Consider the following 66,315-nt stretch of genomic DNA (forward strand, 5'->3'; position numbering starts at 1 on the left):
ACTTACCGGCGGACCCAGCACTCTGTCAGGAGTTTGGTAGCAATTAAAGAAGAATAAATACAATTATTTGGACCCTTCTTATATATATTTTTATTTTATTAGGTTTGTCAACTTAAATTATTCGTATCGTTTTAGTACTTGTGTTGTTTTATTTTAGCAAAGGCCAACTAGTTTTGCTTCATTTCATTTTACATTTTAGATTCCGTTCATTTTTATAGAATACATATATTTCTGTAGCCTGCTTTCGTGTAGCAATGTTATAAAAATTGTTTCAATTAAGCTGCCAAGAAAAGAAAGCACACGAGCAGAATGAGAATGTAGCACCGTAGTCGGGCATCCGTTTCTCTGCGTGTACTCAGTTGCGCTTAATTGGTTCTGTCAGCGGCAGCAGCATTGGTGGCAGGAGCAGCAGGGGCAGATTAAAAAAGTTCTCCTAAAATAACATTAGCAGCTTGTCCGATGCCAAGGGATTGTATCCTGGAGGAGGTGGGCGGGCAGAAGGGCACGGGGCAGCGGCAAGGACTGGAATTTAAAGCACTTGCCCCGCCCGCCGGTGCTGGGCAAACAATTTGCTTAGTTATTGATATGAGCCGCACAAGAAATGTAGAGGAATCCGGAGGACGAGCGAGATACCAGCCAGGAGCAAGGGGAGGCACTGCGCCACTTCATTTCCGGGCTTCCGTTTTTCTAATAATGAGAGTTTGCCGTAATCTCGCGAAATATACAGTCTGGTAGCGGACTGGGGAGGAGTGGGGACCCAGCAGTCGGTGACCAGAAGCCAGTATCCAGTAGCCAGTAACCAGTGGCCAGGATCCGAGACCATCACTGGCACGTGAACAATGCGAGTATTTTCGATTTGAAAGGACGAAGGGAGCGCGGAGAGGGAAGAGGACCGGGAACCAGGGCCCTTGTGTCCTGTAAGTGCGCTCATTCGTATCAGAAAGAGTCACGTACAAATGGCAGCCATGGCAGCCAGACTCTGCGTCGTCCGCTTTACAGTTTTGCACTCAATTGCTTATGAAATTAATAGGATATGTCAGTGGTTAGTATTGACCGGAAGTAATACAATTGATAAGGATTATGGATGTCCAACTGTGTGCTGCTGCTGCTGTTGCTGCTCTGGCCTGTGCGTGCCTGGACTCCTTAATATCCTACAGGCCTCCCGCGTGCCGTCACTCGTCATCGGCCTGGCCAACTGGGCGTATGAGTGTTATTGACGTGTGTGTCCTGTTAGGTTCCTGTTTCCCAGTGGTTATTGGCTTAGCCACAAATTAGCATATATAATACAGGGGCAAGTGGCATGCACCTCGGCCCTCCCAGCAGCTCTCCCAGCGGCCCTCCCCTGGACACCCGCACACTCACCATTGCTTAACACGGCGTATGCGCAATTATTAATTCAGCATTTTCATTATGCTTGCAGCGGCCGCGTATATTGTTCGGCCTGCTGCGGTCGATGTTGTTTTTATTTGAATAATTTAATTGCTTTTCGATTTGTTTACAAGTTGAAAATGCAAATTTGCTGCCTAGCCCGCGGGGCAGTAAATTGACTGCGATTTAAGCGGCGCGTTAATCCTTTCCCCCACTTAAATGATCGGGCGGCACAAACAGCGGAGGCCGTAGTACTAGCTCCCCTCGTTGTACTACTCCCCTGTGTGGCTCAAAGTATACCAAAAGACTTGACAGCACGTGATGTACGTATCGGTAATATTTGCAAGTTCCCAGATTTTTCGAGAGAGCAAAGTAGTTTTTAAATCATTTTAAGTTAACAAGTCATTTTGTGTACCTGTATTGGTGACTGCATTTGTACCTGCTACATTCCAATATCCTCTTTGTGTGCCAGGAGCAAATACTGTGTCCCAATAATAAAATTAACAATTACGTCCATAAATATACATAAGGAGTATATAATTTGTAATAAATAAATAATGATTGCTGCTCCCGAATTCGAGCTCGAACGCGTCTGAATGGGGCATCGATTTTTCGCTCGAAACCCCTTGGAAGTGGCTGTCTCTGGAAGTGGCTATCTCTGCCCCAATAATATTTACATTTGCAATATTCCCAGCCGGCCAGATTTCCTCTGGCTGCTTACATAACCGCATTAGGCCAAAGGCGGATAAGTGGAGAGCGCCGGGCGCAAAGTCAAAGCTGTGGGCCAATTCAATTTGTTTGTCTCACTATCAGACGAGCATCCGCTGACGCCGTCGCTTCCTCTGCCGCCCCCGTCCCCGGCCCGAACTGTGTCCCCGAGTATTCCCAAGCTGCATTTGCAGCTGCTGGAGATGCTCTGCTGCCGGAAATTATTATTGGTTTGTTAGAGCGACTTGCTGATCCAAAGATCCCAGTGGTAAACTCTCAGCGGCGCACTGATGAAGCCAACCAAAAAGTTTCTGCTCGCCATCTCACTGGTAGTGTCTCTATCGCGCTCCTTGGTACCTGGTGGTTGGAATCTTCTTGGGTGTTCCGCATTCAAATCCACTTGGTGTCGAATAGATTTTTTCCGAATTAAAATAAAGTCACTAAGCCCTTTAAAGTGCATTACTGAAGTTCTTTAAGTATAACCAACAAATTCCTATTCCTATAGAGATTCACTTAGGAACTCTAAAAAAATGTGTAGCCCTTTTATAGCCTTGCAGAGTGTATTATGGCTTTAGGCTCCATCTTTAGATCAAAATCACCAAACGGTTAGTTATAGCCACGTCCGCCTGCCGTCGGGCTTAAACTTTTTAAAAGGCCTTCTTTTCTTTCTTTATAGCAGGTCGAATACCATAGAACCCATAGGAGGGATCGACAAGATTGCAGATTATCTTTTCCAATGTATTCATCTCAATGGTAAAAAATGTTCGAAAAGTGTGAATCATTTTCACTCCCGGCCTCGAGTAAAGCATGTTCTGTTCTGAATCACATTCGCTTGAGAATTCTCAATATTATTCAATCAGTGAAAACAGGGTGTCTGGAATCCCACCACTACCGTGTTCCTCTCCGCTCAAGCATACGTATATTTCTTTTTCCAGCCAAGTCGGAGGGAACTTTTGCCATCGCAACGCATCGCCCGGCCATTGTCTCCGGCTCCAGAGGAAAAACTTTGCTCATGAACTTAATGCCGGAGGTGAGGGTTGAAGGGCTCTGCGGGAGGTGGGGCAAGGAGGTGCATAACGCGTGGCAGGTTCCCAGGGGAGCAGCGGGGAGTCGGGGCAGGACACGCATCCTGATGACTTTGGGCATTATTCTTAAATCCGATCCAATTAAAATGCAGCCAACTTGCATATGCGATGCAATTTAATTAACGTCGCTGGGGATTTCTGTTTACTGCCCTTTTGGCCACTGATCCACTCGTGCCTTCGGCCCCACCTTGCCCCTCGCTGGCCAGCTTCAAAAAGCGTATAAATATCCACTCAGACAGGCGAGCGTGAGTGTGTGGATCCGGGTATGTATGGCCGGCATATCCTTCATATCCTTCAGTTCATTATGCAACAATTATGCAGAGCAAAGCATGCGTTTAATCTTTTACCCAACACACGTACGTAACCAGCCATCCGCCTCCCGCTCCCACCCCCTCCCCTTTAGCGCACTGCAGTTTCTGTGCGATTTAATACGCATTTAAATGCAAATTTATATACGAAATTATCTACGTGAAGAAATCTTCGGGTTTTAATAACATTTGCCGGAATCACCTGCAATCATTCGGCAATGATATTTTTGCCTTTATTTTCCCCCATGTTTGCATGCAGGTGTGGTGAGAGAAAAATCGAAAGGTGCGTTTAAGGGATATTAAAGGTGGAATTCTTTTTGTCAGTCTGTGGGCTCGGCTTGGGTAAAAGTTCAAAAGTTCGACGTAAACCTTTTAAATAACTATAAACAATAGTTTACAACTAAGTAGTTATATTAAATGTAATAAATAACCACCTTTTCACCTCCTAAATATATATTGCCAGTACAGTATACCTTACAGCTTTGATAATAAAAAAAGAAGGAAGGGGATTTAACGCATCAAAAAACACTAAAAACTCGACCCTTTCAGCGGTGATTGATCTCAATAGGTGAAACTAAAATTAATTAAAAACAGAAATTTTATATTTCATTGTAAAACCTTTTTATTTTATTGTGATGGTTGTAGACCAACTAAATGATCTCTCCCCTGCGCCAGTTGCACAACCCGTTTTTTATCTTTTTTCGGCTCAACAATATATTCAAAAATTTAAATACCCCAGCACATTTGAAATTTCCCTTCGCGGAAAAATCAGCACAACGGAAATGAAAAGAAATCCCAAAGGATGAGGGATTGCACGGGGATGCAATAAAATTCATTAACCCGAACATAATTAAAATTGATAGACAACAAAGGCAGCGTTGACTCGGGCGGCAAGTTTATTAGTCCGCGAGGCGTTAATTGCATTTGTCGACCGGATTCCAATCCCCCACCTTTACGTTTACGCCCTTTGCACCTCTTTTTGTAAGCAGCTATCACGTCGAGGAATACAAAAATGGAACAAGATGAGACGGCCATAAATCGAAATCAAATCAAATGCCTGGCACTGAGGACTATAAAATACTTGGTGGAGATTTTCCCTTTGCGACTGTTTGCGTTTGACCACGCCCACACGCCCAGTACTTTGGCTACTGGTTTGCCCGCTGCTGTCTTTATGAAAGCGTCCACAACTTTATTTGTTTTCAATGGCAATATTTTTGCAGGCAAAAAATCTTTCTCTGCTATACTTACTAGCAGAAAAGTTTTCGGACACTCCCATTTTTAGGTAAGCTTGGGAAAATTGGTATTTACATTTTTATAAAGCTAACTGAAAGTTATAATATTATGAATGATCCGGTTTAAGGTAAAATATTTCTGACTTCGATAATACTTATAATTTAATGTATTCGAGTTACCAAAAAATTAAGCACTTGTCGGTTATTAGGTAAGTCAGCTAAAAATTGTTGAAGGGTAACTTGAAGTCCGGACCAAAATGTAGTCCCAGGCCTTGTTTTTTGTGTGTTTTTGCTCGGCTCTAAGGGAATATCTCTGTGATACATTCGCCCAAACTAGTCGAGGGCTTGGAGTTGAATTTCCCCCATCACCACCCGAAAGTGAATCGCTTTTTATTAGTTGAGGCAGCTTGCGTTGAATTGATTTGTTGTTATCGCATTGTTTGTGGGCTGTGGGCAAGTGGATAGATGGATGTGGATGAGGATGCGATAGCTAAAGTGGACGAAAGGATCTCGCCTCGTCTCGCCTCGTTTAGGGACGTGTCATGTGGCAATCAAAATTGAAAATAAAAGGCAACAGCTGCGATGTCAACAAAATAAATCAGCGGCAGCAATTTCATTATTTGACAGTAAACGCGATAAACTGTTTCGGCCTGCACTTGGAACTGGAGCAGATGGCGGTCCCTTCTTTTATAGTGTAGCCGAAAAAGTTGAAATGGTTATTTATGCTATTTTTACTGTCGAATACACAAGCACGTACAACGCGTACACAATTAGCAGCTTCCTCTTCAGTTATTTTATTAATTGAGCTGCAAAAGTTTAACTGCCCTGCTTTTTAGCCCCACCTGATCCTTTTCACCTTTATACACAGTAAAGTTAGAGTGTAGTGATGAATCGGAAACAATTTAAATGTAATGTGATCAGATACAAAGTGGTAGAGTTATGAATTTATATTTGAAAAGAATAATAAATGTAAAGTCAGCGAGCATCAATTATTAATATTAAAGGGGGCATTCTACTAGCCTGCAATTGATTTCTGCAAAGGAGTTTGTATAGATGGTATGGTACACATATTTCTTTTAATAAAAAAACTAATGGATACATTGCACCTTTTTATTTATTTTGATCTACAAACTTGAAGTACTTATATCTGCCATTAAGATGTCTTTGTAAGTATCTTAGTTAGGAAATTTTTCGAATTTTTACACAGCTTTTCCGAGTTTGCTAAAAACGTTTTTCCGAGTGTTGCGGTTCCTATTTCCGCATCCTGCAGAGGCGACGACGACACACCGCCGGCAGCCAGCAAGAACAGGAAACCGAGTTCCCAGAGCCAGATTCGAGTTCAGACTCAGAGCCGGAGCACCGGAGTCGGAGCCGCAGTGGAAGTCATGGCAACAACGTATGGAAATCCCCATGTGCGTGTGCACACAAAAGTTGCTCTGGGAATTGCTCGGGAGGCGGGCTCGGGGCAGGTGATGGTTGATGGGCGTTGGGGTGACCCAGCCACGGCAGGAGGCTCTGAGGAGCTGCCGAGATTGGGGGAATGCTCCGAATAAAATTTCATTAAATACACCAACAGCAGACAAGTGCACGCAATTATGGAGAGATAGTTAAGTTTTTGATTGTGGGAATCACGCATGAGTACGCACACTCGCACACACTGCTCAAGGACTCCCCATTCTCTTGCAAACTTTTTTCTTGTGGTAAAAACAATTCTCAACTCGAGTCGTGACGCAAAATGTTCGTATATTTTGTGCGAGGATTTTAGTTTTAACAATTGCCTCAATTTATGTCGCAAAAGTTTCCTCCCGTGCGTAAAACTTCCTAAGGGGTGAGTGGCTGAGAGTTGTACGGGGGGAAGTCAACTACGCGTGTAATAAATTTCAATGCCTGTCGTTTAATTAATGATAACAAATTGGGGTGCAGGGGCACCGGCAGCAGACAAGGCCAAGGAGCAGCCCCAAACAAAAGGACATTCCCTGCCACAGCGCACACGCACTCAGCCAAAGAAATCCACACAGACACACACTCGGCGTTAATTCAATTTAACAAATATTGACATATGCTAATTCATACAAATGTTTGCGGGCCTCGCCGACTCTGACTGAACGGCAGCGGGGATAATGGATTATAAAAACTGGCAATGAGCCGCGTTAAGGCCCAATTATTTGCAGAAGACATTAGCAGACTTGCGTTTGACGAGGGGTTGCCGGCACATTTATGGAAGGATTTACTGGCAATTGCAGAGAAAGGCGGTTAACTGAATTGGTTCATTAATCACTAGCTAACGTGGCTCTCATAAATGCCTCATGTTCATATTCCATTGCTACCGATAAGTATTGACAAGGCACTCAAAATATAACACTTTTATCCGTATCAATAATGGGTGTATTTATGTATTTTGTTTTGATTTTTAAGTATTTTATTTTTAATTACCTAGGGTTAGGATGGGATAAATGCCACTGCTCAGATCGCCCTAAAGAACAATCGAATCGTATTTGGCTGCAAATGGGGACAGCGCTCCAAGTGGCATCGCCGCAGGACTTTGGCCTCAATCGCCTCAGCATTGGCGGAATGGACCTCTTTCAGCAATACAATTGAGCTCACTTTACAATTGCCACTGCCACTGCAGCTGAGTTCCCAATTTCCATTGACTTAGCTCGCTGGAAGCCCGAAAGTGTCGAACAATAACTCCACAATCAATGGCCTAAACGCCTCCAAGCTCCCCTAAGCTACGCCGTCTAAACTAGAGACTATCGTCATCATCATTGACGGCATCTGAAGTTGATGGCCAACACATAATGGCAGACTAATGACAATAATCGCCTAGCCCGAAGAATGAGCGGCCGCTGGGGGTGGATGTGGATGTGGGGGAGCCATGAGCAGTTGGAAAATTTATGGCCAAGGGCAATGGCAAATGGCCATGTGAATGGGTCCTGCCAGCCTGGTTAACTCTGCGTAAAGGTCCTCGGGCGGGAAAGCACAGCAGGACATTCGATTTATAAATGAGCCAGGGGCTCTCCCTGCTTATATGAAAAATATGTTGAATTAATGCCTCATAAAGCAAAATGTGTCCCATTTGGATGCCCTAACAGAAGGTGCAATGCTTTTGCGCAGGGAATTGTAGTAAATAGTTGACTTACTCGGAGAAGATGAAAAATTATATATTTTATTTATTATGTATAAAAAAAAATTGGAGATGAAAATCAAAGGTATACCTTACAAACAATTTTGCAAATGTAGATATAGATTTCACAATGCCAGTGGAAAACAAACTAATCTGTGCCATTATCTAGTGGCGTCCAACTAACCTTAAATTTTACCTAACCTTAGGGCATATAGAGAACCGGCTTTTGGTGCCACCCTTTTTGCCGTGCTTTTTATGGGCTCTAGCATGGTTGCGTCTGGGGCTTGGCCGTTGGTTTTTAACTCGGCTCTTGGCAAGGTCGCCCATTCCGAGTCGAGTGACTGACTCCCGGGCAGACAGCTCAGTCACTTTATTAAATTTAAAATCAACTTGTGCCTGTGGTCGTGTCGAGGGAGCACTGCACCCAGTTCACCCAGTATCTCCGTGTCCCTGGGCTGCGACCCCGTCTTCGTCTGTTGTGCCCACACATCCCGCACACATGTGGCTTGGGCCTGGGCGTGGCCCTGGAGGCGGCATGCACAGCCATTATTGCTCCATTAAATTTGTAAGTCAAGCATTTTAATATTTGGGCCAAACAATGCAAACGAGAGGCACACCAAGCCCGGCCAAAATAAGAAACGAAAAACGGAAAACAAGTCAAATACGCCACGGCGCTGCACACGCGATCCCTGGAGGAGTCCTTGGAGCAGCAGCAACACCAGAGCAGCAACATCAGCGACATGTTCGCATTTTTATAATAACTACAGGGCAGAGGAGCCGAGGAGCAGAGCAGCGGGAGAGCAGAGGAGCCAAAGGAGCCAAAGGAGCCAAAGGAGCCAAAGGAGCCAAAGGAGCAGCGACGACAAAGATATGCAATTTCGCATATGTACTTATATCCTAGCGACATGAAAAGGATCAATTGTGGCAAAACGAATTGCATACGAATGCGATGCCAGAGCCCGCGCAGCGTTTGGGGGATAGTGTGGCCCAGCCCCCCGGGGCAGGGGCGCCGCTCGTGGGGGTTGAACGACAGCCAGCTCTCGAAAGCAAAGCGACGAAGTAATCCCGGATTTGCATTTTATCGGAATGCGGCGACGGCAAATGGAGGGCACGCTGGTCCCGTTGTTGCTGCTGCTTCGGCCTTTGGCTGAAGACAACATGCTGCACGGTTGCTACGGGGTTTATGCGTGGCGCAATACCCACGCTTTGCGTGTTATTTTATTGATACCTGACACAATTTTTTTTAGATCGCCACACTACTACTTCTTTTTAGCTATCGTTCTTTTTTCATTTTTCTAAACACTAGTATAGAACCGAAACAGTGGAACACTACTTTTTTGGAAATACAAAAAACACTTAGGTTCCAGTAATTTATCTTAATATATCTTCCAGCTGAAATCTTAAGATCCGATCCGCATAAACGTCCATCCCGTGAGTCAGTCATTTGCATGCGTCGCATATTTGTCGTTACAACAGGCAACTGTTTGTTATGCAATTGCAGTCGGCGAGCTTGTAGAATCGCCATCTCTCCCGGTTCCCTAGTAGTTAGGCGTGTGTGAGTCCTAGAGGCTGCGTCCTTTTATAGTATTTCATATTCTGTCATTTTCCCCATATCTGAGAAGGACAAGAGTATTTCAAATTCGGATAGATATACATAACCTGTGTTATAGTGTTAGAAGTGGTCGTCAACAACATTTAGATGTCAAGACTTTAATATTTAACGATACATCTACCAAGAAAAAAAATTTTAGATGTGTGGTTCTTGAATCATTAACAGTCATCATTTGTTAAGTGAATCTTAATTTTAATAAACGTTTTATATAAGCCATTTTAAATAAAACATGTCGTAGTTTTTCAGAAGGGAGAAAGACAAGAATAACTTTTTTCAGAGTATTAACTAGTCTTAAACCCCAATCCAAGCCAACATGTTCACCATTTTTTGTAACCCCGCTTGCCAACGTTTTTTTTGCATGTTTTGCAGTCGCCAGCTTATTCACATTATATAAACTAAATGCGCTCGCGTCTTGCGTAACGAATTGAAAAATGCAATCCATGGGGAGCTGGGGAAATTTGGCTGATGAAGTGCCGGAGGCTCTGGAGCGTGTGTGGAAATTCAGCTGTCCTTCCCCTCAATCTCTGGGCAGCAAGGCGGAAAATACACAACACAGCGACCGGAAACCAGAAAAAGTGTTGACATTTGTAATCAAATTTTTGGGCTGTAAACGCTGTTATCATCGGAGGAGAAGAAAGGCCCAGAAAGAGGTAACAGCTTGCCGGAGGAAGTCGTGGGGTGGTGGAAAGGCGGCAGGAGCAGCCATATGAGTTATATTTTTGACACGACCATAACAGACACACACACAGAGCGCAGAAGTTATAGAAAATGTGCGATTTGCCAAGTACGTGACGCTTTTGTTGGATCCTTTCTTCGGGCAACAGTTGCCAGTTGAACTCGAATGGGTATGGAACCCCTATATCTCCCCCTCAGGCTCCCTTCACACACACTCCCTGCAAATGGCAGTTACTTTTGTTGCTGGCATTCCGAGTTGTGCCCACATTTTTTAACGTTTTGGCGAGAAAACGCATTAAAATTTGTTGCACGTCGCATAAATGCTCCCACTGTGTGTGTGCTTCCCTGCGAGCGCGTGTATGTGTGTGCGAGGGGCTAAACGAGCTAAAAGGATGCCAGGAGGGGGGATAGAGTTGGGTTAGCTGGCGAGAAAAGTTTACTACGCTTCTGCACTGCAGGCAAATAAATTTGCGGATACCGAAACCGAAAACAGCACATAAAATCTCAGCCAGGACGAGAGATTTTCCAGAAAGGTGAACGAGAGCAGAGCAGGGAGAATGTCCTGTTGCCAGCCATATCCTTGACTCGACATTGCCACGATTATGCGCCGGGGTCAAGGTATCGATTTTACTTGGATTTGCCTTGGCTTTTCCTCAAAGTCGATCGCCAGGATGAAAAAATGCCAGGACAGTGAACCGAAATAGCAAAAACTGTAGTATGACAAACCTAGAGATATATTGGTTGCTGCTGTTTCAAAATGTGTTGTTGCATACCTTAAGTCCACTTTTTATTAATTCACAGCTAAAATGTCATCTCAATAAACTGTAGAATGGTTATATATATATATATATATTGCACTGTTTTGGGTAATTATACCCTTGCAGAGGGTATAATGATTTCAGTCAGAAGTTTGCAACGCAGTGAAGGAGACGTTTCCGACCCCATAAAGTATATATATTCTTGATCAGCGTCACAAGACGAGTCGATCTAGCCATGTCCGTCTGTCCGTTTTTCTTGATCAGCGTCACAAGACGAGTCGACTTAGCCATGTCCGTATGTCTGTCCTTTCGTCTGTCCGTCCGTTTCTACGCAAACTAGTCTCTCAGTTTTAAAGCTATCGGGCAGAAACTTTCCCAAAAGTCTTCTATATATAAATTTTTAAAAAAAATTTTCCCATGGAAGCTATAAGATATAGTTGTCCGATCAGGCAAGTTCCGACTTATATACTACCTGCAATAGAAAGAAGACTTTTGGGAAAGTTTCAGCGTCTTGTGACGCTGATCAAGAACATACGAGTATATACTTTATGGGGTCGGAAACGTCTTCTTCACTGCGTTGCAAACTTCTACTCTTGCAGAGTGTATAATGATATCTTTAGTGTCTTTTAACATATAACCTTTTAAGTATAGCAGTATAAACTGTTACACGAATGAAATAACTGTATTAAACTTTACCGTTCTCTTTCACTTCTTATTCGCAATTGCCCGGTTTTACATAGCGTCGGGCTTAACATACGATTACTTGAAGTTGGCTGCGATCAATATTGATACTTAACATTTTACCAGAGTTGCCAGATTGGTCGCTTTATCACAGAAGATACTTGTAAATGCTAGAGACTATTGAATAGCTAGCCGTTACGTTCAAATACTAGTTAATATACACCTACATCGAAAGGTTAGAGTTACCTAAACATATACATAGCAGAGTTGTACTTAGTTATACTTATAGCAAGTCACTTATCCTACTACATAAGCTTGAAAATAACATTTTTTAATTAGTTCTGAATTAAATTTTATTGAAATCGGACGATCGTATCATATAGCTGTCATAGAAATAATGTGAAACAAATTATAGCTTTGAGGCTTTTTGACATATTATCTTATAATATTGGGAATACAAATTTTTATATTTTTAAGAATTTCAAATTCAATTTAATAAAATTATTGATTATTTTTTATAACTGCAAGGGTATACAAACTTCGGTTTGCCGAAGTTAACTTCCGTTCTTGCTTTTAATTCAATCTGATATTGTTGACAGACTCTCGTGTTAATAAATTATTACTGCAGACTTATGGCTTATGCTGGTTCCTAGCAAAACTCCCTCTTCAATTGGTCGACTTTTTCAAGTGATATTGGAAAAGTCCTGCCCATTTTTAGCCATCAAGCTTTTGACCACCAAACCACCGTTTCCAATCTCAGCCGACTTCAATTTCTCCTGCCAGGCTGCAAACTCTTCATTTCCGCATTATTGGTAACAGTCCATCATTAACCACAAGTTTGCGCCCATCGAGGGTTCCCCGCCCCCAGCAGGGGGCCAACTACGTGGGGCAACCGCAAAGTGCTTTGCCATATCTTCCAAGTTAGTTATGGCCAACCAATCAACAATTTAGCATGCCAAATGTGCAATCTCAGACCACTAATTGCAACGCATTCATCAGGGACAAGTAGACAGACATTTAGCACACAAAATGATAGAGAGACCCCCGTTCGCCGCCCCTTTCATTAGCTCACCCCAATGCCAGCTGGCAATTGGTTTATTAGGCCCGGAGGATTCTCCGCCCGATTTGTGCTCTGCTTCTCTCTTCCCCGGAAAATGAAAGAAAATTGTAAATTGCTTTTAATTAAAAGGCACAAACATAAACACCTGCTGCCTGCTGTCCACACACTCACCCCCCTCTACATGCACACACAAGTACACACGCACTCACGCATACACTGGGGAAGCGGAAATGAAATCGCAGCTAAGCTACGGCCAACAACAGTTCCGCAATTCCCATTCAGACGCAGCCAGCTGTTGGCGTCCTTTTGTCTATTGGTTGCGGGCGAGGACATTAATAAGCACGAGTGCGAGTGGGAGAGCAGGGCGAGGGTTGAAGGGGCTCCCCCTACACACAAAGACAGCAAGGACAAGGAAATATGGCGGCATGTGTTGCACGTTTGTTTATAAATCGCCGGCCGCACGGCCAAGATCCAGGGGAGGAGAGAAAGGGCGACAAGTGGAGAATAGGGGCAGCGAAGTCTGGATATTGTTACTCATACGCAGTGTGCGCCAGTCGGCCGTCGTCCTTGGTTCAATTGTGCTCTGCCCCTGGGGCAGGATGATAGCCTATTTATATTTGTATATGTTAGCAAACATGCTTCACAGCTTGAAAAAATGAAGAAAAAACGTATATATTAACAAAATTAAAACCATTATAAAACCATCATAATTGTTAACGACCCTATCTGCCCTAGCCCTGTCAAATGCATTCCCAATAATAATAATAGCTCTGCACGCAATACTTTTGTAAATTCTTATCGAATACGATATCTTGGACTTAGTCGAAAGTCTGTCAGTACTGCGCTGAAAGTGCTACAAAACGCCTACATTAAATGTCTCTTGCCAATTAAGCTCTTTTGGGTATTTACAAAGTATCCGCGGCCTTGCGGACTTTGTTCATTAGGGGCCGGCCAGTCCTCAGACATCCGCCGCCACTCGGCCACTCAGCCACTCGACCCACTCAATTTGAATGTAAATGCACAGTGCTCCGCCCGACTTGTTGCCCCACACCCAGCCGCTGTGGTTGTTGCTAGCGTTGTCGCAGCCGTTGCCGTTGGTGCATTTGCATGCAACACTTTTCGGGGGCGGGGCAAGAGCCAGGAGGATGCCGGCCAAGTTGATTGTTTTCCTGCGGTTGCTCGGAGCTGCAAAACTGTGAACATTCGCCGGGGAACAGAAATTGAAAATGCATCTTTGCGGTGCTGCGAATGGAGTCTGGAGCCCGAGCTCGAGTCGAGCCATAAATAATGCGGCATTATTTTCAAATAAACCCCCCAAAAACAGGTCTCCACCTTTCGCTTTGGAAATTTTTGGGCCTTCCCGCCGAATGATTTTCACACATGAGGAACGTGCAAAACTGTCCATAAATCTTGTCCAGATTCGCCCTTCCCTTTGGTTTTTTGTTTGTTTTTCAGTCCTTCGGAGGTGTTTCTCTTTTGTGGTTTTTGGTTTATTTTTGGTTCCGTTTCGGGCTCTTATTGTGTCGCCGCCTGCATTGCTTCTGCAGTGCAGCAAGCGAAGCAAACGAAACAACAATGGCATCTCTGGCCGCATGTCGTTTAGCCTTTTCTACATTTGCAAGTGAAATGTTTTGTGGCTTGTCAGGCGCAATGAGGCGGGCAGGGGAGGCGAGGGTCTAACCAACCAATATGCAATTGCAGCCGGCAAACGCCAAGCAGATGCCAATAGACGCCGCTTGGCCCAAAAAAGTAGGCTACAAAAACGCCACCACAGGCACTCCACGGAGAAAAGTGGGAAACGGGCCGGGAAAGCCTCACTGTGTGGGAGGAAATGTGGAAATGAGCAGTGCCTGCATTGGCATATTCAATTTCGATGATACTGTGGGCGGCATGGCCAGGACGCATGACAAATGGAGCGGAATGAAGACATGCTGGAGAGGGCGAATATAGAACGTTTGGTTCTACAATATGCGTAAAAGTCATTTCAGTAATTTAAATAAAAAAACCAAACAAATTTAGACTTTTGAAGATATGGTATCAAGTTTGAATTGAAAAAATTTGCATTGCTGTTATTGTTATACAAATTATAAACAAAAAAAAAAACAAAATGTGGTGTTGTTATTATTATTCTTGAGTCAACCACTTTTTTGACATGCAGGGACTAACGTTTGCAGAAGTATTCAAAATTACTCCTTCTTGTCGATTATTTTACACATGTTCCTATAACTACACTTTTATCTACACTTTTCGTCATTAATTACTTTGGAAAATTCTTTCCATTCTTTCCCTCTTCTCCCTTCTAAGGGATCCTCCAAATATAATTCACCTCGGATCTCAATTGCATTCCCTTGATTCACTTAAGATGGCATCCTCTGCATCCATTGTGGCACAGATTTATGGCAAGTTAATATGCCCATTCCTAGCATTTCGCCTGGTCCGTAGGATCCCGGTGGAGGGCATGAAAGTTCTCGCTGCTCGGAGCTGGCACACGGCAAATTATTAGTTGAGCATGTGCCAAAAAATATTGCTGAAGACGACGCCAGGCAGTCGCAGGCCTCTCCGCCCGGCCCGATGTAGCCCACGGCATTCCTCCTTTTATACTCGTATACCTATATAGAGAGTTGGCACTGGGTCGCAAAAATTTATGGCCGTTGTCTGTCGCGGACAAAGAACATCTTTGAATGTTGTATAACTTAAGTGCCAGTGCAAATTTTCTGCCACTTCTTGGCCCACACTCACACCCACTCGCATCACATGAGAATGCACTTTTCTACGAGTGTCTGAGTGTGTTAGTTTTTGTTGCAATTTTCGAATTTATGTTAGGGGAGGAATTCTCAACTTTATGAAAAGCCATTTGGCAATTTGGCGCTGCCTCCCAATGCAACTTCCAGTCCCCTTTGGCAGGCGGAATTAGATATAAGCCTGGGGAAACCAAATACTCAGCCTTCCGAGTCAACCTAATTGAATAGCGATTATTTGAAAGTCAAATCGTGTTTCTTTTATGCACGACAGGGTTTTAAATGATGAATTATTTTTTTAAAGCCTTTTTACCTTAGAAATAATTAAAAATGTGCTTAAATTAAAACTGCCAGAATAAAATATATTTCTTAGCTTAGGCACGACCGTAATTGATTTTGAACATTTTTGTCTTGTTTTAAAATATAATATTCTGCCCCAAATCGAATGAAAAAAAAACATTCTTGAAATCCGAAATATATCTTAAGGCAGGGTTGATTCAATAAAAAGTTCTTAAGGCTTTACAAAATATCTAAGTCAAGAAAGTTATGTATACGACCTAAATGGGACCGTAAGTATATCTTTTAAAACGTAGAAAACTTTCTTAAGCCAAGCGGGTAAAGTACATATATTTCTTAAAATGAAGTACAAAATAAAAAGTAAATCTAAGCCGTGATAAGTCTTATTGCAATTCTATCAAGCACCACTTCTTACCAAAACCAATCGAAGAACGAAGAATCGATTGGTACTTTTATTATTTATGAACTTATATATTCTTTTGAAATTTTGGATATGGTTTAAATTAGCATATACAATTTTATACTGTTGCATGCCACAGTCGGCCGCTTTAAAGCTGGAAAAATGCATTCGCTGAAATTTTTCTTTGACATGGGGCTTAAATTTAAGCTTTTGATTAACACTTTATGTCGAACTAGGAGAGACTTTGAGCTATTGCTTGTTTTCAAGATAGATACAAAAATAAGAGCCTTTCGCAAGCGACGATTAATGTGCTTTCCATCTTAACTTTTGGTTGCGGCGCCACGTGATTGACTATTTTGATGCAATTAAGTGTATAGTGTATCGCTTCCTTTTTCTTTTAAATTATTTTGGCTTTGTTGAAAACATAACGTAAGAGAGTGAGGGTAAGGTGACAAACCCGTCAATTTAGTGACGTCGCGATTTCCTTTACTGTGCCGACAATGTTTTAATGGGTTCTTTTCCAACAATATTATTAACAGTTTAATTTTTATTTTATTTGTGGAAAACCAAGTCCGATAAATGCGTACAGTATTTGTACTTGTGCCTTATGCAAGTGACACCATCATATTTCCAACAGAGAACTCGTTGACATTATATCGTACTTATACTATATATATAGCAGTCAATTAATTTTAGAAAAGACTCATTGTTTCTTGAAACCGTGCTGGTTTCGCTGACTCGCTCAATATTTTTGTATTTTTATGTATATATGTAAAATTTACCCAAGAATTTTATACATCTGTCGTGGACTTGAAAATGGAATAATTTTGATTGCTGTCGATTAACTCATAATTGTGGTTCACCTGTCGAGGTTAAGTTTAGAGCCCCAGACTTCCTCCGTTAATACGATAATTAAGCCAAACACTTAGCCGCAGCAAACGAGTTGAGTGGACGCCTTTGGGGGTGGACACTGTGGTCACTCAATTTGCCAGGCAGTTAAGTGCGTCAGCAACAACAAAAATGCCAGCAGCAGCACCACCAGCAACAGCAACAACAACGAGGGCAACAGGAGGCTGTGCAACAGCAGGCAAGGACCATAAACAAAATGCAATAATGCTCGACATGACACCGAAACCCGCAGAAAACCATATGGACAGCAGGAATGACCGGACGGCCGCAGAGAAGAGGACAATTGGACCAACGATTATGGCCGGAAATGCACATACACACTTGTACGCTTAAGTATGTAGGTGGGCCTGCATGCTCATGTATACACATATATACCGAACGGCCAATGGACATAAGTACCCTGATATTGGCTTAATTAAGCAGTAATAATTGCGCATAAATATAAAACAACGGAACGCAATTCCGGATCGGGAATTTGTAGTGTTTGCGGTCGCTCCGGCTAAAATTTACTGCACAGAGTTGTGTGCGTGAGCAGTGGAGTCACGAATAAAATTGTTATGCGAAGACAAATAGACATTGAATATTACTAAGAGTACCTCTCCTTGTAAAAAAGCCTTAAGAATTAAATTGAGAATTCCATAGGGCGTAAAGATCAGGATCACTAGACGAGTCGATCTAGCCAAGTCCGTGTGCCCTTCTGTCCGTTTGTCCGTTTCTACGCGAACTAGTCTTTCAGTTTTACAGCTATCGGGATAAAACCTTCCAAAAGTTTTCAAAAAAAGTGGCAACGAGACGGATGGGACATCTACATCCTATGGCTGGCAGAAAAAAAATAAGGGAAAAAACGGTTTAAAATTGGGGCTTCGCTATTTTTGACACGTTAGCTTCTAGTCTTAGGAGCATCATTTTTTTTAATATTTTTGAACTTAAAATACAATATTTAAAAATTCGTACGACTATATTGTATAGCTACCATAGGAACATAAATAATGGAAAAGTAATGGTAAAATAATTATAGCTAAGCTATTATTGATCATATTCTTTTCTCCTCTTTTGGTATATAAAATTTTTCATTACCATAGAACTTTGAGAACCATTAAATATCTTATAGCTCTATATCAGCTATAGCTAAGCATCTCAAAATCGATGCCAAAGAGTAGAAAGGCTTTTCCCAGCTTTCTTTCTTGTTTCAAACATTTTTTTCAGAAAATATATAATTTCAAAGCCAAATCAAAATTTGGTAATTGTAAGTGGCACTAAAAAAGTTTAACCCCTTAATAATTATTTAAAAAGGTCTTACACAATATATGATACTTTTTTGTCACTCCATACTTTCTTATTTAAAGAGATCGTGAACTGAAATTCGAGTTCACAAAACTTTCTTTCAAATTATAGTATTCCTACGGCATTTAAAAGCTTTATTTTAGTTTGTTTTTTGGGCTTTCGAGCTCCAACTACATCCCGATATCTCATCCGAGGTCATCTCTGTCGGCTCCCTACTGCATAAGCGGAGATTTTAATCGCGGATCGGATTGGATCGGCTTGCATTTTAATTATTTACCTGGCTCTGTTCGACAGAAGCCTTAAAGCCGATTTGAAGGCAATTACAAAAAACGCTGGCAAACATTATATTCTGCATTATTAATATCATTATTGCTTTTATTGTTATTGCCGGCCTCGAACATATGTTGAACCATTTGTAGCAACATGAAAATTACACAAATCGTTTAATTTCTGCACGGTTCTTTTTGGCTGCTGTACTCAGCCCACGAGAGTCATAAATTTTATCGTAGCCTCCGACTCTGACGCTCTTACCTGTGACATTTCCATTGTTGTTGCCAGTGTTTTTGTTCTTTTTATTTGTTTGTCGTAATTGTGGCCAGACAAAACAAGTCGCAAAAAATGGGGCGAAAACAACTTCTGCAGCGGCAGAACAATGCGGGGTCATAAAAATTTAATGAAAATTAAAATGAATATAATTTGTGTGTTTAATTTAATTTTATGGAGCCCCAAGGACCGCGGCAGGCGCAACACTGTGTGGAGCTGCAAGCGGGCAATAAACCAATTGCGCCTAAAACTATGCAACAGATCATAAATCAGCAGCATAAATTACGGCACGAGCCCCAAGGCCAAGTTGGAAGTGTCCTCTGCTCCTTGGCATCGCGACGAAAATGGGAAAACAATTCGCCGTTCGCATAGGCTTCGGCAGCGGAAGCGGAAGCGGAAGGCACACCGACGCACACACGCGCACCCACAGGAAAAGAAAAGATAACAATAACAATAACGGCAACGCTTACAGTAAAGGCAATGTTAACAATAACATTACTTCAAATTTAATTTAAATTATTGGCCCCGTTCCCCCGACGACAAACAATTGCGGTGATGGGGATCTGGCAAAGCTTACCTGTAATGTGGTCGAGCATGGCTACACTTGAAAAAAAAGCATACTTAGGCTTTATCAGAACATATACTGGGCCCATTACTGTTGTTAATTATCAAACAATATAAGGACCAGTGTCCTTTTAACTCACCTAACAAAACACTGAAAACGTACTAAGTGATTTTTTAAGTGGAATCCTCCAGACAACCGTTATCCACAACAATAAGGAGGTCGTGTGTGCCTGGGACGAGGAGCTTAGGTCAACAATGGTGGGTATAAGGTGACCAACAATAGGCCACATTGCCCGGTTCGCGTTTCAGATACAAATCGCGGTCGATGAGGTCAAGCCCTGGATACGGAATTTGTCGACCGCCGCCAAACTAATATTATATGAAACGGCGAGCGAGCCGTTGTCAGCAAACGAGGATGGTGGCAGCAGACCGACAATTAGTTGGTATTTACCAAATGGAACTCCACTCCGATCTGGGGATAAGCACTTGCAATTGCTTGGGCAAATTAGGGGAATTAAGTGAGAAGAGACAGGCCCTTGTTTCTAGGCCAGACCGCAGCTGATCAGAGAGTTTTGGAAAATGCAAATGTTGAGCAACACGGTTTCTAAAAGCAAAATGGGTAAACTGGTTTGGCTTGATTTATGCTTGATACTGAGCTCTCAAACAGCCAAATTTGAATAGTTTTACACCTGAATAATAATAGAATTCAAATATAACCATTTCTAGATCAAATAACTTTGCAATTATTCGCTTTGCAGCCATATGATGCATACCGGAAAAAGAGCCATCTGCCATGCATATCAATCAATGCGCCATAAAAATCGAATTTTTCCATCACCATAATTGTTGTGCAGGCGATTCGAAACAACTCATTAAAACGAAATAACCAAACGCCAGAAAATTAAATTGCCAAATCGCACAGCCCCACAAACACAATACGAGGTTCGGGCAGTTTCCACTAATTACAAAAACATAGATCCACCGCCGGTGACAGCCGCAACAACAGTGCGACGGGAGCCGTACAACATTCATAAACTTGATTTCCAGGCGCATTTTCCATTTCCAGCAGGATGTGCATTAGCAATTCAAATTCAATGCTCGCCATTAAACTCATTAACTGCACACAGCGGCCAGCAGCGCAGGGAGTCGGGCACCAGATCCCGGTCCCCACCTCTGTGTATTCGAGACGACATCTAAAACTACATAAACAGGCACGCCGTCCTTCGGGCCTGGACTCTGGGTGGCAGGCAGTTCCGGCCCCCCCTAACGGCCATCGATCGACAAATTGAAGAACTGTCTTCATTAGGCAGTCTGTAGAGCGACGTCTGTAGAGCTTTGCTCTATTCGACAGCTTCGCTCAGGTAATTTGACTAAACATCACGGTCACGCCAAGAAACAAAGAAGAAACCCGCGCGCAAGCAGTTGTTGCGGCGCTGATACCTTCTAAAGGTCAGCAGAATTAAACCAAACTTTACACATTTTTAAAGAAAGCCACTAAGGTCTTGATCTCCCTTTTTCATGTGATTTTGAGTAGTTTGAAAGTGTAGCAAATTAAATGATGCACTCGGTTCACTGAATTTTTTCCACAAAGATAGCTCTATTTTATTTGTTGCATACTTTTTGACACTACGTAATTACTTTTAACGTATTACTTTCAGAATTTTCATTTCTTCGGTAATTACACTAAGGTGAAGATAAATATACATAAAGATTTGAAATTAATTGTTATTTCAGTAATCAAATGTTATTTCAATTCGATATTTATATTTATTTTAAATATTAAGTTATTACAATACGATCAAGAAATAAAAAATGCTGAAAGTAATAAGTGATAAGTAATTTTAAAAACACACAAATTCGTAATAAACTACATTAATTTTTTTCACTTTTCGAAAACAAAAAATGCTGAAGAGAAGTTAGTTAGGAAAGAGATAATATAAGAAAAACGCAATGCAAAAGGCTTAGCCAATCCCTAAAATTGGCGACCGTTAGCCCCAACAGTCCCCTCGGGGCCAGGGTACGACTAAGACCTTAAAGCATAAACTAGGCAGAAGAACCGAGACCTGGCTCGTTTGCATAGAAAAGCCATTTGCACGCCGTTGACTTCGATGGCGGCTGGGCCGGAATAGTTGACTGGCTGCCAGAGAAAGGAGGCGTGGGAGCGCAGGAAGCTCCCGAGTGTTCCTGCTCCTAGGTGCCAAAGGATAATTGACTTTCAAATCAGTTTGCTATAAATTTTTATCGGCACTTCTGATGCTGTTGCTGGCAGTTCCAGTAGCCGAGAGGGCCGGGGTCCCAGAAGACCCGCTCGCGGCGACATCGCCTGTGCCATCGCCAGTGCCATCGCCATCGCCATCGCCATCGCCGTCGCCATCGCCTCGCATCGGCAACGGCTGCAATCAATTGCCAAAGTCAACGGGGGCAAGCCTGTGATAATTGCCAGCTCCGTGGAGTACCCGAGGTGCTGCTCCTGGACTGCCAGAGAGCAGGAGTGCTGGAGTTCCGGGGGCAGTGGCCAGGTATCGACAAAAACGCCACTAATGAGTTTTATTGAGTGACCTGGCCCGGAGGAGAACTCCTGCCCGCCTGCCCGCCTGCCCGCCTGCCCTCCTGCCCACCAACTCCACGGGCTAAAAAAGAATTTGATGACGCACGGAAGCAGTTAATCAAATCTGCAAGTGGCCCCCAAATCTGCCCAAGGGGTCCTCGTAATTGCATTTACCTGTCCCACACATGGCCCACGCTTCCTCTGTTCCGAAGCTTTGCCAAAAATAGTCGAGGCCAAAAAAAGATTGCAGCTGGAAATGGAGAATGGAAATGAACGGGAAAATAAAAATTGGCAATGGCACGTAAATTATGTGCTGCCAATTAGCAGGCCACAAATTCCTGCACGCAATTCTTCTCTCGTCCTTAAGAAAAATCGCAAAAGGAAATGAAAATGTGACCAGAAATACGCAACGGACAAAAACCGGGAAATATGGAGTTGGGAAATCAAAGCAAAAAGACTCTTAAGCCGGGCTATTTTTTCCTCGACACACCCATATATCGTATAATAGGTACAACACAATGTTGTGCAAAGGAGGAAGTCGTGTAGGAAAGTCTGCTCCCTAATAGTCGACTTGTGCATGTCCTAGAAAAACGAAACATCATTAAAATAAGTTTCGTAGGCGCTCGCGTTGCTCACTGTATCCTTGAACTATGCTTTTGCTTTAAGCATATTGGCAGAACATGTTAAGCATTGTTAAAACAAGAAAAGAAGGTAAATACAGCAAGCCGAATGACGCTGATGTAGCCAATATAAAAAATAAAAACAAAATAATAATTCCGAATTATTGAAAAAGCTGTAATAATTTGTGTATTTTTTAGAAACCTGATGAACTAGGGTCGGAAAAGCCATATATTTTTACAACATTACCTCAAAACAGAAATGACTTAAACCAAGGATAGACGGTAAGGTATTAGAGGAGGAAAATATGTATATAAAAATAATTTCGTCACGACATAAGTGGCATCATTAGAAGAAGTATGTTGGCAGCCACCCACCGGCAGCCTTGACTCCCATGGCAGCGCCACCGCCCCGAAACACCCCCGCCACCCGTCTCAAGTGCCTGACGCAAAAAGTCAAACACCGAAATTGCCAAGCGCCAGCAACGCAGAAGGAGGACAGAAGAAGTTATGTATGCACACATATACATCGCGGCAAGTGCCGGGCCAAGTGAAGGCGTCAGATTGGGGGCGTGTTTAGGCCAAGAGTGGGCGGAAGCGGGTGGGGTGGGGAGTGGGCAGACCACTGCGAACGAGTGCGAGGAAAACATGGTAATTTTTCATAAAAACCGCCAAATGCGCACACAACCCGAAGCGAAGCGAAGGCGAAAAATAAAAGAAAATATATAAATTTTCCCTGGCCGCTTTTCCGTTCCGTTTTTTGCTGGCCTGCGCGGTTTTTGCGGCGGCCGGAATGTGACTCAAAGACGTGGGCGCCTCTGAGCTGGGGGCGTGGCATGTCATGTTTATGCGACGTCTTTAGCCATTTAGGCATGCGAAATGCGTTTTGCCCCGAAATCCTTTCTACGTGAATCCCGAGGCCCAAGGACAAGACAGGCCAGGGAAATGGGTGGTAAGTTTTTCCTTTTTGGTTACTTTTTTGGCTGGCGGGGAGTCAGTGGGCAGGCCAGGCGAACAAACTTCGAGCGGAAGTGGCAAACGGCGCGGCGGAAATGTCAACAAAACAGCAAAACGCTTACCTCCCCAACCACATAAATCCCTGCTCCGTCCCCGGCCACTCATAATCATTCCCTGGTGAAATATTATCAAATTGCGGCAATTGATTTAACTGCCGGCGGGTCTACGTGACGGGGTCCGAGTCTAGGAAGGAGCCAAATCGCGATTCAAATTGACGCAGTAAGCCATCAAGGCAGGGATCTCAAGTTGCAGATGGATAGTTCGGTCTGGCTGGCGGTAGATAAACACGAGAGGATTGGGCAACTGATTGGTAAAAGGATAGGCGGCGGTGTGGCAGAGCAGGAAGCCACAGGGGAAGACAAATCGAATTAGGAGCTTCACCTGATCCGCAAATTTTCAAACTTAGTTAAGATGAGTCCGTGCGTACAATTGTAAAGCAAGCAAGAAACCCGTTCTCATAATCTTTTAAAACAACTATCTTCTGTGAAGCGGCGAGTAGCTTTTGATTAAGATTTCCCAACGAGTTCTGAGGAACTAAACTCCTTTAACAAAAACCTATATACAAATCCGTACAATTAGATCTTCTACACCTTATAGAGTAGAAACCAAAAATAGCCACTATCGGGATTATTTAACTACACCGCAGCGAACTGTATACTTAAGAAGGGAGCCTGATTAAGACCCAAGTTGGAACGCCTAATGACAGAAACAGACTTCTGGGAAAGCCCGGAAAATGCAGGGACTTTCCGTGCCACCGTTGATTTATTTCCGTTGCGTAATTGAAACCTTTGCCAGGACTCTGATCAAATGCTGAAGCATAATTAGTGCTTTGCTCAAAAATAGATCATAAATAATCGCTGCTTGCCTAAGGAGGGAATGCCGCCGAAGAAGCCGCAAATTGTCTGAGGGCCTGCATAAATTACTTAAATGTTCGTCTCCCTGGACCCTTTCACGTCCTTTTGCGGGTTCCTTGCTCTCACCCTCTGGAGGCAACGCGTCGTATGCGCAATTTTATTAAATTACATTCGTGTTTTGGCAAATTAATTACGAAATTATGTTGTCGTCTGGCGCCTAACGAGCTCTATCTCCAGAGCCCCCCACCTCCGGCGCAGATACACATGTATTCGCCGAACTGGGGGCCGAGCAAAGCCCTTCTGCCTCGGTTATGCCCTCGTCCTTGTACTGAGCGCCATGCATTTCACTTATCTTTGACCGTCAGAATAGCCGCATCGTCCTGCTGCTGCTCCGGCCCGTTCCTCGGCCATGGTTCATGCATATTAAAAGTAATTTCAGCTCATTTTTGGCATATTTCGTTGGCTGGCTGGACAAGGACGCAGCGCCGGCAGCCGAAACAGATTACTCAGCATTTGAATGGACCGTGTCGTCGTCGTTTTCGGTTTGATTCGGCCACAGAAATATTAGGCGAAATCTCAGTCGCCATAAATTTGACTTTATGTTCATGCCTCGCCTACCAAATTGTGTTTACAAATCATACAAATCTCTGGCTCGTTCCGTCCCCCTTTTCGCTTATCTAATTATAGCCGGCAAGGTCAGAGCTCAAGCATTACTCATACGCCGCATTAGCCGCCGTTGCCCACATCATTGTCAAAATAAATTACAATAATTTGTTAAATCGCTTTCGGAGAACGTTGGCCTGCGAAGTGCTGGAGCGGGCGGCCAAATGGAAATCAAATCAAATTGCGAGCAGCGTTTTAAGTTAAAAATCACATTTGCATATTTCCTGCATAACAATCAGAGGAGCAATGGCTCGTGACGTCAGAGAATCGGTGTGTTCAACCGCATCCCATATGGTGCACGGTGAAAATATCAGCTGTTATTTCGTGTGTTTCAAACTTTTGTTATACGTAAAGATAGCCACCAAAGTTGTTTTTTATCATGAACATTCTTTATGCAAATTTTGAAACGAAACTTTAAAATTACCTTTGCATTCAGTTATTGAAGGATCAAATCGGGATATTAAGCTATATATCTGAACTCTAAGTAACTCTAACTCCAAGGTTTTCGGCGCAGTGCTACCTGCTTGCGATCTCCCGGCGCGCTGTCTACCAGACTTGCCAAATTGCTTCCAGCTTGCAGCGACGGCACACATCAGCCAAAATCAAGGCGATGAATTTACCCTACCTGTCACCCCTCCCTGCACGGACCCCACCCTCCCCTGCCCCACTCAATTTACCCCTCCCCCAAGCGGATGTGTACGCTTCATTTATGCATTCATCAATCAGCTAACCAAGTGTAAATTTTGCATTTCCTTGCGCGTTGAAATAAAACAGAGAATTTGAATTTAGCCCGGCGCCAGCAGCACTCGCACCCTCCTGGAGCCTTTTGTCTTTTGGGCTTCACCTCGCATCGAACGCTCCTCGTTCGCCCTTCATTTATTTTATTTTGAAATATATAAATCGCACCTAAAAAGTATGCTACACTAAACTTTGATTCATGGCGCAAACTTTCCGTGTGCGCTGGGAAATTTCGCTTTTCCTTACGCACACACCCACACTTTTCGGCAGCTGTTGCCCACAACGTTTCGGTTCAACGCTTTTTACGTGCTCAGCTGCCGCGCAGCCCCAGCCACCTTTGAGTTTCGGCTAGAAGCATAGGATGCGGGGCAAAAAAGAAAATGGGAAAAGAAAGGGAGCTGGGAAGCCAGCCCCGAATTTTTTCGCAATTTTCCCTCGCTCCCATTTAGCACTTGGCCATGATACGCAGTTTTCTCTTTTATTTGCTGTGAAAATAATAGAATCATAAACTGAAACGAACCAGCGCTCGGAGAGGGACGGGCACGTGGTCCGCTTTGAAGTGTTGGCTGGAATTTTCAACACTTAATGATAGCACACGCAACCTTGGGCGAGGGGCTGCGGGCCGAAAAAATCAAGAAGGGGAAGGGCCTTGCAACATTGCGATGTCCGCTCCTCGGCCAACCAACACAGCACATCATAAACGTCAACGGCAACGACCGTGCACCACACAATTGTGTTAACCAAATGAAGCTGCTGCCGGTGCCACCCCATCCCCCGCCCTTCGCCACCCCCTTGACCATGTCCAGCGCAGTTTCGGGTCGGACCTTCCGCCAGATCGGCGACTGCATAAATAGCAGCCGGCAGTGGCGGCCGGGCCAATAAAACCAACGAACCACTTCAAAATAGGCTGCATGGGAACGCGCGAAAATAAAATAGCTGGCGGGGCGAAATGCAAAGAGTCCACGGCCATTGAAACAGAATTTTTATATACCCTGGAGGACAGTCCATAAGGGCTTTTAATGCTCGCTGTTTAAATATTTAAACTTTCGGGCGAAATATGTATGCCCCGCTGTGGCGGAGGTTTCATTTTCACCTGCTAAGGGGCACAATATTTTACAGAAATAGGTAAAAAGGGTTTACTTTAAACTTGTTTAATATGGATAGAAATCAACATTAGCAAAGTCAGGCGTGCTTTATTTAAGTATATATTTATTTATCGTTAAGAAGAGGTTACCCATACGATGAATTTTAGACACAGAAATATAACCTATACACTTACAGCCAAAAGAGCTCTGAGCTTCTGTCCAGCTTCCGAGGATATTTGCATTCATTACAAACTTGCAATTACCATATAAGGCACTTCTGGCATTATCACATCATTATTATGCCCGAAAGGTTGCGTGCCGCATTTTCCATCGCAGTGAAGTCGGCCTGCTGTTGTCACTGTTGGTCAGCAGCTGCTGTTGTCCTTTCCACATTTTCCTGCCGCCGGTTGCTTTGGCTGCTTTTTGTTTTTGTTTATGGCCGGGAATTATGTTGTTAGTGTTGTTTATATTTTAAAGCCCTCGAACGCTTTAAGGGTTGCATTGAACGCTGCAAACGGCTGGCCAATGGCCAAATAAATTACGAAAGTTCGGCGAGCCCCAGGAAGGAGTGTTGCTCATAAGAAATCGACATCGAACTAAGGCCCCGCCAAACAGTTTTCCCGCTGCGAATGGCTGCTGAGTGTTGGCCCATTTGGACACAATCAACGGCAACATTAACGATATCGCCTTCAAAGTGCCGACCCGCACCCAACCCAAGCCCCTGCCAAAAGCAAACCGACCCGACCAGCCGGGTCCGGGTTCCGCTGGGGTCCGGAGTACGGGTCCGGCCAGTGGCACGGCAAACACGCAGGTCCCCCAATGACAAACCCCAAAAAGTTTTGCAGGTATAGCAGATGGCCTTTACGGTCTAGCGATGGGTGCGTGAATGGCATTTTGGCAAATTTTCGGAGTAGCCGACTCAAGCAAGCCTAAGAGAAAAAAGTGAAATCTGTTTAACAAATTTGTATTATTGCACATATTTTTAAGACGATTATAGAATCTTTAAAAAATATATTATATTCAATATGATCAAAAATAGCGAAGCTATGCGTATTTTTATATTGCTTCTATGGCAGCAGTACGATATCTTAGTTCAATTGAATTGAAATACAAAAAGAATAAACAATGATATTCTCAAGTAAATGTGTCGATAAACAATATAAATATATATATTTTGTAAATTATTTTGTAAAAAAATTTGTTTGAACCTTGCTTGGCATAGAATGTTAAAAAAAAGATATAATTTAAAAAAAAAATTTCCGATTATTCCTTTGTAGCTCAGGTAGTATACCAGTAGTATAGAAAAAAAGACTTTTGGAAAAGTTTCAGTCCGATAGCTTAAAAACTGTAAGACTAGTTTGTGCAGAAAGGGGCGGACAGACGAACGGATAGGACGGACGGACAGCATCTAGTGATGCTGATCAAGAATACAAGTATATATTCTTTATGGGGTCGGAAACGTGTCCTTCACTGCGTTGAAAACTTCTGACTGGAATCATTACACCCACTGCAAGAGTATTCGACTTGAAAGGGTTTCATCGCAATAGCTATAAAACTGAGAGACTGTTTGTATTTGTTAGAAACTATTTATATTTTTAAGGTACGAATCATTTAAGGGCCGGGATTAGCCTTTCTATTTTTCGGGAAATAATTTCTTGATATGAGGACATTACTTTTTGTTCTTGACTTATTTATTTTGAGCTTACAAGCTAGTTAAATTACAGATCTTACTTTTCGAACACTCTTCCTGGGAATGCCAGATTACCATTTAGAAAAATTGAACTTACTCGCATGAGTGACGTAAAGCCAAACCTTAGTACCTATTGAGTTTGTAACTATCCTAAAAAACGGTTTCAGGTCGAAACGAGTGTCAACTCTTTTACTTTGCCATCCCTAGCACCACTTCCCTGGCCCGCAGGCAAAGAGTTCCCCGAGTTTGCTTGTTGCGTGTCCACTTTCACTTAGTTTCTACGGTAAGTGAGTGTGTGTGGCGGAGCCCCTGTATTAGTGTGTACCGAGAAATTGCGGTTTGTTTGCCAGGTAATTACATTTCGGCATTTTCTCTGTATGGGTTCACCCTCGGTTCCCCCAACCCCGCGATCTTCTGTGTGTGGGCATGTCAGCGTGATAATTATGCGACTATAATCGCACTTTTACATGCCAGACCTGGGGAGAGGGTGTGGGGCGGAAAAGGGGGAGCAAAGCAAGTGCGGGGAGTAAAGGACAGGCGGGCAGCGGGGAAAGCTCAACTTAGAACTTCGAACTTGGCTAAAACACTTGAACCTTAAACGAAATATGTCGTCAAGCGGCAAAAGTCGGCAGTGCCAGCTAATTAACTGGTCGCCAGGTACAGACCTACACACACTTCTCGACCCGACGACGACCCCGCCCGTCCACACCGCCCCCCGCCACACATTCATGCAATATTTAAGGCAACTTGGCCGGCCGGCCGGGCTTAAACAAAAGCGAAAGGCATGTTTAATCATAAGAGCAAAAACAACATGGAACCGTCGCCATTTGCCGTGCTGCCAAAGGCAGAAGGCTCCTTTCGGTTCGTGGATAAAGCAGCAGCGGAATTGGCCGAGAAGTGACGTCAACGTGGCGGGCATACAAAAAAGGGTTAAGCAAATATTGAAGTGAATAAAGACCATGAGAAGGGATCCAAGCAAAAAATACGACAAAAATACACGCGTACGTATAGATCTATATATACATTTGTAAATCTACAGCTGTGGCTAAGGTACAAGATAAGAAGAATCTTAATAAAGCCGAAGTACCACAATTCCTTAGGCTTGAATTCCTTACCGGAATTGTGAGAATGAGAGGTTTGTTTGAAACGAAGATTCATTTTAATTAGGTTAAGCTTCATAATAAATCGATTTAATACAATCACCCCAGTCAGGAGAAACTTATTTTTTGTAGTAAAAAGTATTTGACATTTTATGAAAAACCAGAACCAACGTTTGATCTAGAGGTGGCAAGTGCAGGGTGGGTCGGAAATGCCAAAAAAATAATTTTAAAGATCCAAAAGGTCCTTTAGGGAACTGCTATTATTTTGGCCGCAGCTGTGCGGTGTGGCAGGGCAAAGCAAAGGGAGATGAAACGAAACGCACACAGTTAACCACTCTTTTGGCCGTGTCGCGCTGCTGTGGGCGTGGCACATAGAGAGGGCGAAAGTTCAACTGCAAAACCCAAAGCCGGAGCCCCTAGCCTGGCTTGCTGGAGCAGCAGCTACCAATTAATGTCCTTGTTAGGCAGTGGCCTGTAAAATTGGCTTAAAAAATATGTAACCTTATGCGAGAGCGGGCCACAAACTGAATACCACCATGGGCCAAAGGAGTTTATGTGGCAGGCCGACGGAGATCCAAAAATATCAATATAAAGAATCTCATTATTGTTATTGCTCGTGGTATTTTGGAAGTAAAGACTTTTGAAATTGCTTAACATGTGTCGTGCTTCATTATTGAAAACGCTTCTGTAGCAAGGTGTTTTCAGAACTATCCAATTTTTGGGGCATATACTGTATCTTACGTGTTTAAGATCGACCGTATTTGCCCACAGTGTAAGCCCCACAATGCACGTACATGACCAGCGAGTGTGTATGTTGGCCAACCGAGGGGCGGGAGTGGGACTTCTTGCCACTACAATGGCCACTGTTACGTCCTGGCTGGTGTTGCTTTTGGCTTTAAGTGAAATAAAGTTGGCTCCGGTTTCTTTTTTATGCACTCGCGGCTATTATTTAATTTGCGCAGCTGGGCGTAAATGGGCGACGGCCTCGGCTTTGACATGACCGGCACACGAAGGCTCTCGGAATGCCAGAGTGCGAGAGTTGAGCCTGGCAACCTAGCGTTTCTGCATTTCAGCAGAATCAGATTATGGGCCACAATCCGCCTCATGCGACGGCCTGGGAATCATTGGACCCGAGTGCGGGCCAAAGCGGTTGCCGGGCACGCAACTCTTGACCGAGACCAGGGCCCAAATATCGAATGGAAATGCAACATTTGTGCGGATATCAAAGTTGCCGCAGTGATTTGGAAAAACCAAGGAGGACACATCTTGGCCGGACAAAGGAGCCTGACTGCACCCGCCTGCCAGAGGAGCAACAACCGCAGCCGGGGGAGGTGCCAATTCCAGTGCGGCGAATTGTGGGCCACCGGGGGCTAGCGCTAGCTCTTGCCTGCGAGGCCATCTAATCTGTAAGCATAAATTCCAATCATTTCGCAAATGGAATGTGCGGCGCAAACCAATGAAACCGCAAAACACAACACAGCAGATGCAGATGGTCGAGAGTCCGAGGAGCAGGACCAGTACTCCGCCCGTCAAACTGCATGCGGTTCCTGGGATAAGAGGAATTTTTGGGACCGACATTGATTTTTGGCGGGTGCTCTACAACGGGCATTTCCCTTTCCCCTCTGGCTTGAATTCGATTGAAGTTCTCCAAACTCATTGGCCTTATAGACTCTTAGACCCTTAGTAGTGTTTCCGTTTAAAAGCCGCATTGAGGTGGGCTTTGCCAATAATGAAAGTCATTTTCTCAAGTTCCCTGAAACCATTTTTGCAAGCCCGTGCAAAAAGCGTTTATAATGTTGGTCAGAAGCTTACAACGCCGTGAGTGAGATATTTTGTTAACAAATGTTGATGCAAAGCAAACCTTTTTATTACATTCATTCACAAAGACAACAAAAAACCTAAAAACAAAGAAAAACATAAAAAGACAAAACAACAAAAAAACAAAAAAACAAGGAAAAACGAGTAAAAGCAATGAACTTTGGCCAAAACAAATCGACTAAGGCGCCATTTAAGAACAGAAGGCTTAGACCGTGTCACATCGACTACACTGATGAACGTCTTTGGGAACCGAGTTATTTGAGGGTAAACGAATAATTAACCAGTGCTTGTAAACTTATATTTTGCCCTTAGGCCAAGTGCAAGGAACTGAGTTTGGAGGAGGAATATCAGAGGTATCAGATCCGTCTGATGATCAGTAACCTTTCCGTGTTCTATGTTCTGCTCATATTTTTGAGCCTCAGCTTCCTAGCAGTCGAACTGATTTTCGTAGAGGTGAGGTTAAATAATAAAGCATTAAGGTTCCAAGGTTCCAGCTGCTGATAAAACATTTGTATAGCGCATTGAAGGGATGTACGTAGATATAATGAGCAGGCAATTATCGTTTGTCGTGGTCATGATCTTGTTAAGCGTCAATTTCTGTGAAAACTTTGTAAATCGCCACAGGTGGGTCATGGTTTTCTCCTCTGCTTTGTCGGCATATATTGTTCTAATCGGAGGTAAGCCAGGAAATTCAAGAACATGATTCATGCCCTCATCGGTGTTTACCTTCAGATCTAGCACACAACACATATCATTACTATGCGGGCGGCTGGCAGCTCAATGCCCAATTCGACGTCTTTGTGCTCTGCATGATCTATATGTTCATGCCAATACCCTCAATTAGGGGAGCAGCGCTACTGGCCACCTCAGTCAGCCTCACATACATAACGTTTTTCCTCACGTACTTACTCTCAGTCAAAGCGCCGAGTGTTGGCAGCTACGATGACATATCCGTTGATATTTTACACAACCTGGGCTTCAACATGATGGGTATATTCTTCCGCGTCATGAACGAGACTATGGTTCGTGCCTCCTTCCTGGACCGCCACCAGTTCATCATGGAGGAGAAGTGGTTGCGCCACGCGCTCCTACAGGAGTCGATGCTTCTGGACAGCATCCTGCCGCCCCAGATCGCGAAGCCCATTCAAGACAGCATCAAGAACAAGATCAAGCAGAACGAAAACGAGTTTGACCGCTTTGGCTCGGGAGGCTCCTGGAGAAGAGAAACCTTCATGGCCATCCAGATCCACCCCGATGTATCCATCCTGTACGCAGATTTGGTGAACTACACCCACTTGACAACGACTCTGACGGTGGAGAACCTGGTGAAGGTCCTGCACGATCTCTACGGAAGATTTGATATGGCCGCCTCTACTTTCAATGTGCAGCGCATCAAGTTCCTGGGTGACTGCTACTATTGTGTGGCGGGCTTAACGACGCCCGACCCAGATCACGCGAAGTGTGCCGTGTCCTTGGGCATTTCCATGATTGCCAACATCCAGGAAGTGCGGTGTGTTTACCCTTGGAATTACGACTTAACTGAGAACTGACCTGCGCAAACCACCCACAGGGCTGAACGTAAGCTGGACATCGACATGCGCATAGGAGTACATTCAGGATCTCTTCTTGCAGGCGTGATCGGCGAGGCGAAGCTGCAGTATGACATATGGGGTACGTTCATCCTGATAAGCAAAATTTATTCTTTTAAATTACCACCAATGAATTTTTCAGGTGCTGACGTTGAGATCGCTAATCGTCTAGAGTCTACGGGAAGACCGGGTTTCGTACACGTCAGTGGACGGACTCTGAGTAACCTAAATCCATCAGATTATACAATAATGTCGGGTACTGAAGCGGCTCAAAGCGATCCGTTGCTGGAATCAATGAGCACCTATCTATTAACTGACCACGTATACCGCAATTCCGTCGGCTCCACTATAGAGGGAGTTTTGTCAGCTACTAGCCTTGATATCAAACCTGTAGAAAGTGTCCGAATGCATCCGCCAGCTCGCTTGTCAATGACTAAGGAGTTGCACGAAGAGTTTCAGAATATGCCAGTTGGAGGCTTTGAGTAAGTTCTAAAACGATTCGTAACTCCTCATTCCTACTTTTAAGAAAAAAAACATAACAATACATATGTATTTATTCCTGAAGCTCAAAATTATATAACTTCGGCAAGGTCAAGTTTGTATAATTAATAATTAACTTTAGTAACACCATGTGACATTTTGAAGGATTTTTGCTGACTTCAGTAAAATTAAAAAAAAAATTTAATTCTTTTTTTCAAAACATTAATTTGACATCTTTATGTTAGAGTAGTGCAATTTTTATTAAATTGAATTCGAAATTCTTAAAAATATAAAAAATTATATTCCCAATGTAATAGGATAATATGTGAAAAAGCACCAAAGCTATAATTTGTTTCATATTACTTTGCCACTAATTTTTGGATCGTTTTTATGGAAAATAAATGTTATAGTCATCCGATTTTGATAAAATTTAATTCGAAATTTAAAATTAATTAAAAAATTTTATTTCCAAGCGGAGGAGTTTATACTCGTCTAGTGACGCTGATCAAGAATATATATACTTTATGGGGTCGGAAACGTCTCCTTCACTGCGTTGCAAACTTCTGACTAAAATCCTTATAACCTCTGCAAGGGTATAAAAAGCCGTTTTCCTCTAATTGTATTTCATTGTTGCGGGCTTACGTTATCAATAGCGTGCGTCAGTAAAGCAAGACGCGAAGGCAGTTTCGGCAAGCCCAGCAATGATACAAGATACAAATGAACAGAGCTTTCCGATTTTAAGAAAATTAAAAAAAGGTGCACTCAAAAACAAAAAGTCGGTCTTAAATTAGGTTGGAACATTTCAGGCGATTTGTTGGTTTCTGGGCACTATATCATTTGTAAAAGGGCTTATTGAGGCCTCTTTATAAGTCTTTAAAGGTATGCAAAAGGTTTTTAACACAGCAAACCATCTAAAGGTACGAAAAAGGCAAGCTAAACAGTGCTACAGTGCTAGTGTGTCAGTCACACTCAGAAAAAATTAAGTATTTCGTGCATAAATCAAGTATTTTCGGAGTCAAAACTTCGCCAAGTACCGAAAATACAGAACAGGAAAACCGAAATTACCGAAATTAGTTCTAGAACCTTTCGGCTTATAGTCAAGTATTAATAATCCCAAATCTAGTAACATTTCCACAAAAAAAATATCGATTTAATAATAAAGTAAGAAACTTGCAGACATGATTTAAGGACCAATAATTCTTAAATCAATAAAAAAAAATGTTATGAAATTAAACTGGGATTTATTTAAAGGCTAGTAAGGGAAATAAGTTTTGAAAACTAAAACAAGAGAAACGAGATTTATCTAAATAATATAAATTTTTTATTTTATTTATGGCCACTAACACTGGAATTTATGCGCCCAATCAGAATAAATAAATTACATTATTTTGAGTTGACAAATTTTTAAATCTTAAATATTCTTAATGTGAGAACTTTTTCAGCATCGTTCTTATATCAAGGCTGTTTGTACTGTATTCTAGCACGGTATTTTTCTCAGAGTGTAGGGGAAGAACAACATTATTAGTTGTTGAGAGAACAAATAAAAAAGGAACCCATCAGCTGATTTTTTCCATCTTTGCCAGCTTAATTAACTTGGTTGCATGAAACATACCTCATCCTTGGCCGTTTCTTTACGATTTTGATCGTTTTAAACGAGGAGAGTCAGTCAGATATAATAAATTCAGTGGAGAACGTTATAATCGACTAATCAACTAAAGGTACCGAAATAAGATGGATGAATGCAAACAGCACAGAGAGATTGTAAGCGCCACCTATCAGCGTTTTCAATATTTGTTTTGTGGGCAGCAGACAGATTAAAGCGTTGTGGGTGGTATTATGGACATGGAATTTTTGATTTACAAACTTCCGCTGCGTACGAAGCTAATCAAAATCTGAAAATCCATATTTCATCTTTGATAGTTTAAGACAGCAGCGCTCAAGTTATATGATTTTTGTCATTTTGTGGGCGTTAGAATGGAAACATCGGTCGATAGGTATTGACGAGAACACTAAAAAAAATGGTTTACTAAACTGAGTGAGTGAACATGTTTCTTCTTATTTGTTATACCCATTACTCTTAGAGAAAAAGGGTATACTAGATTCGTCAGAAAGTTGGTAAAAGGTAGAAGGAAGCGTTTCCCACCATATATATTATTGATCAGGATCACTAGCCGAGTCGATCTAGCCATGTCCGTCTGTCTGTATGAACACTGAGATCTCGGAAACTATAATAGCTAATGGCTTCTACGCACATTCATTGATGTATGAATGTACGCAGACGTAAAATTTCTGGAATTTTCTGTTGCGAAGATCTTTGTAACAATTTTAAATAACTTACTTAAAACTGCGAATTCTGCAATTTCGAAAAAAAATATAACTGCTGGTTTCACCATGCTTTGCAGAATAATTTTAATCATCTGATCCCATTTTAAGAATGGCAACTTTCTTCATTTACACCGTGCTCTGAAATAAATTTTTGTAAAGCACATGCAATTATATGTATGTACATATAAACTCGAATATATGTACACTACACTTCTTGTAAAAAGGATATAAAAATACTTACCGATGAAAATTGATTCAAAAGCTTCATCGTCCAATTCTTTTAAAACAAAGTCAATTTTTCACCATTTTTGTTGACTATCAAACACAAGGTTTTCACGAGCTAAACATCCGAAGGCCAAAAATCACAAAAAGCACTGTCATTACCTTAGTGTGACCACACACAGTTTAGGAATGTACCAAAATTTGCCAGCCCTTCTGTGATTCAAAAAAATATTTTTTGTCCAAAAAACAAAGCCTATTTCGCCATTTTTTCAGGAAAAGTCTTATAAATATATTGGCATTAATCAAAGAAAATATAGCTATTATTTCGAGAAAAAAATGTTAATTCTTTTCTTTTTATTCACTACACAACAAAATTAATTCGAATTTTTTTTAGTTTAAGAAAATATTTCTATAACCAAGAAAAAATGTCTTATTTAAATGGCGTTGTAAAATCACAGGCGATTTTCCAACAATCACGGTGAATTTTTTTTTGCGTGCAACAATAACTACGATTAGACTCAGTGCGAAGAATTTTTCTGCCTTCCCAAACTTGTCCCATGTGCACCCAGAAAAACCCTTTGGGGTAAGTGAAAAAAGTTCGTCCAGCAGTACACTAAAAATAAAATTACCCCTTATTTTAAAAAAAAATTTCCAATAAAATTGATTTATTCCAAACACAAGTAAATTTTTTTTAAAATCATCTTATCTTTAATCAATGGCTGCGTTCAGCAGAATAACAGAGTACCTGATCACTGATAGAACTTATAGGATAGTTCTTATGAGCGCACATGGGTCATACTTTGCTAATGCCATCTATGAGTAGCGAATGGAGCGCGTAGATTGGTGGTAGATCAGGGATTTTTTCGATTTCGGCAGTCGAGCTTGATAAATTTCAATCATCCGCTGCCAAATCAGATTGTGTAAATCGGAAGGAGATCTCTCTTTGTAAGTGCGGCGCTAGATCCATTCGGGTAAGTGAAGAGCATATTTTTTTGGAAGTCAGGGAGGCCAATAGTTCCCTTTACCAGGCTTGTCGCTTCTTGAGTACTTTTTTTACTTTAACTTCTTTTAAATTCTTAAAAATATTAAAAATTATATTTCCAATATTATAAGATAATATGTCAAAAAGCCCAAAGCTATAATTTGTTTCATATTATTTTTCCACCAATTTTCCGATCGTTTCAATGACAGCTATATGATATAGTGTTCCGGTTTGGCTAAACTTTAATTCGAAATTCAGAACTAATAAAAAATTGTTATTTTCAAGATTAGAAGGTTATATGTCAAAAGCCCCAAAGCTATAATTTGTTTCATATTATTTTCCCACCAATTTTGCGATAGTTTCTAAGACAGCTATATTATATAGTTGTCCGATTTTAATAATATTTAATTCGAAATTCAAAAATTTATATCTTTGGTGTTTTTTCTAACCTTGGAAATAATATTTTTTAATTAGTTTGAAGTACTTGATCCATTCCATAGTGGAGCACAAAATAATGTTTGTGCTTTAATTTTCTGAATCATTTGACGTAGCCAGTGTGATGTTGTTGCACTAAGCTTCGTAGCGTTCGATGGGTGGGATGGTGTCCTTAATTTCTTCGTCATACTGGAGGCTCTCTTAAGAAACCCCGGCACCTTAAACAAGAAATGTTTATTATTGCCTTAGGCACCCTTATACCTTTTACATTTTAGATGGCTACGAATGAAAATCGCACTCTGTTATATACATAAGTAGATATTGTTGCATTGTGCGTGCATGCAAACGTGCTCAAATACAAATCTCAGAATAAAGCAATACGGAGAGCTTTTAAAAGGGTTAAATCCTGGAGCCGGCCCTCCAATTTTTGGTCGTATTCATTGTTGCTTTTTATCGCACCGCACAGCTTCGCAATATATGTAGAAGTGATTTTGCAACGATCTATGACGACGTCGCTTACTTCGAATCGAAATAATCGTGGTAAAAATTTTCCTTTTTTATTTACCTTTTACTTCCATAATCACTAGCTGTGTCGACTTAGCCATGTCCGTCAGTCCGTGTAAACGCTGTGATCTCGGAATCTCCTATATAAAAGCTAGACAGTAAAGACTTAAGATTTATATTCCTTTAAGGACAGCAAGCCGCCCTTAAGCTTAAAAATCGTTGATATCCCGAAAACTAGAAAAGCTAGGCAGTTTAGATTTCAGTTATAATTCTTTCCCTTATCTCCGTACGCAGATTCCTTACCGATTGATCTAAAAAGAAAGTTAGCCACGCCCACCCTAACGTCCATAGTGCTTAAATCTAAATCTATCTATTATTAAAATCTCGTGTCATCTACCCTTAGCTTCTATTATCTGAGTACGAGTATTTAAAAGTCGAGGCACTTCCCTATAGTCCTATTTCTTATTGTATTTATATTTCCAACACTCATTTTCGCGGTAGCTTTCATTCGCCTTGCTGCCGCCGAGCTAGTAACGAGAAAACGAAACGCGAGGTCGGCCTTTTTTGTGCAGCGTTTAAGGACAAATCTCTGGAATGGAATTATTTGCACCAGCCGGACTTCATCCTCAAGTCCTCAGTGCTACTAGCCTGGGGAATTGGGTGCTGCCTCATTTACATCCAAGTAGTCACTGTCACTTTCGCTTGCACTGTGTGCATAGTGGTCGACTTGATAGCGTTTTTATTCCTGACTTCTCTGCTGTGCATCGCCTGGTACAAAAAGTTCTGTTGGTGGAAAACTGGAGGCAATGAATTCAAATGGCACAGCAAATATAGCTGCACAGTATTTCACCTGTTTGAAAAGATCCAACACAGTGCGACCATGCGCATCTGCGTCTATTTCCTGATCATAATCTCCTATTACTCGGTGATATCCCTGATTATGGTGAGTATTCGATTACTGTAATAATAATAAAATTACAAGATTAGCGTCACCGTCTAAATAAAATGCAACGTAAATTTTGAAAAATAGAAATTACAATTTTTTTCTAAGTAAAAGCAAATTTATTCCGAAGGTCAATGAAATGTTCTTTTAATAAAGAAAGCTAGCCTTATGTATTTGATACATTAACCATAATCTAGAATCCCCCAAAGTTTAAGATAAATATTCTTTTTATCTAGAAAATATTTCATAAATAAGAATCAATTCTAACGCAAAAATAAAATGGTTTTTCATTTCCATTTTAACAATCACTACCCTAACCTTTAATGATTCTAGTCCCAAATATAACAAGAAATAAAATAAACTAGTAAAAGAATGATTTCCCAAAAGCAAAAGTTAATATGTCATGTCATGTAATATAACACCATTAAATTTCCCATGTATCTTTTTCTGAAAAAAATGTAATCCTAAGTTTTGAAACTATGCAGATTAACTGTGACCGCGACCTGTTTGAGCTGAGTTACATTGAGAGCAAGCTTTTCCACTACGAAATGGATCCGGATATCTGCTTCCATCCCTGGTCCTTTACCAACATGATTTCCCTGATCCTTGGCATAAGCTACACCTTCGCGCGCATCCCGTTCGCCCTCAAGATATTCGTTAGTGGCTGCGAAGCCATTGCCTTCATGTTGATCGTGGTTTTCCAGTTCTCATTCAATTTCCAACACAGTGCCACCACAATTCCGTTCATGAGGGCTGAAGTAGCGCACTGTCTTCGGGTATGCATGATGTTAGCCACTATGTATGCAAAGGAGCGTCATTCGGAATTCAACACAAAAATTAACTACAAGTGAGTAGAAAAGATAGATATAAGAGAGACTATTGAAATCTATACAATTTTCTCCTTTCCGCTCTTAATAGGCTTAATGTTGATTTGCAAAGCAAACAAAAAGCGGCTGACGTTACAAACCAATCAATTATAATTCTGCTGAATAATATTCTGCCTTCCCATGTTGGTCAGTTTTAAGTAAACTGGTTCGAAAATTATCATTACACATTGATTATGGCTTCTCTTCCGCAGTCGACCTCTATCTCCATTCGTTAGCGAAACACAAACTCTACTATGAAAATTATCGAATGGTTTCGGTGATGTTCGCCATGTTGATGAATTTTCCAATGAATTTGGCCAGCTTACGAGTGCTTAACGATATTATAACTGAATTCGATAGACTGGTAAGCTTATGTATTGAGGGATATAACGCATTTGTCGAAAAGTATGCAGTACCCAAGACGACCTAGCCATAACCTGCCTGTCCGATCATATTAGCGCTGAGACGCGAAACCTGAAAAACTACAAAGTTGCAAATAGGCATATAGGTTCTGGAGGTGCGGCGTATCTCAATTTTTAAACCCGTTACTCGTGGAGTAAAAGGGTATACTAGATTCGTCGGAAGGTATGTAACCCCATAAAGTATATATACTCTTGATCAGGATCACTAGCCAAGTCGATCTAGCCATGTCCGTCTATCCGTCCGTCCGTGTGTACGCTGAGATCTCGAAAACTATAAGAGCTTGAATATTCATACTTGGCATGCAGATTCCTGGGCTTCCTACGCCGCGCAAGGTTGTTTCTGTAGTGCCTACAGCACTAGAAACAAAATGTTAACTGAAATGTATTTGTCTCATCAATTCCTATCGACTCACCAAAAAATGTTTCCACGCCAACTGTAACGCCCAAAACGCTTAAATCTGTCTGCCGCTCACATAACATCTACTGAAAAAGCCGGTTGTTGGCGCCCCAAAATATCGCTTTTCTGCTTATATCGGGTGTTTAACAGCTGCCAAGTGATTTATTTTTAGTTTGGTTTGGCAATTCATCATGAATAGACTCAAGCCTGAACAAGGCTTGCAAATAGTGCAATTTTATTTCGAAAGTAATGGTTCAGTGCGGAATACGTATCGCGCACTACGTCCATTTTATCGTCGACAAAATCGTCCATCAGAGCAGTTAATTCGATTAACCATGGAAAGGTGCGTACAGAAGAAGCTATTGCTACTGTAGAGCGTAGCATTGAGTCCATCCGCCATCGAGCACAGAAACTGGATCTGTGTCCATCCACTTTATGGAAGATTTTGCGGAAGGATCTTGGCTTGCGTGCTTACAAAATCCAACTCGTGCAAGAATTGTAGCCAAAAGATCATCAAGCAAGGCGTAGATTCGTCGAATGGGCCCAAAACGAGATTGTCGTTGTTCCCGATTTTCATAAGCGAATTTTGTTTAGCGATGAAGCGCACTTCTGGTTGAATGGCTACGTCAACAAACAAAACTGCCTTGGAGTGAAGCTAATCCTCAAGTGTATGTCGAAACACCGTTACATCCAGAAAAACTGACTGTTTGGTGCGCTTTATTGGTCCGCACTTCTTCAAAAACGATGATGGCCAGAACGTTACTACTACTATTACTAACTTTTACTCCTGAATTTCACAGCCATGATGTCTAAGAGCTCTGGTTCCAACAAGACGGCGCAACATGTCACACAGCTCGTGCCACAATCGATTTATTGAAAGACACATTTGGTGACCGCCTAATTTTACGTTTTGGACCTGTAAATTGGCCTCCAAGATCTTGTGATTTAACACCGCTAGACTACTTTCTGTGGGGCTATGTAAGGTCATTGGTCTATGCGGATAAGCCACAAACGCTTGACCATTTGAAAGACAACATTCGCCGTGTTATTGCCGACAGACGGCCGCAAATGTTGGGAAAAGTCATCGAAAATTGGACGTCCAGATTGGACTACATCCGAGCCAGCCCTGGCGGTCGTATGCCAGAAATCATATATAAAATGTTATGCCACAAGATTATCTTTTGAATAAAAAAAAATTCATGTCAATCGAATAATCCATCGTTGTTTTGTTACCTCTAAAAAAACACCCGTTATATCTTCTTTATCCTTTTGCTCCCTTTATCTGAATAACGGGTATCTGATAGTCGAGGCACTCGACTATAGCTTTCTTCCTTGTTTTTTATTAAAAAATGTACAGGTATTCAAAAAAGTAATTTCTTCAAATTATTCCGGAAATATACTTATAAGTTATCAATAATAATAATAAATATATTCCCGGAATTCCGGTAATAGCAGTTCGTAGCCTAATTCGACCAATTTGGCCTTGGCGAGGGAGGAAGTGCGACCCGGTGCGGCGAATCTGCCGAATAATTCGGCATTGTACAGCCCTGTGACTGTTTTGCCCTTCCCCAGGAAGTCGATGTAGATCACACCTTGTGAATCCCAAAAAACGGTAGCCATCACCGTTCCGGCCAATGGGACAGTCTTAGCCTTTGTTGTCCGGAGCGAGCAAACGCGGCACCCATCGCGCCGACAGCTCTCTCATGCCCGTGCAGGATATGACACGAGGTCTTTTGACATGCCTACTGTCTCAGCTATCTCGCGTATCTTCAATCGCCGGTCTGAAAATACGAGATCGTAGATTTTTGTTATGTTGTCCTCTGTGGTAGTCGTTTTCGAGGCACTTGGGCGTGGCTCATCAAAAGCCGACGGGCGACCACGTTGAAACTCGTTAAGCCAATTTTTGACGGTTGCCATCCAAGCGCTCTTTATTTCGCTGCGCGATTTCCCTTCCAAAAACAAGAATCGAATCACAGACCGATATTGCTCGTTCTCCAAGTCCACGGACACGACCCATCCCAAACGCAATCAAAACAAAACTACGAATCCGATTCGGCTGAAATTTCGAAAGTATCCGACTGCGAGAATGTACTATTCCATAGTAATTTTCTCTTGCGATAGTGACGCCATCGGGCGGAGAGGCTAAGTATTTATCGGACTGCCCTCGTAAATACAACTCCCGGCACACTTCTCACTCATCGGCTTTAGAGTGGCCGTGGCAACATTTGTTAAATTTTTGGGAATTGACCAGGGAATATTAGTTAAAGTTTGTTTTCTAGCAGTTATTTTTAGCGTGGTAAAATTCAGCGTCCCCCCTTTCCCTTAAATAAAACATACCCTTTTACTCGAGTAGAAATAAAAATCAATTTTAAATATATACACCCTTCAAGTGGTTCGAAGAAAACATTAAAGATTTTCTTTTCTTACCCTTCGATATTCTAAGCATTTAACTTTAAGTTATTAATAATGAAATCTATTCATTTTATCTAAAATGGGCGTGGTCGGGCTTTTCCCTCATTTTTTTTATTTTGTAATAATAAATTAAATTGTAATACTAAATTTTTTTTGTTTTGTAAGAATAACTGTAATATAATATTATTTTATAAAAAATAAAAGTGGTCCTACCTTTTTTTTTACACGAAATCTAATTTTGAATAAGAGGGTGCAGGAAAGTAGGAAAACCTGTAATAGAAAATTCTAGAATTTGGTTTTCAATAATGTGATTATTTTGCCCACCTATTGTTCATTGTCTTCGTTTTCCATCTGAATATCCCATGAACCTTCAAAAAGATTATCATCCACTCCATAATCCTCCAACTCGCCTGTACTTTTAAGTTCGCAAGATATTAAATTTAAAACCTCACTTGGAAGGTTCAACTTTTTTTGTAATCGTCTGTTAAGGTTGACGCTTGAAATTACCGGATCTGACGTATCCATTGCCCTTTGAAAGACGTCTGTGAGATTTGATTTGACAGTGTTCTCAATAATATCGGTCGATTGTACAAGGATTTTGTGTACAGTAGCTGTCATTGGTAACCAAGGATATTCGTCTATCATAATTTCCGCAATTTGGTAGCAGATGCTTTGAAATTTAGTAACCTCTATTGGTAATTGACTTGACAGACAAATCAAAATAGTCCCGAGGTTTTTAATGAGTCTGAGATCTATTTCAGCTATTTTCGAAACTGTTTCAGGTTCACTAAAGGCTCGGCGGGCGGTGTTTCCATCATTGGTGCTGCCAAAGCCCCAACTTTTGGTTGATCATCTCTCAGTGACAACTGCTTCCAAAACGCATCTTGAATAACGATTTTTTTAAAGCAACTTCTCTTTTGTCATCATCGTTGGTAGCCCTCCATTTTCGTATTTCTTCATTACTGGGAGGAACTTTTCGCATTTAAAATTTTTACTGTTTAGGAAACCCTTGGGTGTTGCCCCATAATTCGGACACGCTTGAGAAGAATTCAAAACTTTTCCGTCGATAACCGTTAAGTATAGACGGAACCTTACGTAAATAATTTTTTTACATGACTTTAATTTTTTTTTTTTTTTTCATTAAGGATTAACTCTTTATTTTCTTTCATTAAAGCTAATTTCAATGGGCGGCAAAAACGAAAGGATTGCGGTGTCTTTTTGTTCCACAATATGTTGCTAGAGGCATCTATAAGTCTCAAGGGTGTTACTGTAGTAGCAGAAAACTCCAGTCCCCATTAAAGGGTTGCTCTGATGAGTATCCTTGTTTGTAGTTTGACTGCCCAGAGATACCATCAAGCCCGTAGCTTAGAATCAGATCTGCCGCTAGGAAATCTGTGCCCTGATTTCGCATCACGGTCAGAAGTACTTCTTCTTGCAAGCATGCAATTCGAGCTGCCGTGTGATCAACAAGGTTTTGTAGAGGTACCTCGGCCTTTGTATCTGAAATTCGTGGGCCGGCAACTCTTTTTCTGATCGGCCACGTCGTTGTATAATGGATATATGTTTTTGGATTGCTCCCCGATAGCGCAATATTGCTGCTTAGTTAAGCCCTGGTCTAAAAGGAGAGCTAAAGCCTCGCTAGTGGACACTTTTGTTGGCTTGGCAATAGGCTGACTTAAAGCTTTTCTGATGAATTTGGCTTTTTCCGGACACAAAGCCAGCAACTTTAAAACATAAGCCAAGTCAGGTTGTGCGCGCTTCCGAGCAGCTGCGCTTGCAGCTTGAATTAATAAACTAACATTGCCTGCCTTAAATGATGCTAGATAGGAAGCTTTTTTTCTCTGGGTTCCTTCCTTTTTTGAAAGGTCAGACAGAGACGGCCGTCCAAGAAGTCCTATTCGTGTTTGATTGGGTACAACTGTATGGGATCTTAGCCAAGAAGAATGCCGTTGCTTGAATTACTTTAAGTTTCTTTTAGCCTTTAGCCAGTGATCGCATATTTTATAATAAATGATTTTACTTCTGGCTTCTAAAAGTTTCTCATCGTGACTACTACAAGGTCCACATATAGCCGATCTCATATAATTGAATATTGCAATTTCCTTGAAACTCTTCTTCGCCTCTGACGTCCAGCTTTCAAACAGCGCGCTGTTTGCGAAAGTAACGTTGGTACCAAAAAAGTTAAATATCAGAGAAAGTGCGCAAAAGTGCACTTTTATAGTAGTATAATAAGAATTGACTACTCTACAACATAAAACAAGTTTTAGAGCTGGAAAGAGCTGGACTCACTTTGTAGCTCAATTTAAAGATTAGAATTTACTACATGTTTTAAGTTTTTTTAAGGTTAGAAGTTTCGCAAGATTATCGGGACACCACAATCAAAATCTACAATTCACGATCACAAACACATATTACAAACCACTCTGAATGGTCTGCATTTCAAAAACAGCACTTAAATTGATCGATTTCACACTTTTTTTTTTAACTTTTAAGTTTTAAGGAAAATTTGGCTTGAGATTGATGTTATCCTAATACATTGTGATTAAAAAAACCAATTTCTACCGCCTTTAAAAAAATGGGTTTTGGCCAAAAAAAGTGGTCAAATTACCCATAGTGCTTCGGATCTTTCCCTTGTTGCGTAATTAACAGATCTATCTTCTTTATCTGATCACAGTTGACAGCATACAGAGAATATTATGTGGTTGAGAAAATCAAGGTCGTTGGTTGCACCTATATGGCGGCATGTGGATTGGATTTTAACTTGGCAGAAAACATCCGTCAAAGCAGTCACTTTCGCAATAGTTCACTTCACTTCGAGGGTAAGTACTGAAAGTTCATACTGTTTTTGTACAATTTTTTTCTCCAAGTTATCTATAAAAAAAATACTAGCGAGGTCAGTTTTTAATTTCACTATTTAAGGGGAATCACTGTGGCGGCAGTCAGCGTAGTGACGAGGTGCACCAGGAAGATGTGCACAGGCGACAACTATGTATATAAACACAAAAAAACGAAAGTCTACAGTAATCGTCCGATTAATACATCAAAAACTAAAAGTAAAAAGTGCAAATTAGGAAAACTATATCTGTTGGGGCCGGTGAGGATAATTACCCCCGCTAATAACTTAGTTGTATTCTCACTTAAAATACGCGTCGAATGATATATCATATATCATCATATATATATGTCATCGGATGATCCTTTTAAAAGTAATACTTAAAATAAGATTTTGGAGGACTTATTAAAATTTAAATTTTATTTTGTTTGTCAGTCTGTCCCAATAAAGAAACATTAGTTCTATCACCCTTAGAAAAACTAGGTAGATTAGTTACATTTTGTGCACCAGTAACTTATAAGCTACATAATCTATAGACTTGTGCTATGTTACCTTAAAAAGGTAATTTAAAATACTTATGTCTTGATACTACATAAAAATAATCCTAGTGATTATAGCTTAATTTATTTTCATAATCGAAAAAAAGCGGCTTTAAATCAAAATATTATTTATTAAAACTTAAAATCTATGTGTTTTTCCGAGCTGATGCTTAAATAAGTCCTCTTTTCGGTATTTTAGTGGAACGGGCGCGCACTCACAGAATGACTTCCGGCGCCACCGAAGAAAACAACCAAGGCGATGTCAACAATGATGAGGTGGTGTTCATGATGACCACGTTCGCTCTGGACCTGATGCGAACTCTCTCGGCGTGCAACAAGGCCCACTCGGACTCTTATTTCGAGAGATCCTTGTCCAACGGACAGATCTGCATTGGAATCTCCAGTGGCGAGATAATGGCCGGCGTGGTGGGCGCTTCCCAACCGCACTACGACATCTGGGGAAACCCAGTCAATATGGCCTCCCGAATGGAATCAACGGGGCTACCTGGGCACATCCAGGTGACGGAGGAGTCTGCCAAAATACTCCAGGAGTTCGACATTCTGTGCATATACCGCGGCATGACCTTTGTGAAGGGACGAGGTGAAATACCAACATACTTCGTAGGCATAGATGAAAACCTAAAATTCATGTCCGCGTAGTTGGCCAATCAAAGTTCGCTAAGACGTTTTGCAGTCATGTCTTCACTCAATCCGAAATCTGTAGGTACGATTTTTTCTAGTTCGAATGGTACAAGTGATTGTTAAAAATAAAAAATATATATTCAAACATTACCCTTTAATATTATATTTTGTGCAAAATCATAAAGTGAAACACAGTTTCACTCCAGACCTCATTGAGTAAAGACGTGCAGCTACGGCGATCCAAAATCACCAAAAACAGTGCTTATCAGAATTTGAAACAACAAACAAGTGAACAAAAGAGACACCCTAAAAACAAAAAAAGAACAACAAATTGTCACGTGATCATAACAACCACAAGCAGAAGAAGAAGAAGCAAAATGTTACCACCAGACAAAAAAAAACTCAATAATTGAACATAAATTTATTGTTATTAAAATAAAAGACGATTTATCACTGGAAAACACAAACCCATTCATTATAAAAAAATCAATCGACTTCATTTGCGGAGGTGAAGTGTAACTCAAACTAAAAACACCCAACAAGCTGAAAAACTACTAAAAATTAGAAGGTAAAAGAAAGAACATTGACGTAGAAGCGTACGAACACAAAAGCCTTAACGAGACCAAGGGAGTCATTTACTGCAATCTACCTAGAAATGTCTCAGAAGAGGAAATTCTAGCCGAACTGAAGTCCCAAAAAGCTTCTCAGGTCTACAAATGGACCAAGCTAGTGGATCAAAATCGAGTACCAACAGGACTTATTACACTTACTTTCAACTCAACAAATCTCCCTGAAAAAGTGTTTATAGGCTATGAAATTGTGTTCACACGCCCGTACATACCACGCCCCATGCAGTGTAAAAAATGCCTTCAGTTCAACCACCCCCAACCTGCTGCAAGCAAGATAACCCCACATGTAAAAACTGCTCACAAACCACGCACAACAACGACAACAACGATTGTAAGCAGCAACCAAAATGCATTAACTGCAAGAGAATCCACACGTCCACGGACAAAAAATGCCCAATCTTTCTCAAAGAACAGGAGCTCACTGCCATTAGAATAACCGAAAAAGTTGACCACAAAACTGCCCGATCCATATACTTTACACGTCACAATCATACCCAAGAAACTTCATACTCCCAAACCCTAAAAAACCCATCCCCAACAGAAACTCCCACCAGACCAACTGAATCACAAATACATAATAAGAACGACATCCATAAAAAACAAAACCCACTAGACGATTTTCTTAAAGAGCTGGAAAATAAATATGCATATATAAATAAGAAAGCTCAAACCCCTGCAGCCTACGACACTTTCGATGAAGAAATGTGCTCACTTACCAATGACAACTCTCAAAAACCCTCAACATCAACAAACGAACGTGTGCTTAGAAGCCAAACTAAAGAAAAATCCACCCTATCTAAAAATCTAAAAGCTAAAGATCAAAGACCAAACTTTTCCAGCACAAACGTTATAAAACAAACACAAAAGCTTCAATAATTATGTCCTTAAAAATATTACAATGGAATATAAAGGGATATTTGAACAACTACAACCAACTACTAATACTCATCAAGACACACTCTCCACATATAATTTCACTCCAAGAAACACACATTCAATACTTCCACAGCCTACCGACACCTATAAACTACAATATACTAACAAACATTGCATCTATCAGAGTAGCCCTGCTAATCCACAAATCAATCCAACACACCCAAAGTAACATTAATGAAGACGTAGAAGCAATAGCAGCAGAAATAAAATCAAAAGATAACTTTAAAATATACTCCACTTATATCTCACCCAACAAATCCTTTTCGCGCAATAACCTGAACAACGTATTTAACATAAGCAACGAAACTGTCATGATAACAGGTGATTTCAACAGCTGGCACAAAACTGGGGATCCACACATTCCAACTCAAGAGGTAAAACAGTAGCCAAATTCATTGAACAACCACAACTCACCCTACTAAATGACAAATCACCAACACACTTTACTACACACAACACCTTCACACACATCGACCTCAGCTTTTGTTCTCCCTCACTGACACCACTGACAACCTGGAATGTAATAGACGACCTTTTCGGAAGTGATCACTTCCCAATCATCCTCACTCTCTTTCCAACCGACACCATCATCAACAAAAAGACACCCATTTTTAAATTAAGCGAAGCAAACTGGGATGCTATTGCAACCCACACACATAACAACATAAACATATACCCTCCCTCAACCAACATAAACAAAGAAACGGCACTAATTAACAAAATAATTATAAAAAGCGCACACCACGCAATACCACAAACACTACCCAACCGACACTCACGCACAGTTCCTTGGTGGAACAAAAACCTAGCAGACCTACACATAAAGAAAAAACAGACATGGAAAGCTCTGAAAAGAAACACAACCCAGGATACGATCATTGCCTACAGAAAGGCAAACGCGATTCTAAAAAAAGAAATTAAAATTAGGAAAAGGGAATCTACAACCACTTTCACATCAACCATTCAAACAACCACACCAACAACAAAAATATGGAACAACATTCGCCGATTTTGCGGTCTTAACCAAGTAAAAACAAATACACTGCATAACAACCAACAATAACATAACCACCAACGCAAAAACGAAATCGCTAATCTGCTCGCACAACACTGGTCTGATCTCTCAAAAGACGCAAACTTTAGTCAGGAATTTAACTCCCATAAATATAATACAACAACTCTCGATCACATCCCAACCAAATCTGCTATAGAAATTGACAAGCCCATAAGCAAAATTGAATTAACCATTGCTCTCCTATCACTAAAAGGCTCAAGACCAGGAATCAACAGAATCTCATATCCCATGATAAAAAACAGTTCACCATCAATTAAAAATAAAATACTTTCTCACTTCAACCACATTTTCAACCACTACAAAACTAGCCTGATCATACCAATACTAAAACCTCAAAAAGATAAAACCAGCATCTCATCCTACCGGCCCATCTCACTTAACTGCTGCTTGAGCAAAACACTGGACAAAATATGTAGTGGCGACTGAATAGGCCGTTTTAGTTCATCCTAGAAGTATGCTCCTCTTCAGTATCTGTAAGCCGAGCTTCGTTGCATATCCGAAATTTTGGTGCAATGTTATCGGGGTAATACCAATGAGAATGGTAATTCATCGAAGGTCAGCCGGCGCAGGGAGTCTTTGGAAAGCTCGACTCAGCTGTGAAACATTTCCGCCGTTGGCCCAGTTACGCCACGCTATTTTTGATTCGGTCTTTTCAAATCAAGCCGTCATTAAGTGCACTCACTCTCTATTCCAATAAAATTGGTAACATCACACGTGTAGCTCAGGCAGGAGATGCAGGAAAGCCCCTGAGATAGGGCCCTAAGTCAGATCGCGAATTAATTTTTTTAAATCTGTGGAACATTTTTTTGGGCATAAGAACTCCAAAACCACCAGAGCTGCAGAGAAGCAGCCAAATCGGAGAAGCAAACGCCAGAGGAGCACCCTGCCGTATCTGAGAAGCATCCGCCAGAGGAGCACCCTGCCGCTGAGCGCACGCCAGAGGAGCACCCTCACCACACAGCACACAGTTAAACCAATCTAATTAAACCTAAAAAAATTGTGAAAATTGTGGGAAAAGAGGTCACCAGAGCCATGCTCTAGTGGAAGGCGACCTAGGTAGGGTGGGCGATAAGCGGGCGCAATTACACCAGCGGCCACGCAAATAGTTACATCCCTCTTTCTTTGAACTTTGCTCTACAGGCTTTTTTTTAATTCTTTTTTTTTTTGAATTTGGTTTATCGTTCTTCCGATTTATATGACTAGCTCCTTTCAATGTCGCAAGCACGCTCAATTTCTTGTGATGTTAATAATAATGTGTGCATCGTAACTAAATCTGTGAGAGCAAGACCTCCACCCCAAAGCCACGAGCTAGCGCCGGACCTACAGCGTGCCACGCCATCACAGATCCTTTCGAAAATTAGTCCTTCAGTCGAACGTTACACGTTACAAATAATAGCGAACAGACTTTGGTGGTTCCTTAACAACGACAAACTACTACACCCACACCAATTTGGCTTCAAAAAAGGCAAATCGACTTCGGATAATCTGCTCTATGCAGATCACATCATCACGAAGTCTCTAAATACAAGGAAACATACCTCACCCATCTCTCTTGACTTTGCAAGAGCTTACGATCGAGTAGGTACGCAATAATTGACCAATTAATAAATTAATGGAATGTGGCCACAAAATAATAAAATATATCATAAATTTCACCAAAAACAGAAAGGTTACTGTCCGAATAGGGAAACACAATTCAAGAATACACCCGTTGGAAAATGGAATCCCACAAGGATCCTCGATATCCGTAGTACTCTACTTAACAGCCTTCAACAAACTAGCCAACATCCTGACAAGATACAAATAGATTAAATTTAGCGCATATGCAGACGATTTCCCTTTATTAGTACATTTAAAAAACAAAAAGAACATTAACATCAACCTAAACCACCTCTTTAGAAAAATAGAATATTGGGGAAGTTACTCAGGCGCGTCCCTGTCATCTCACATATTGACACTCTCATACTATCACTCACCAACAAACTTAAAATGTCTAGCCAGTCCCAAGTTTAACAAACACTCTACTAAAATTGACTACGCACTTCAGACTCACGGATACGCCCCGAAAAATATACCAAACAAAATAAAAACCACACTGAACGCAGCTCTTAGAGCAGCCCTAGGTGCGTTTTGCACAACACCAACATACCACCTGTTTTACGAATCTAGCATTCCAACCATCGAGCAACGGCGAGACCACCTTACAACTAAGCTCTTCAAAAACCTTATCCGTTCCAGAGATACACCAATACACAAATTTATCATACCAATAACCAGAAGAAAAAAATGGACCTCAACACTAAATCGAGCTATAGGAAATTGTCAACTTCTCAACATTCCCTTCCAACCAACAAAACTGTACAAAACAAAACGCCATGGCAACTACAACAACACATAATCAACACCTCGCTGCACAACTACAAAAAAACCACACCTCACCCGAAACATTCCAAAAACTTTTCAATGAAACAAAACAAAACTACAAAAACCATACATTTATGTACACGGACGGATCTCAACAAAATTCAACTACCGCTTTTGCTATTACCACCGACACTGAAATATTGCACTACGGAAACCTACCACCTTACTCGTCAATCCTAACAGCAGAGATAATTGGAATCCTCGAAGCCATCAAAATCGCAACCAGAAAAAGAGAAAAGTCTGTAATCTGTTCTGACTCCTTAGGAGCGATCGAAGCAATCCGCAATCCACAAAACCTCAACAAATACCCAGCACACATAAGATCACAAATACAATTAAAACAACCTAAAATAAAAATTTTATGGACCCCAGGACACTCCAACATTAAAGGAAACGAACTCGCAGACAAAACGGCAAAAGAAGCAAAACGAAAATATATCAGACAGAAACAAGCTTCTAAAAAATCACCTGAGGCAAGAAAATGAAACTCTTGTAAACAAATGCAACACATGGTACAAAAACATCAACACAAACAACACCCACATATCAGCACTTTCTAACATAACTCAAGAACAAATCACAAGAATTGACCAAATTAAATTTATAAGGCTCCGTCTTGGACACTCAAACATAACACACAAACACCTTCTCGATCCAAACACCTCCCGCAACTGCCCTCTCTGCCAATCAACTCCATTTAACATGGAACACATCCTAGACTCATGCCCAGCAATAACCCAGGACAAGCAGCTACTTTTTAAAGATCTCAAAGCCACTGACTGCCTTAAGCGCCCATCAGCAGAAAATATAGCAACTATCATAAACTTCCTTAAAAAAACAAATTTGTATAATCTAATCTAAAATCAATATAAAAAATATCACTAAATTATGTCCAATAATACGTATTCGAAAGCCCCGCAGCTAGAACTACAACCCCCTATGTTAGTTTTAGTTTTATAAGCTTTACTATCATCTTTAATAAATCAATAAATAAATAAAGTGAAACATGTAGGCTATTTATTTAAAATCATCAAAATACAACTATTGAACACTTGCCAACAATTCAGAGATATGAACAAAAAGAAATATCAAAAGACGTCGTTCAGAGAGAGGTTAAAACCATGCCATCTTGACTACTCAGAAGAGCGCAAGTGGGAACCGAACTATTTGAAGGTAATAATATTATATTCTTGTTTTTTACCCTTTTTGAAAAAAGAGAAAAGCTTCTTCGACCCCAGAGAGTATATATATTCTTGATCAGCAAATTATTCCGCCTGTTCGTTTGAGCACTGCAGTTTCGGAAACTATAAGAGCTAGAGAGTTGAGATTTCAGATGTAGATTCTTTAGTTTCGAAGTCCACTCTAACGCTTAAATCTGTCTGTAGCTCACATTATCATGTACATTGCCGTTCATTTATCTCCATATTCCTTTTGCTCCCCTTAACTGAGTAAAGGGTATCTGATAGTAAAGGCACTCGACTGTAGCGTTCTTCGTTGTTTTTTATCAAAACAGTACGACTCTTAGAAACTTAATATCGATATATATAAATCCCCTAATTTATTACTTATAACGTTATTACTACTAAATGTTAAATTGTATTATGTTAGAGTATTGCAATTATTTCAAAGAAATAATTAAAAGCGCAGAACCTAGTTCAGTTTGTTCCCCTACTACTTTATTTTCCATATTTTCGACAAAAGTCCAATTGGTTCTACTGAGCTTGATTGAGCTACTACTGTGAGAAAAAAGCAATATATTACTGATGGGTACAAATGTCTTTTCACCAAACTACAAGCACAAAACGATAAGACTATAGCTGTTCAGAACTTTCGGACTATACCTAAAGGTATATTTAATGTGGCAATGAATATAAGAGTTCCTTTAGAAAAACAAAAAAATTGAGTTTAAAATGCAGTAAAGGACAGATTTCTGGGCTGGGAATGATATAGGACAGATCAGTCCAGAAAAGGGTTTAAATGACAGCACTGTTTTACAGTACAAACATATCAAACAAATTTCGTGTAGTCGTTTAATTAACAGTCTGTCAAGAAAATTAAAATAAAAGGTTTATCCATAGGCTAGATGCGAGGACTTAAATTTGGAAGATGAGTATAAGAAGTATCAGATCCGCCTGATGATCAGTTACCTTACCGTTTTCTATCCCCTTTATATAATTGTTGTCGTGGTCCTTCAAGTCGTCGCATGGTCTTGCGCGGAGGTAAGTGCTCTTGCTCTCAATCCATATGATTTTGCTAAATACATCATATTCAGTATACGAAATTGACCCATGTGGATTCGATTTTGGCTGCGATAACATTACTTTTGGTTACTGGCATAATGGGCATAAATTTCTTTGAGAGCTTTGTAATTGGTCATAGGTGGGTTTCGGTTTTAACCTCGGTATTGTCTACGTATGTTGTGGTATTTTCCGGTAAGTCGAATAATTTACGCTCTATTCTGTTTCCCACTGATTGATCTTTAATGTTCAGATATAGCGCAGATCACATATCATTATCACAAGGCCCACTGGCCTCTCAATACCACCTATGACGTCTTTGTGCTATGCATGGTTTATATGTTTTTGCCAATACCATCGATCGTTGTAGCAGCCCTACTAGCAACCTCAGTCAGTGCTATATACATTGGCTACTTTATTTTCTTTCCAGCGGGTGAACAAGAAAGCGTAGCGCGCAATATTCACGGATCCTATATGATATCCGTCGACGTATTTCACTACATGGGGTTCAATATGATGGGGATATTTTTCCGCATCATGAACGACATTATGGTGCGCGCTTCCTTCCTGGATCGGCACCAGTTCATCAAGGAAGAGATGTGGTTGCGCCACGCCCTGCGGCAGGAGTCAACGTTGCTGGACAGTATCCTGCCGCCACAGATAGCAAAGCCCATCCAGGAAATCATTAAGAGCAAGATCAGCCAGTCCGAGAACGGCCCCGACAATTTCCTTCTGGGTAGCCCCCGAAGGAGAGAAAACTTCATGGCCATTCAGATCCATCCCGACGTCTCCATCCTTTATGCAGATGTGGTGAACTACACCCACTTGACAACGACTCTGTCGGTGGAGATGTTAGTGAAGGTCCTGCACGACCTCTACGGAAGATTCGATATGGCTGCCTCTACTTTCAATGTGCAGCGCATCAAGTTCCTCGGGGACTGCTACTATTGTGTGGCTGGTTTGACAGAGGCTGACCCCGATCACGCCACGATGGCCGTGTCCCTGGGCATTTCCATGATTGCCAATCTTCAGGAGGTGCGGTATGTCTGCCACTGAGGATTAGAACTACATACAAAAACAAAGCAAGGATAGGAACAATTAAGTAAATGTAGGATGTAGTTGCGTCCACAAATTCTATCGAACATTTTCCAATCATGGTACCGCATTCGTTGTGTACCTTGATCTCGGTAAAAATTCGTGCACACAAAATGTTAACGTTCTTAAAATATGTATTTTACCTTATGTACTCTTAAAAGCGTGTATATCACCATAAAAACAAGAAATTTGCTATGAATCCGGGGTCATGGCGACTTTGGAAGAAAATAAGGTCACATTTTCGTAAAACAAGGAAGCATAAGAGAACACCAAAATTCACATCAATAAACATAGAGTAGAGCCTTGATCAGGATCACAAGCTTGGTTAATCTAGCCATGTCCGTATATCCATCCGTCCGTATGAACGCTGAGACCTAGGAAACTATAAATGCTAGAACATTCAGATTCCTAGGCTTCCTGCGCAGCACAAGTATAGTTCAGAACGCCCAGAATCCGCGAAAATCTGTGTTATATCGAGGCACTCGACTATAGCGTTCATCCTTGTTATACCTTTGCAGAGGGTATAATGATTTTAGACAGAAGTTGGCAGCGCAGTGAAGGACACGTTTCCGACCCCATAAAGTATATATATTCTTGATCAGCGTCACTAGACGAGTCGTTTGTCCGTTCGTCTGTTCGTCCGTTTCCACGCAAACTAGTCTCTCAGTCTTGAAGCTATCGACTGAAACTTTCCCAAAAGTCTTCTTTCTATTGCAGGTAGAATATAAATCGAAACCAGTCGGATCCGACAACTATATCTTATAGCTCCCATAGGAACTATCGGGAAAAAAGAAAAAGCAAGGAAGTTAACTTCGGCAAGCCGAAGTTTGTATACCCTCGCAATTATAAAAAATAATCAAAAATTTTAATCAATTGAATTCGAAATTCTTAAAAATATAAAAATTTATATTCCCAATGTTATATGTCAATTTTTACATTAACATAACATAACATAACATAATAACATTTTTTAATTAGTTTTGAATTTCGAATTCAATTTTATCAAAATCGGACGACTATATCATATAGCTGTCATTGGAACGATCGGAAAATTGGTGTGAAAATAATAGGGAACTACTTATAGTTTTAGGGCTTTTTGACATATTATCTTATAATATTGGGAATATAATTTTTTATATTTTTAAGAATTTCGAATTCAATTTAATACAAATCGGACGACCAAAATTTTGACTGAAATATATGTAGGATCGCCGGTGAATAGTCCAATTACAACACGAAATAAAGTTTAATGACTTTTATTCGGTCGGAAAAACAACAGATTTTCGGGGTTTTCATCTTCTTTTCTTCAAGCACAGAAAGCAAAAGCGAGTACTTAATGCGACGATTCTTTTCGTGCAGTATCGATACTAATGTTTTGTAGAGTTGCAAGCGATATGTTCATGTTAATAGATAGTTAACGAATAATACTGAAGTAAATGTCTAATATGTCTAAGCAGAACTATTGTAGGCCTTGTTTTCCTTTCTTTTCCCACATATATTTGTCCCATCGCGGTATTTGTCACCACGCCCACAAATGGCCAAAGCATCTACTGAAATAGGCAGTAGGTGGCGCCCTAAAATATCGCTTTTCTGCTTCTATATCTTCATCCCTGCTTATATATATTGTCCCTTAACCTAGGTAACGTGTATCTGATGGCCAAGGCACTTGACTATTTCGTTCTTCCTTGTTTTCCCTGTATTTTTAAAAACCGGTTCGCCACATGCAATTTTTTGCGAAAAGAGGGAAACAGGGATCTTAAATGTTCATACTACTGTGTGCAAAAAGTAAGGTGAATTTGTTTGTAAAGCGAAAATTCTTTAACCTACTGAATTAATTTCATCCCCTTCAAAGTAATCCCCTCCCGATAAAATACACTTATGCCAAAGGTTTTTCAAATCCTCGAAACACGCCAAATAGTCCGTTTCCGGTATAGCCATGAGCTCCCTCCTCGTTAATAAAGTTGATTAATTCTTTTAACTGCAAGGGTATACACACATCGGCTTTCCGAGGTTAACTTCCTTTCTTGTTTTTTTTTAATATCAACTGTTTTAATAATTTATTGCGAAACTTATGAAAGTCCCACGACCCAAATTTTTGGTTGAACAATGATACAGAATATTATACAATTTTTTTAAATTATAAATGACATGGCAGAAAAACAAGAAAAATAAATGTTGACATTTTAAAGGCTCAAATTTTCACTATACAAAGAACTTTAATAATTAAAAATTGTAGAAAACTAAAACTTAAAAATACAGCTGACCTTCTGAGCTTGCATTTCAATCCCTAGGACTGAACATTCCTTGGACATCGACATGCGGATAGGTGTTCACTCAGGGACCCTGTTTGCGGGTGTCATTGGAGAGGCCAAGCTGCAGTTCGACATATGGGGTAAGCTGGCCCCAAGGCAGATGTATGAAAGTTTTTTGATTAAAGCTGATTACTTTTTCAGGCGCTGACGTGGAAATCGCCAATCGCCTGGAGGCAACCGGAAAACCTGGCTATGTGCACGTCAGTGGACGCACTCTAAGTAGTTTAAATCCAGCCGACTACAAGATACTTCCGGGAACTGAAAAGGCCCAGGCGGATCCCGTGCTGCAAAAGCATCCGATGAGCACCTACCTTCTTACTGGCGAAGTTACCCGTGATTCCGTCAGATCTGTTGATATTGTGTCCTCCTATTCTGACCTAGACATAAGAACTATTCGACCAACCCGGAAAACGCAGATTGTCAGTGCTGACGCAATGTCCAATGAGTTGCGGGAGGAGTTTAACAAGATGCCGGTTGGGGGCTTTCAGTAAGTGGTGTGTTGGTAATGCAAGTACATCCGAATGCACTGTGCGTAATGCATTCAGTTATTCATTTTTTAGACGTTACCCTTCCCCTGCTGATGTAAAGCCTTTCATCCTAGATTTCGTTTGCCATGCTGCCGCCGCGATGCCACTTCTAGTGATGAAAAAGACGAGCAAGGAGTGGGAACCTTTTGTGCGGCGTTCAAGGACTCTCTATTGGAATGGAATTATATGCACCAACCCGACTTTATCTTCAAGTCTTCAATGCTTCTGGCCTGGGCCATTGGGGGCTGCCTGATCTTCATCCAAATAGTAAACAGCAAAGTTGACTGTAAGGAATGCATTGTGGTCGACCTAATTGTGTTTTCCCTGCTCACTTCCTTGTTGTGCCTCGCGTGGTACAAGAAAGTGTGTTGGTGGCAGTATGGGTACAATGAGCACAAACAGTACAGCAAACTCAGCTGCTTGGCGTTCAACCTGTTCGATAAGATCCAGCACAGTTTTGTCCTGCGCGTTACAATCTATATGGTCATAATGGTCTTGTATTACATGGTGATTTCCATGATATTAGTAAGTGTCGCCCTTTCATTCTGGACAGAAATAGGTGATGGAAGGGTGGAAATCAGACATTTTTTTAATTGGGGCTTGTGAAAAGGTAAATTATAATGTACTTAGTAAGATTCAAGTTTGGCAACGGTAGTGACAAATATCGCGTTGCCAACGAAAAGCCAAGCCCCATCTGAACTTATGCCCCTACATAAGCACTTTAAACTTTGCGTGGTCACGAGCTTAAGTGGTCGAATTAGATCTAAGTTAATACACAAATGGCATTCAAAAATCGTGTCGGAACGTTCCCACTCTTTCCTTCCTTATATGTAGCAAATTATGTCGCCGTGAATTAAAAACATTGCATTTTTCTTTTCAAACGCGCCCAGATCAAGTGTGATCAGAATCAGTATGCGTTGGATATCATAGAGAACAAGCTGTTCCACTACGACGTGAACAGGGATTCCTGCTTCAACCCGTGGGTCTTCACGAACATGATTACGCTGATCCTTGGCATGAGTTACACCTTTGCGCGCATCCCGTTCGCCCTCAAGATATGCATTAGCTGCTGCGAGACCATAGCCTTCCTGTTGATCGTGTTCTTCCAGTTCGCGTTCATTTTCCATCACAGTGCCACCACGACTCCGTATATGAAAGCGGAAGTAGCGCATTGTCTCCGGGTGTGCGTGATGTTCATCACAATGTATGCAAAGGAGCGTCGGGTGGAGTTCATTACCAAATTAAACTACAAGTAAGTGAGACAAACGAGTAAACAGCGAATGGGAACTGCTCTGACGAATGCTCCTCACAGGCAAAACGTGGACTTGCATAATAAGCAAAAGGCGGCCGATGTTACAAACCAATCAATCATTATTTTGCTGAACAACATTCTTCCGTCCCATGTTGGTCGGTGTTTTGCTGAATATCACTTTAAGCTGCTTAGCAAACCCTAACTTGTCCTCTTCTTTCCCCAGTCGACCTGTACCTCGATTCCTTAGCAAGACACGAACTCTACTATGAAAATTATGAAATGGTATCGGTCATGTTCGCCATGCTGGTTAATTTTCAAATGGATTTGCCTAGTCTTAGAGTGCTTAACGACATCATAACTGAATTTGATAAACTGGTGAGTTGACGTTTTGCTGCTGCTGCTGTTTGAGCATTCTACATCGTTCTTTTGACCGCAGTTAACAGCCTACAGGGAATATTACGTGGTTGAAAAGATAAAAGTCGTGGGCTGCACCTATATGGCAGCTTGTGGATTGGATTTTAGCCTGACATCTAATTTTCAAAGCAGGTCATTTGAATCCGAAAGTAAGTAATTATGTATTTGTGTATGTGTACACTGTACCGTAGGTACACGATATTGTTTGCAGTGCAACAGGTGCGCATTCACCAAGAATCAAAAGGCATTGATTTGAACCACGATGAGGTAGCCTTCATAATGACAACGTTTGCCCTGGACCTGATGCGTATCGTCTCTGTGTGCAACAAGGCGTATGCGAGCAGACCCTTTAACCGGTCTTTATCCACCGGGGAAATCTGCATCGGCATCTCAACCGGTGAGATAATGGCTGGAGTGGTGGGTGCTTCTCAGCCGCACTACGACATTTGGGGAAACCCGGTCAACATGGCCTCCCGAATGGAATCGACCGGTCTGCCAGGACACATCCACGTAACCGAGGAGTCGGCGGAAATCCTCAAGCAGTTCGACATCCTGTGCATCTACCGCGGCATGACTTATGTGAAAGGACGTGGTGAAATACCCACCTACTTTGTAGGCATCGATGAAAACCTAAAGTTCATGTCCTCGAAATTCAATAACAGGGCTTCAAGACGTTTTACAGTTATGTCTTCATTGGATCCAGATGAATTTAGTATTAATTCTGTCGAAGAAAATACAAGCGAATAGCACATTAATGTGTTCTGCAACATTTCTTGTCATTAGATTAGCGACCTCCAAAACAATAAGTTACTTCAGACTTCTTTTAATGAACTTACCATCAGTAGCCAACCGTAGAACTACGCTTATTCCTGGAAAGTTAATTCGCCTGAACATCATCGTTTGGCCTGTGTAATTAAACATAGAAACGAAAAACTAACTAACCAATAATTACTATTTTACGTACAAAAAGCCTGAACAGGCTGGATCACATGTCGTATGAGTAATTTTTTGATTACATTTTTTACAGACTTTAATCTACCATAAAATAAGGTAAGAACAAGGATTTTTGTTTTAAACCACCCTATTGTACATATTATACACATATACATTGTAATGGGTGTTTTTTTAGAGGTATAGAACTTTAAGTTGCATAAAACAACGATAGATTATTCGATTGACGAATGTTGTCTTCCAAATGGTCAAGCGTTTGTGGCTTATCCGCATAGACCAATGACTGTACTTAGCCCCACAGAAAGTAGTCTAGCGGTGTTAAATCACAAGATCTTTGAGGCCAATTTACAGGTCCAAAACGTGAAATTAGGCGGTCACCAAACGTGTCTTTCAATAAATTATTATAAAATTGCACTATTTGGATGACCGCGATAAACGTCGCATAATTTGGAAGCGAGAAATTTTTTTGCCTCATGCTCCACCATTGCCGCAGGTTGCACTAAGCCTGTGTCCAGGATGACTGTTTGGCGGGCGCTGAAAACATCCGAGATAATTGTTAGAGGAATATTGAAAAAGGCCCCGTCCTTAAAGCCGCGCCACAAAACAGAGCGACTTCAATTTGCTGAAAACAACCTTCAGAGAAACTGGGCCTCGGTATGCAATTTTAGCTCGATTTTGTTTACACAGATTTGTTCATAATTTCTCATTTAGATAATTTTTTCTGATGAGAACAAATTTAATCTTGACGGCCCAGATGGTTTTCGGCACTTTTGGAGAGATTTGAGAAAGGATCCACTTATTTTTTCCAAACGAAATTTTGGAGGCGGATCCGCAATGGTTTGGGGAGCCTTTAATGCGTCGGGAACGCTTGATCTCTGCTTCACAAGCTGCAGGATGAATTGTGGAGATTATAAGAGAGTATTGGAAGAGCGTCTTCTGTTTGAGAGCGTTGAAAGCCTTAAGGAAGAAATTCTGGCTCATGGGCTCTTTTAGATATAAATTTATTAAAAAATTTGACAAATTCAATGCCTAAAAGGCTTTTTGAGGTAGGAAAGGCTCACGGTGCAGTATGGTCCAGAACCCGTTTTTTTTTGGCATAAAGTCGATTTTTTTATGTCAATATATCGTTGTTTTCTTGTTTTTATCTTAAAGTAAATTCTTCATACATTATAAAAATGTTAATTAAAAGCTTTAAATGTGCCACCAAAGCTTATTGTGAGCTTTTAAAAGTGCAATTGCGATCAGCTGATTTCCAAATAGAAATTCGCGCCAAAATATTTACTTGCTTTGAGTGGTGTTACACGGTTTAATTTAGTCCGAAAAATTAAACTAAAATATGAAAAATAATCCTCAAGGTATGCACTATTTAATGTATATTGTTATTTTATGTGTAGTTCTACGTATTTAGTGTTGTGTAATGTCCAATTTATGTGTATGTTTTTAGAAAACTAACATGCGTTCTCCGTGGTTCGTGGAATATAACTAATGAGCTGCTCCATGCTGACAACAACTTATTGGTCCAGAATGTACTTGTGAGTGTTGTCTTTAGCTACAAACCAAAAACTCATCCCCGTTCGTCCCCCTTTTTTCGCATTTTGGTAATTTATAGGCACGTTTGAGTTTATTCATTCATTCATGGCGCAGCGGCAATCGCAAAAATCAATGTGTATCTGATTGGATATACACAAAAATTAATAAAAACGCTTTGGAATCCAATACGATAAAGGAAATAGACAAAAAAAATTAGTAATTTTAATAGTTATATTCATAAACGGCTTCCCAAATATAACTACATGCTTAAACGGTTCATGTCTAAGCATACTGTATGGTTGGAATCAAAAATATCAATTACTATTGATGAATCCTGCAAAACACCACAGCAGATGGAACGTCCAACCTTATCTTACACGAATGCGGGTACAAGATTAAAAAGGAAATTGGCATCGTAGCTCGCAAATGAAAATAATTGTGACACAAATCTTCTGGCACGTGCTGCAGCAGTCTCTGCAAAGAAACAAAGCAAGAAGGACACGGCTTTTGTTCTAAAAAAAAGCCATAACAACACCCGAATACTCAACTGAATCGAGAAAACAATTTGATGTGCAAAAACCCATTCCACTTACACCCGATGAAGGTTTGGCATACCTCCTGGATAATTCTCTTACAAAACAGTAGTACATGACATTTATCCATCCTATAGTCTAATAATGGAATCTAAATTACAATGCCGTCCTGGAGATATAAAAGTTACAGAAACTGCCGCCCAAGTGTCATTACAAAACCTTTTGGATCATACTGCGCACAGAATTATTAAAATGCAAGCCGATGTTTTAAGCCAGTTTCCAAACAGCTCTGAAATTAAACTAATATGCAGCTATGGATTTGATGGTTGATCGGGTCATTCAATACACAAGCAGAAGTTTAATACCAAAACAACTGGTGAACAGCTTTCAGATCACTCTATTTTTGTGACTTCTGTTATACCCATAAAAATTATAGACGCTTTTGATCACAACATATGGAATAATAGAACACCGCAATCTATACGATTTTGCAGACCTTTAAAAATTGAATGGTTAAAAGAAACTACGGCACACATAATGATGGAAAAGAACTTTTTAGATTCTCAAATTAATAATCTCAAACCATCTGTTTATAAATTCAATGAAAATCGTGATATAACAGTAAATTATGAAATGCATGAAGAAGAAAATTGCATTTAAAAAATGAGTAAGTAATTGAATAGAACAGGAAATAATATATATTTATTCTTAATCAGTTTGCAGGGGCGGCAGGCGTGGGCGTGATCGCACTAACCCAATTTTTTGGAAGAAAATTTTTTAGAAATTTTTAATGCCATAAAAATAAATTCTGCAAAGTTTGAACCCTGTAGCTCAATTTTTCGACTTTATGCCAAAAAAAACGGGTTCTGGACCATAGTGCGGTGGCCAAATTAATTATAAAATGACAGTTTAAACATTAAAACATTACTTAAATCAAATAAAATTGAAAAGTGTCGTATAATTTTGTTAGAATTGCAGGCATAGCAAAAATGGAGCTTTTGAGCTTTTGTTACCGCTACTTGAAAAAGCAAGATGCAACCAGAGATAAGAAGATCAGAATTAAAGCCGAACTAATACAGCTTTCGTTCGGCATACTCAATTTGGCTTTTTTTTGCTTTCCCATTCTCCTACGATGGTCGAAACTAAAATTATCGAGGTGTCGCATAAATATGGGCAGGAGTGTATATAAGTGGCATTTTCGTTGCTTCTTTTGCCGTTTTGTCTGCGAGTTCGTTTTCTTTAATGTTGGAGTGTCCTGGGGTCCATACAATTTTTATTTCAGGTTGTTTTAATTGTATTTGTGATCTTATGTGTGCTGGGTATTTGTTGAGGTTTTGTGGCCGTTTTAGTTCATCCTAGAAGTATGCTTCTCTTCAGTATATGTAAGCCGAGCTTCGTTGCATATCCGAAATTTTGGGTGCAATGCTATCGGGGTAATACCAATGAGAATGGTAATTCATCGAAGGTCAGCCGGCGCAGGGAGTCTTTGGAAAGCTCGACTCAGCTGTGAAACATTTCCGCCGATGGCCCCAATTACCCCACGCTAATTTTGATTCGGTCTTTTCAAATCAAGTCGTCATTGAGTGCAGATGCACTCACTCTCTATTCCGGTAAAATTGGTAACATCCCACGTGTATCTCAGGCAGGAGATGTAAGAAAGCCCCTGAGATAGGGCCCCAAGTCCGATCACGAATTTATTTTTTTTAAATCTGTGGAACATTTTTTTTGGGGCATAAGAACCCCAAAATCACCAGGTGGGTTAACCTTGTGCTCGATTTTCCCGCACTTAAAAATTTACAGTAGCCACACAAATTTCGCAGAGCTGCAGAAAGGCAGCCAAATCGCACCGCGCACGCCAGAGGAGCACCCCGCCGCACCGCGCACGCCTGAGGAGCACCCCGCCGCACCGCGCACGCCTGATGAGCACCCCGCCGCAAAGCATACGCCAGAGGAGCACCCCGCCGCACCACGCACGCCTGATGAGCACCCCGCCGCAAAGCATCCGCCAGAGGAGCACCCTGCCGCACCGCGCACGCCAGAGGAGCACCCCGCCGCAAAGCATCCGCCAGAGGAGCACCTTGCCGCAGAGAATACGCCAGAGGAGCACCCTGCCGCATCGGAGAAGCATCCGCCAGAGGAGCGCCCTGTCGAGGAGCGCACCGGAGTAGCCCCGCCGTAAGAGGAAGCCCTACCGGAGGACCAGCCACATCGGAGAAGCACAAGCCGGAGAAGTGCCCAAGAGACCGCTGCCTGAGGCGCGCGCATCGCTAGTTCGCTTAGCCGTCAGAGGAGCCGATTAGATTCCCCGGTTGGCGTCGTCATTGCGTGAGCCACTGGGGCTTGGCCCATTGGTGCCAGCGACGATCGACAAGCCCCAGACAACTAGTGTAGAAGAGGAGGGACCTCCGACATTTAACCAAGGGCACAAGACAGAAAGATCTAGGCCATACATTTTTTTTTTTTGAGAGAGGGATATTCGCGATGTAAAATGCCGGGTTTGTGATCAGAAAAGTTTTCTTCCAATCGTTTGCACTCGCCAAGAAAAGTGAAAGTATTTAACCCATAGGGCGGTATGAAACGCCTGATTTTTTTTCAGCCTGTACGTTGAACGGAAGATCGATCTTTCGCCGATGGAAATCTGAGTGAGTTGTCTTTGTTTAATTTATATTCGCATTCGAATGGTATCTAAATATATGGGTGAAACTTTTGTTTAGTCTTGGGCGAGAATTAATAGACACCAATTACAAGAAAACAATTAAATAAGGAAAAGGAAACAATATTAATTATAATATGTTTTACTAGATATTTCAATTATTAAATTAATACTAGTAGTTAATCTATTCTATACCTTTAAAAGAAATTAACTCGGTCATTTAAACCAATCTATTTAACTTATAAAGAAAACTGTCGAAATAGTGGAAAAAAAATTATACGTGAGAAAAAAAAAAAAAGAACCCCAATAATGAAGTTGATACCTAAACATATTCTTGGGTTTTAAATACGCTCACCAAAATTATATAAATACGAAATTGAACTTATTTTTTTTTGAAAAATATTATAATGAATTATTCTTTTGTTTATATTACTTACTATATTTTCTTTGATAACATTAAGATCTTTTGAATTTTGTCATTAAAAATGGAAACTTAAAAGAAACGTATTGCTGAACTAAGCTGATGATTCCACGGTCGTAGGGAAAAAAGGGGGCACCAGAGCCATGCTCTAGCGGAAGGCGACCTAGGTAGGGTGGGCGATAAGCGGGCGCAATTACACCAGCGGCCACGCAAATAGTTACATCCCTCTTTCTTTGAACTTTGCTTTACATGCTGTTTT

General features: G+C 41.1%; 2 protein-coding genes across 6 annotated transcripts; both read left to right on the forward strand.

The window, feature by feature from the left end:
- The first annotated feature begins 31,531 nt into the window (after positions 1-31,531).
- Positions 31,532-47,217, forward strand: LOC108034304 (adenylyl cyclase X E-like). Of its 4 annotated transcripts, XM_017109170.3 has the most exons (12): positions 31,532-31,740; positions 31,789-31,929; positions 31,994-32,153; positions 32,209-32,986; positions 33,047-33,147; positions 33,208-33,547; positions 38,515-38,956; positions 39,442-39,803; positions 39,875-39,969; positions 40,035-40,186; positions 45,728-45,872; positions 46,625-47,217. In XM_017109170.3, exons 1-12 carry the CDS (start codon positions 31,630-31,632, stop codon positions 47,083-47,085), a joined length of 3,288 nt encoding a protein of 1,095 aa, XP_016964659.1. In that variant the 5' UTR covers positions 31,532-31,629; the 3' UTR covers positions 47,086-47,217. The 4 variants fall into 4 exon arrangements, with proteins under 4 accessions (XP_016964659.1, XP_016964660.1, XP_016964662.1 ...); XM_017109171.3 differs by lacking the exons at positions 45,728-45,872; positions 46,625-47,217 and having other exon boundaries at positions 39,875-39,980; positions 40,035-40,148; XM_017109173.3 differs by lacking the exons at positions 45,728-45,872; positions 46,625-47,217 and having other exon boundaries at positions 40,022-40,080.
- A 5,925-nt stretch (positions 47,218-53,142) lies between these two features.
- On the forward strand, positions 53,143-60,723 carry LOC108033301 (adenylyl cyclase X E-like). Of its 2 annotated transcripts, XM_017107570.2 has the most exons (12): positions 53,143-53,304; positions 54,210-54,350; positions 54,404-54,563; positions 54,622-55,408; positions 57,755-57,855; positions 57,917-58,262; positions 58,377-58,827; positions 59,193-59,554; positions 59,615-59,709; positions 59,778-59,929; positions 59,991-60,117; positions 60,180-60,723. In XM_017107570.2, the coding sequence occupies exons 1-12, from the start codon at positions 53,203-53,205 to the stop codon at positions 60,713-60,715; spliced, it is 3,360 nt and encodes a 1,119-aa protein (XP_016963059.1). In that variant the 5' UTR covers positions 53,143-53,202; the 3' UTR covers positions 60,716-60,723. The 2 variants fall into 2 exon arrangements, 1 of the variants encoding a protein (XP_016963059.1); XR_007763335.1 differs by lacking the exons at positions 59,615-59,709; positions 60,180-60,723.
- Positions 60,724-66,315: the final 5,592 nt, after the last annotated feature.

This window comes from Drosophila biarmipes, chromosome 2L (genome assembly GCF_025231255.1).
Source record: "Drosophila biarmipes strain raj3 chromosome 2L, RU_DBia_V1.1, whole genome shotgun sequence".
Lineage (NCBI taxonomy): Eukaryota > Metazoa > Arthropoda > Insecta > Diptera > Drosophilidae > Drosophila > Drosophila biarmipes.

Excerpts from the sequence above, each read along its gene's own strand:
- LOC108034304 (XM_017109170.3), top strand. The coding sequence starts at position 31,630 with ATGAACTTTGGCCAAAACAAATCGACTAAGGCGCCATTTAAGAACAGA. Across the intron at positions 31,741-31,788 it reads GGGAACCGAGTTATTTGAGG|GCCAAGTGCAAGGAACTGAG; the intron begins GTAAACGAATAA and ends TTTTGCCCTTAG. Across the intron at positions 33,548-38,514 it reads ATGCCAGTTGGAGGCTTTGA|CTTTCATTCGCCTTGCTGCC; the intron begins GTAAGTTCTAAA and ends TTTTCGCGGTAG.
- LOC108033301 (XM_017107570.2), top strand. The coding sequence starts at position 53,203 with ATGAACAAAAAGAAATATCAAAAGACGTCGTTCAGAGAGAGGTTAAAA. Across the intron at positions 53,305-54,209 it reads GGGAACCGAACTATTTGAAG|GCTAGATGCGAGGACTTAAA; the intron begins GTAATAATATTA and ends GTTTATCCATAG. Across the intron at positions 55,409-57,754 it reads GCCAATCTTCAGGAGGTGCG|GACTGAACATTCCTTGGACA; the intron begins GTATGTCTGCCA and ends TTCAATCCCTAG.